General features: G+C 36.9%; 10 protein-coding genes, 6 non-coding genes and 1 pseudogene across 21 annotated transcripts; 12 read left to right on the forward strand and 5 right to left on the reverse strand.

Annotated features, from left to right (window-relative positions):
- Window positions 1-12093: 12093 nt before the first annotated feature.
- LOC121974401 lies at window positions 12094-16526 on the forward strand. The gene is made up of 2 exons (XM_042525441.1): window positions 12094-12677; window positions 15689-16526. Exons 1-2 carry the CDS (start codon window positions 12548-12550, stop codon window positions 16396-16398), a joined length of 840 nt encoding a protein of 279 aa, XP_042381375.1. The 5' UTR covers window positions 12094-12547; the 3' UTR covers window positions 16399-16526.
- Window positions 16527-18976: 2450 nt separating this feature from the next.
- On the reverse strand, window positions 18977-20279 carry LOC121974403 (transcription factor DIVARICATA-like). The gene is made up of 2 exons (XM_042525445.1): window positions 19591-20279; window positions 18977-19393 (listed from the first exon to the last, which is right to left on the reverse strand). The coding sequence occupies exons 1-2, from the start codon at window positions 19971-19973 to the stop codon at window positions 19195-19197; spliced, it is 582 nt and encodes a 193-aa protein (XP_042381379.1). The 5' UTR covers window positions 19974-20279; the 3' UTR covers window positions 18977-19194.
- A 319-nt stretch (window positions 20280-20598) lies between these two features.
- Window positions 20599-26491, forward strand: LOC121974402 (sorting nexin 1-like). 3 transcript variants are annotated; one of them, XM_042525443.1, is made up of 11 exons: window positions 20599-20757; window positions 20866-21003; window positions 21349-21484; window positions 21848-21981; window positions 24285-24356; window positions 24639-24798; window positions 24913-25046; window positions 25156-25224; window positions 25444-25523; window positions 25771-25831; window positions 25923-26491. In XM_042525443.1, the coding sequence occupies exons 1-11, from the start codon at window positions 20746-20748 to the stop codon at window positions 26142-26144; spliced, it is 1218 nt and encodes a 405-aa protein (XP_042381377.1). In that variant the 5' UTR covers window positions 20599-20745; the 3' UTR covers window positions 26145-26491. The 3 variants fall into 3 exon arrangements, with proteins under 3 accessions (XP_042381377.1, XP_042381376.1, XP_042381378.1); XM_042525442.1 differs by having other exon boundaries at window positions 20601-20757; window positions 20863-21003; XM_042525444.1 differs by having other exon boundaries at window positions 20601-20757; window positions 20863-21003; window positions 24648-24798.
- Window positions 26492-27379: 888 nt separating this feature from the next.
- Window positions 27380-32422, forward strand: LOC121974406 (ubiquitin-60S ribosomal protein L40). Its single transcript, XM_042525449.1, has 5 exons — window positions 27380-27539; window positions 27636-27722; window positions 27812-27914; window positions 31965-32031; window positions 32145-32422. Exons 1-5 carry the CDS (start codon window positions 27437-27439, stop codon window positions 32169-32171), a joined length of 387 nt encoding a protein of 128 aa, XP_042381383.1. The 5' UTR covers window positions 27380-27436; the 3' UTR covers window positions 32172-32422.
- Window positions 29475-29569, forward strand: LOC121978983. The gene has a single exon (XR_006111287.1). It is a non-coding gene; the product is annotated as a small nucleolar RNA Z266 (small nucleolar RNA).
- Window positions 29729-29823, forward strand: LOC121978985. The gene has a single exon (XR_006111289.1). It is a non-coding gene; the product is annotated as a small nucleolar RNA Z266 (small nucleolar RNA).
- Window positions 29983-30077, forward strand: LOC121978984. Its single transcript, XR_006111288.1, has one exon. It is a non-coding gene; the product is annotated as a small nucleolar RNA Z266 (small nucleolar RNA).
- Window positions 30237-30331, forward strand: LOC121978987. Its single transcript, XR_006111290.1, has one exon. It is a non-coding gene; the product is annotated as a small nucleolar RNA Z266 (small nucleolar RNA).
- On the forward strand, window positions 30489-30583 carry LOC121978981. The gene has a single exon (XR_006111286.1). It is a non-coding gene; the product is annotated as a small nucleolar RNA Z266 (small nucleolar RNA).
- On the forward strand, window positions 31356-31439 carry LOC121978988 (annotated as a pseudogene).
- Window positions 32423-35881: 3459 nt separating the features above from the next.
- Window positions 35882-40350, forward strand: LOC121974404 (zinc finger MYM-type protein 1-like). Its single transcript, XM_042525446.1, has 2 exons — window positions 35882-36091; window positions 37534-40350. Exon 2 carries the CDS (start codon window positions 37845-37847, stop codon window positions 39003-39005), a length of 1161 nt encoding a protein of 386 aa, XP_042381380.1. The 5' UTR covers window positions 35882-36091; window positions 37534-37844; the 3' UTR covers window positions 39006-40350.
- An 889-nt stretch (window positions 40351-41239) lies between these two features.
- LOC121974405 (ferredoxin, root R-B2-like) lies at window positions 41240-44432 on the reverse strand. The gene is made up of 2 exons (XM_042525448.1): window positions 44278-44432; window positions 41240-41976 (listed from the first exon to the last, which is right to left on the reverse strand). Exon 2 carries the CDS (start codon window positions 41966-41968, stop codon window positions 41513-41515), a length of 456 nt encoding a protein of 151 aa, XP_042381382.1. The 5' UTR covers window positions 41969-41976; window positions 44278-44432; the 3' UTR covers window positions 41240-41512.
- A 6135-nt stretch (window positions 44433-50567) lies between these two features.
- LOC121974408 (solute carrier family 35 member F1-like) lies at window positions 50568-52933 on the forward strand. Of its 3 annotated transcripts, XM_042525452.1 has the most exons (12): window positions 50568-50685; window positions 50748-50915; window positions 50995-51089; window positions 51166-51223; window positions 51351-51542; window positions 51618-51694; window positions 51771-51853; window positions 52001-52052; window positions 52130-52198; window positions 52291-52377; window positions 52461-52525; window positions 52619-52933. In XM_042525452.1, exons 2-12 carry the CDS (start codon window positions 50807-50809, stop codon window positions 52740-52742), a joined length of 1011 nt encoding a protein of 336 aa, XP_042381386.1. In that variant the 5' UTR covers window positions 50568-50685; window positions 50748-50806; the 3' UTR covers window positions 52743-52933. The 3 variants fall into 3 exon arrangements, with proteins under 3 accessions (XP_042381386.1, XP_042381385.1, XP_042381387.1); XM_042525451.1 differs by lacking the exon at window positions 50568-50685 and having other exon boundaries at window positions 50694-50915; XM_042525453.1 differs by lacking the exon at window positions 50568-50685 and having other exon boundaries at window positions 50782-50915; window positions 50972-51089.
- Window positions 52934-53185: 252 nt separating this feature from the next.
- Window positions 53186-53259, reverse strand: TRNAV-CAC. Its single transcript has one exon. It is a non-coding gene; the product is annotated as a tRNA-Val (tRNA).
- Window positions 53260-53729: 470 nt separating this feature from the next.
- Window positions 53730-56356, reverse strand: LOC121974407 (probable galacturonosyltransferase 10). Its single transcript, XM_042525450.1, has 2 exons — window positions 55796-56356; window positions 53730-55497 (listed from the first exon to the last, which is right to left on the reverse strand). The coding sequence occupies exons 1-2, from the start codon at window positions 55952-55954 to the stop codon at window positions 54049-54051; spliced, it is 1608 nt and encodes a 535-aa protein (XP_042381384.1). The 5' UTR covers window positions 55955-56356; the 3' UTR covers window positions 53730-54048.
- A 40-nt stretch (window positions 56357-56396) lies between these two features.
- LOC121974409 (universal stress protein PHOS32-like) lies at window positions 56397-59779 on the forward strand. Of its 2 annotated transcripts, none has more exons than XM_042525454.1 (3): window positions 56397-57265; window positions 58673-58709; window positions 59593-59779. In XM_042525454.1, exons 1-2 carry the CDS (start codon window positions 56536-56538, stop codon window positions 58678-58680), a joined length of 738 nt encoding a protein of 245 aa, XP_042381388.1. In that variant the 5' UTR covers window positions 56397-56535; the 3' UTR covers window positions 58681-58709; window positions 59593-59779. The 2 variants fall into 2 exon arrangements, with proteins under 2 accessions (XP_042381388.1, XP_042381389.1); XM_042525455.1 differs by having other exon boundaries at window positions 59600-59779.
- Window positions 59780-59853: 74 nt separating this feature from the next.
- On the reverse strand, window positions 59854-60439 carry LOC121974411 (calcium-binding protein PBP1-like). Its single transcript, XM_042525462.1, has one exon. The coding sequence runs from the start codon at window positions 60247-60249 to the stop codon at window positions 59917-59919; it is 333 nt and encodes a 110-aa protein (XP_042381396.1). The 5' UTR covers window positions 60250-60439; the 3' UTR covers window positions 59854-59916.
- Between the last annotated feature and the right edge of the window lie 8812 nt (window positions 60440-69251).

Raw genomic sequence — 69251 nt, forward strand, 5'->3', positions numbered from 1 at the left:
AGGTAGCCAACTGCTACTTCGCAGTGCTAACGATTTGCCAATAACTCCTGGAGTTGGACGTTTAGCTCGTCCAACTCTTTCGATGTCATACGGTAAGGAGCTTTCGATGTCGGCACGGTCCCCGAAATCAACTCAATAGCAAACTCCACTTGTCTTCTGGAAGGCAAACCTGGTATCTCATCTGGAAATACATCCGGATACTCTTGGACCACTGGAATGTCTAAGAGTTGAGTACTACTACTGTCGTCGGTATTAATTAATGACAAAAGAAATCCTTGACAACCATGCGACAACATCTTTTGAGCCTGAATCGTAGAAATTGTCGATATGTCGTCGTCCCTAATGCCAGTGAAATCCAACGAGAGTTGGTTCGGAGGTCAAAATGTGACCACCCTTGTCTGGCAATCAATCGTGGCATGATATGCTGACAACCAATCCATGCCAAGGATAATGTCGAACTTGACCATTTCCAGTACCAATAAATCTACAAGGAGTATATGGGTGTCGAAGTCCAATGGACATCCTCTGACCTCCTGAGTAATGTCCAATGCATCGTCGGACGGTAGGGCAACGGTCAGTCGCCGTGGTCTAAGGATAAGTAGTCTACCAATCTCCCTCATAAATGCACGAGAAATAAAGGAATACAAACTACCAGTACCAATTAGCATATTAGCGATAAACGCATAAAGTAAAACCGTACCGTGAAAAATTGATCCATCGACCCGCTGCGCATCCTCTCTGGTAACCGCATGTATACGTCCAAACTTTGGCGGGGGTGGAGGTGGTAGCAATGCTAGAGGCTGCTGCGCCTGAGTCTGAGCCTGCCATTGAGGCGGTGCCGGATACTGAGCCAGAGATGGATATGAGGGTTGCGACTGATACTGGACCGACGGCAGGGGCTGCGACTGATACTGGACCGGGGGTTGGGGTTGTGACTGGTACTGAGCCAGTGGCTGAGGCTGCGCCTGATACTGCACTAGGGGCTGAGGCTATGACTAGTTTGAACCAGTGGCTGGGGCTGCAGCTGATACTGCCCCTGTATCAAATACTGAGGTCCCGAGACATGACTCTGTGATACCGTAAAAACACTGAAGTGCTCCTATCCGTGCATGACATATGCAGCTACTGCAGGGGGAGCTGTACGCTGCTAACGATACGAAGATTGGGCAGCACCGAAGGTCTAGTTCTTTTATTAAGTCAGTATAAAAAAAACTTACCTTAAATGATCATACTCAATATACTTAAAGTGTACTAGTGTAATTTATTAGTTAAGATAAACTAATATCTAATTACACTACGACTATTCCAACGGTTTGTTCCTTTTCATCTTAGTCGTGAGCAACTGTTTATAATTTATAAAGAACTGATAACATGATCTTCTGTGTGTGACACCATACTATGTTATCTACAGTATAAATTAATTGAACAACTACACTTAGCATATAAATGTAGATATTTTTGACCAATGTGATTCTTTATTTCAAAATAAATGTTTACAAAAGCTAGACTTTTAGTATACACTCTAACACGGGGGACGGGTATGCAGTACCAGGCACAGGTGGCAGTGGTGCCGGGTATGCAGTAGGCACAGCTGGAGGAGGTGCCGGAAATGCTGCAAGTGGTACCGCTGGTGACACTGTGAATACTGTAGGAGTGAGTACGACGGGTACAGTCGGGGTAGGTACCTCTGAAACCATCGGAGTCTGAGAGCCCGATGCACCCGCGGTACCATGTGGAGTCTGTCCCTGATCGACAGGCTCGACCCCAGTAGACATCTCTAGCTACTTCATCGCCAGGGATTCCAATGTCCTCTTGCGTGGACGTCCTGCACCACGTCTCGACACGGGAATGTGTGTATTACGCTTTATATTTGTTAAATTATTATCCACGTATTAATACAAGTACATAAATTATAAAATTAATCATCATACCTATTTATCATCTGGAAATATTCCGTCGCTGCCTAGTCCCCAATTATGACCTTTTCTTGACGAGGTCAAATAATACCTCAGAATTTTGAAACAAGAAAAATCGACGGAAATCCGTATAAATCCAAAAATATCCATATTAACTCACAAAACCTTGCTCTGATACCAAATAAATTGTCACGCCCTGGGAGAGTCCCTGTTAGAGGAAATTCTGGCAGCATCTTCCCTGTACAAGTGACAATCTGAAACTTATTTACAAAGCCCCTCAATCCATGACCAACACGGCCGGAACATATACAATAAAATATGATAAGCATTCCATGCAATTTATATAATTCAGCCTCCGGCTAACACAACCACGCAGTTATAATGGTAAAAACCTACTCCACTACAACGAGGAAAACATAACACAACGAAAAACCTTCGCAGCAGAAAACATGGGCATCATCCCCGAAGCACGACATAGAATCCATAAGTACAAGAACTACACATCATAAGTATGTAGACATAACAAAACAAGGAAACAACGAAAGTCCGAAACCAGAAAGTCATCTCGACACCTAGTGGGGGACTAGCGACTGGAACCTCCTGACAGCTTGAACCTAAGAAAAAAATAAAGCAACGGGGTGAGTTCAACAACTCAGCGGGTATCGAATTGACATGCATAGTAAGATAATCTAATAGTAATAATCATGAAGTACAGTCTCCTGATCAATAACAAGAAATGCGAAAACTGAACAAGCAAAGAAGAACTGTACTCACCAGGGTCTCCTATCCTGACATAAAGGTCGTCAAACCAGATACCTCATGTCTCCTGTATGCATGTCAATCATATCCAACCCAAACAAATGCAGTATCCAAAATGCAGCAATCACAAGCAATAATGAAATCCATGCATATGATGCAAATGACATGGTCACCCCTGACGCCAGTCAGCCATCTCACACACGATGGAGACACCGAGTGGGTAGACTATGAAAACTGTGCACTCTACCATCACTACTCCTGAGTGACAGAGTGGATAGGATGCTGTCGAAGTACATCTATCCTCTTACCCCAAATCATAAGTGGGGGAGCTCAATGCTCTCATCTCCCTGAGACAATCCAGAGGAGGGATCCCTACCCGCTACCACGCTGCAATCAACACTACCCATGAGCGGACCAACAGAGCCTGACAGAGTAAAATCGCCACACACCTTGTCTGATATACCACTAACTCATGAGTGGTTGTGTGTGCAGATCCATGTAACTGGCGATGTGCTCAACAATAATGGAGTTGACGATCACTCAGCATGTAATCATGCAAGATGGTATATGACACTAAGCATGAAAATCCTAACCATGTCTATATCCATAAAGTATGTGTTGGAGCAATCTAAGTGTCCTAGGTTTTGATATTTAGGCAAATGTTTAAGTTAGGTTTATTGTTGTATTTGATATGCATTGTGAGTGTGCAGGATACAGGTACAATAAGGAAAGTCCAAGTGTGATCTTGGCAAAGGAGGAAAGTCCAAGGATGAGTCTTGGCGGTGTAAGTCCAAGCATGTAGTCTTGCAACGTAAGTACAAGTGTGACTTGACAATAGATGAAGTCCCATAGGTGAGGAGCCTCTTGGCAAAGGAAGACCCGACAATATGGACAAGGCCGAAGGAAGCTCCAGAAGGCAAGACGTGAAGGATGGGGAGACATCCGAGAGACGCGAGGCTAATGGAAGATAATAGAAGGCTAGGTCTAGATTGGTCGGGCGAGGACGAGTGCTGAGTGATTGTAATCAGGGTAAAATCCTATGTGTTTAAGATTTATTGTAGTAGTACTGTAGCGACACTGTAGCAATCGACTGATTACTGTAGCAGTCGACTGGTAGCCGACCGTTGGATAGCGGTCGGCTTCACTTAAAGGACTGGTAGCGGGAAAATAACTTAGTGTTTTCCTTTCGAGCTCTATTTAATATAGCTCAGGGTGCTTGGGCATTGTTGACGAAATAGAGGTGGTTAACCCCTATTAGTAGTCTTCCAAAGCCTCCAAGCTCTTCTTGTGATCTAAGAGTGTTTAGATCAAGGTTGTGGTGATGTTTCTCCACCAATAAGGAGGTTTGAGCTAGTCGAAGGTTTCCGGGGAGCCATCCACCGACGGATTGGGATCGTCCACCTTACAGACAGCCGTATAGTAGGAGCCCTAATCTCTGAACCACGTAAACGCCTTGTGTTACAGTTTGTTTTTGGTTTATTGTCTTTCCTTATTATTTATAGGGTTTAGTTTTTCTTTTTGTTAGTTTGTATTTTATTTTCCGCTGCGTACTAACAAGTATAGGAAGTGACGATTTGGGTGAGACGCTATTCACCTCCCCTCTAGCGGACGTCAAGGTCCCAACAGTATGTACCAAAAAGTAAATGGATCCAATAAAATAATCTAAGTACACCTGACAGGCATGACAAATAACTAATTCTGTACACAATAAGACATGGTATGTCACTACCTCTATGAACATAATACACATGGCAATATTCAAGACGGTATAAGCATGAATGTATAGCAAACAACAAATAAGGCATGTTACAGGTATCAAGTAGTGACATACCAAACAGAAACAAACATAACTATTACTGCAAATTATAACCTACTAAGCATATCATATGATAATATCAAAAGATAAGTCAAGGTACACATCTCAAAAAGAATATCGTGACCAGAAATCCTACGTCGAGACGCCCGTCTCGAATCAAAGTCCTGCATCAAAATATTTTTACTTAGCTAATTCTATAATTAATCTCGATTAACTAAATAAATCGGATAAACCCGAAACTTAGATTAGATACAACATTTAACCGCAATCATTCTGAAGCTACAAGATTAGCTATCCCTAACCATACCAACATCGATCTGGATTAAGCTAGAATAAGAATCCAATTCCCACAACTTACCCTATCCTACCTCAACGACGGAACCACAGTGAATGGCTGTAGGGATTGGCAGAGCAAGACTCTGTGGAAGAAACTCGTTGTGGAGATGGCCGATGTTCCTATTGCGACCACACCATGCGCTGGAGATCGTGAGGCTGAGCCTGTGGCATCCAACCGAAACTAGGGCACAGAGGGGCTGGAGTAACACGGTCTGGTGGTCGAAATGGCGATGTAAAGAGGAGGAAATCATCGTGGATCTGGGTGGAAGAGAGGTAGAGACAGATCTAGGGCACGAGGTGGCGACAAGGACGGCGACGCACAGTGATCAGATCTAGGGCATGGTGGCAAATTAGAAGAGGAAGATGGTCGAGGCTAGCTTACCCTCGGATCCCTAAACGCCCACCCACGCCGACGATCGGGTGTCACTGACCCGATGAAGTGATGACGACGATGAATCGGAAGAGGAAAGATCGAAAGGGGGAATCGGGCAGAGGCGAGAGGAAGGTGACACGGGAAGAAAAGGAGAGGGCTTGAAGCTTTGTGCGCGTGGGAGGAGAAGAGGAAGAGGTCGGCGTCGATTGAGGAAGCGGAAGAGCTCGGCGCCACGCTGAGGAGAAGAGAAGTGTTGGTTGCTACTCGGAAAATATAATGGTTCCACTGTACAAAAATTTTGTACAAAAGTCTGAACCTTTTCCTAGCTACTATGTGTTCTTTTAAATTAAACTTGGATCGACTGCGGAACTTAACACGTTTGATCCTAAGTTTAATTTATTTGTTCTTTTAGGTTTAGACTTGGATCTCCTGTGGAACTTAACACGTTCGATCCAAATCACCTAGGTCACGAAGACAATTAAATATCTATTTCCAAAATCGGCTTCCAGTATTGCATGGCGAGGCACATGACCTTCTTGGATATGGGAGCAACCACCACCGACTAGGCAAAGCCTTTTAAGGAAATTAAATATTTAACCTTCCCATAGTAACCCTAGGTTAACCGCTAAGAACAATCAAATCACAAGGAAAAGAAAAAATAAAATAACACAACTGCGAAAACTAATTCGAAAAACTAGAATCGCATGCCTCTTGTATTTGGTATTTTTACAAAGAAACAAAATTAACATGATGCGGAAAACAATTATTAGTTATACCTTTCTTTGTGAATAATGACCTCTTGATCTTCTACCGTATTCCTCTTCTAATCTCGGACATTGTGTGAGAATGATCTTCCGAGACAAGAACCACCTAGCACCTTCTTCTCCTTCCTTCAAGTTTCGGCCAAGCACAAAACCTTCAAAGGATGAAGAACCTTTTCCACCAACCAAGCTTCAAGGGATGCAAGCTTTCTCTTCTTCTTCTCCAAGCTAAGATCCGGCCACCACTTGATCTCCAAGAGGAAGAGGAGGTTCGGCCACAAAGATGGAGAGAAGAGAAAAGGGAGAGGCCAGCCACACCAAGGAAGAAAAGAGGGAGAAATAGAATAGAGGTCGTTCACCTTGAAGGCACCCAAACCTCCTCTTTTATAATCCTTAACTTTGGAAAATAAGGAAATTTAATTACAATAAAATTTCCTTAACTTTCCTTGACATGAATTAATTAAGAAAAATAAAATTCCTTAATAACCCATGTCATGGCCGGCCACCTCATGGAAGAGCAAATAAGGTAATTTTCAATCAACCAATTAAAATTCTTTATTTGTTTCCGGAAATTTTAAAAAATAAAATTTCTCTTTAAAATCCCTTCATGGTTGATAAAAAGAAATTTCTATAATTTTATTTTTCAATATGTGGATAATTTACAAAGAAGAAAAATAAAATATCCTTTTAATCTACAAATAAGGAAAGAGATTTTAATCTCTTTTCTTAATCTTTTGTAGAAACTTATAAAAGATATATTTTAATTTTTTTAATCTCTCTTTTAAATTATATCTTCCACATAAGAAAAATTTAAAATTACAATTCTTTTCTATTTTAATAGGGTCGGCCACCTAAGCTTGGGTTCAAGCTAGGGCCGGCCACCCATGGGCTAAGGCTTGGCCGACCCTAGCTTGGTCCCCAAGCTAGCTTGGCCGGCCCCTACAACATGGGTATGAAGGTGGGTATAGGTGGGTATAATACTCTATAACTAAGAGGCTACGATAGGGACCGAGAGGAGGAATTAGTTTTGGTCTCCCGATAAAATTAAGCATCCCGTGTTCGCCCCGAACACACAACTCAATTTTATCAATAATAATTCATTCCACTAGAGAACTATTATTGAACTACCGCATCAATCCCAAATTACTTTTTTGGGCTCCTTCTTATTATGAGTGTGTTAGTCTCCCTGTGTTTAAGATGTCGAATGTCCACTAATTAAGTGAGTTACTGACAACTCATTTAATTAATATCTTAGTCCAAGAGTAGTACCACTCAACCTTATCGTCATGTCGAACTAAGTCTATCTGCAGAGTTTAACATGACAATCCTTATGAGCTCCTCTTGAGGACATTATCAACTTAGATCACTAGGACACAGTTTCCTTCTATAATCAACAACACACACTATAAGTGATATCATTTCCCAACTTATCAGGCTTATTGATTTATCGAACTAAATTTCACCCATTGATAAATTAAAGAAATAAATATCAAATATATGTGCTTGTTATTATATTAGGATTAAGAGCACACACTTTCATAATAACTGAGGTCTTTGTTCCTTTATAAAATCAGTATAAAAGAAACGACCTCTTATGGTCCTACTCAATATACTCTAAGTGTACTAGTGTAATTATATAGTTAAGATAAACTAATACCTAATTACACTACGACCTTCCAATGGTTTTTTCCTTTCCATCTTGGTCGTGAGCTACTGTTTATAATTTATAAGGTTCTGATAACATTATCTTCTGTATGTGACACCACATACTATATTATCTACAATATAAATTAATTGAATAACTACAAACAAATGTAGATAATTTGACCAAATGTGATTCTTTATTCAAAATAAATATCTACAAAAACTTAGACTTTCAGTATACACTCTAACACGAAGGAGTCGGGCGGAGTGGGTATGCAGCGGTGAGAGGAGAGAAAAATAAAATATTTTTATAAATATATACTTAGGTTTTGCTTAATCAAACCCTAAGTACATTACTTAATCAACTCCCATCTTTTGGTGTTCCAAACGGACTTTTCTCAAATCTATAAATATATTCCCTCAAAATATGTCATACAATTGTTCCAAAAAAAATTTCAGAAAATTTTTAAAAAATTCTAAAAATCCCCTTATCATTATTCATCCTTTTCTGATATTTTACATGCACTCCTTTGACGTGTTTAATCACTTCTTCAGCCATTGCGGCTGCAACACGCATAAATTCTTTGCCCAGCAGCTACACGAACTTCGGCCTGTAAGAGTCAAAGATGAGCAGGAGAAGATTTAAACGAATAGAGGACCAGGTGAGTTAAATCGACTAGTACTATCGATCTGTGTCTTTTTGTTGATTTGCCACAATGTATAGAGAATGAAAATTGCATATTATCACTCAACTCTGAGCAAAGTTTTATAAAGTGAGTGTATTAAAAGAACATAAATTATTTAATCCATTTGGCTTTAATAACTCTCATTAATCCCAACTGTCGCAATTACTATTTTTGCATTTATGGGATTTTATGAGATTTCAATCCAAAATACTGTTTACTTTCAATGCATTTATGGGATTTTATGGATCTTTTGGGCAGTTCAGGATCACTGATGTACAGTTCATTATCTTTTCAGCAACAAACTACGAGAGAAGTAAATGCAGATAGAATTCCTGAGAGAAGTTCGGAGAACCTAGCTATTATGGAATGATTGAGCTAACTAGCTAGTTAGGAATGGCAGAGTAGGCATCAGCTCAGTTCCTCCTGTTATTATCGCATTGAAAGTTGATGTGGTGATAAGGAGAGATCCCATCCTGTGGAGGATAGCTGTCACGGTAGAGATAAAAGTCAAGACGGTTAACGTTTAAATATCATCGATCGATTTGATGATCAAACCAACACTCAGATAATATGGATCGGTCGGGCGAACATGCCCCAACTGGGAGGAGAAGATTCTGATCTGACCCTGCCTTTGACACAGAGAGATGACAAATGACCGAAGTTCAAAAGAGTTAGACACTAGAGGAAAATATATACAGAAATCGAGCAGACGTTGGCACAGTGGAGCTCCGGTCGATCGGATGCGATGCAGGCATAGGGATGTTCCGTCCAAACGGACGTAACACAAGCATAGTGGAATTCCGACTGAGCGGTCGGTACACAAGAATAGCGAATTCTCGGCTGAGCGGTTAGCCGCTCGACCTAGTAATATACTCTGTTATCATGATATCCTTTTGGGAGTTAGTGTCGCCGACACCGGGCATGGACAACCATAAGATCGTATGGCGAAGGCTTCCGCTATCACTTCAGAGATATACTCGGCCTATTAAGGTACTGTGTCAGGAACACTTTATTGTTAAATTCTTTTAGGAAAAACTTTAGGAAGCGTGCTCGTCTTGGAAAGTGTGTATGCACACTACAAGAACTCTATATAAAGAAGGATCCAAACATCGACAGAGATCGGAGCAGAATCTATAGACGATCAACGGGAACGTCACATCCCTAATTTTCATTTTATTAATTTTCGGACAAGATCAGAAGTCAACCAAAAATGAGCTTTGGCAGTTCGGGCATTTGGATTCCATCTCCTACATCATCACGTACATGAGGCACTGAGGGCACCCGGCGAGCACCATCGATGTCGCCACCGGACTGCTAGACTTCTGTTCCTCCTCCGATGACACACGAGCTCGGTGGTGAAATTGACGGCGGCGACGACGAGGAGGAATCCTCATCCTCCACCACCATCCTCGTCGTTGAATTGGTTACATTCCTTGGGTGGTCAATGTTTGGTTCGTGTAATTGAATTAGATAAGACTCCGGTTCGATCAGAGAATCTTGATGGCATGCTGTTTCTTTTTAAATTATTCCATATATTGATTCGAGTGATGTAACTCGATCGACGGTGAGGTGTGTGAGACTGCAATAAACAACGGCGCGTAGCGAGTAGTGATGCTAGTAAATGGGCACTGTTTATCTGAATAAATGGGTCTTCAAGGAATCCTACTTTGGAATAAATAGCCTTTATTTTCAATAAATGAATGTCACGGCCAGTCTGCTCTGAACATTTTTTTTTTTTGAGTAATGGGAAGGTTTTCACTGTATTATAATTCTTTCTGTTTTCTTAGTTTTCGTACGATAAGAAAAAACATGCATTATACTTTCGTATTTATTAAAAATACTCATTTCTTTTAAAAACAAATATGTGCTTCTCTAATCCACTCAATCATTCAAATACATTTAAAATATCGGAAAATAAATTAATTTTACAAGATTTTAAAAGCGCTATTTCTTTTTGAAATATATATATATATATTATTCTTTTTAAATCTCACAATAAATTAAATATAAGATGGAATCAATATTAAAAAGATATGGCTTCGGATAATATTGGAATGGTTAAGCTCTATAATAAATAATGAATTGAATCACAGCTCACCGTTCGTGTGACTGAATCAGTTATTGTAGAGGTAATTGATTTAAAGAGTTGAATATCCGTGTCAACTAAATAAAATTAAAAATTAAAAAGATATTATTACATTAGGTGAGGTTAAAGAATATGATTACATTTTTTGGGGAAAGTACCAACACCAAATGATTAATTGTCGGAACGATGAGCTCGGTCTTTAAAAAAATAGGTAATGTTAAATGGTCAGATTAACCAATTAGAATTTATGTATGTATGGGTATACAAAAATATTTTAATAATATCATATATATATATATATATATATATATATATATATATATATATATATATATTAATTATATGCATGTACATGCATGTATTATGATTGTAAGATAAAAAATTCTAACGACCAGATTCTGACCAATAAGATTTACTCTAAAAAAATTAGATGATACTGAATTAGTAAGATTGTCGGTTTGAAAGACGATATATATATATATATATCCGCAGAAAGATAATAAATTACAAATAAAGAATATAAAAAATATAATGATCATTTTTTTATCATATTAAGAAAATAATATAATAAATTTAATTTGGATGATATCTTAAGTTTAAGATTATCAGTGTCTAGTGAGATTAGTAAATCCCAAAATTTTCACATATTTATAATTTAATTTTATTCTGAGATTAATTTGATTATTTATTTATCTCTATTTAATTAGATGGTCAAATAACATGAAAATTTCACATTTACTGTCCATTTCATTAAGAGAGAAAAAAAAAATGAAAAACCTAATTAGTATCATTGATTAGTCTTAGGGTGATTAGTTCGGTCCTATGAAAATTTTTTATCGATTATCAGAATAAATTGAAAAATGCGCACGGTGGGTAATACAGAAGTTTAGCATCCTTTGATTGCACACCTCATTTTAAAAAAAATATTTATAAATATATTATATCTAAAAATTAAATTATAAATATTTATATGACAACCTAAATATCCTATTACTATACCATAGTGCAAGACTACCCTCGATTTCATTAAGATGCTGGTAGACGTGGCTGATGAACCAGCTGGATGCTGATAATGTGTAATTAACTCGAATCCAAATGCAAGTGAAGGGCTTCAGTTCTAGTCAGGGAAGAATATAAAAAAAGAAAATTAAGAAGACATTAATTGGTTGATTGAAAGCTGGAAATTTTAGAGACCTTGAGCCTATCCGGATAAGAGAAGTTGGAATGTCAGGGATTGGATGATTACTGATAGGATGAAGTTTTCAATTTTTTTTATATCTATCATTTATCTGTCTTTAGGTAATGATATTAATTGTTTGAGGAATATTTTTTTTGTCTTAATTTTCGTATATTAATAATAGATGAAGTGTTTTTTTTTTACATGACTTTTATATATTTAATGTTAGACGGAGTTTTCTTTTTTGTTATCTCGTCTTCTCTTGTGTAATGTCATTCATTACGCTGGGCGGTTCAAGCAGCTTGTTTTTCTGTTGACTGAAATAATTGATTACGGATTTGTCCATTCGTCTGACCGGTCCATAATGTTCATTCGTCTGAACGGTCAGATGATCCACTCGATCACTCCTTTGTCAATTGGAATAATCAGATAACCACATTTGATCGAGACTCTTTTCATTTTGACTTTGATAGACACAATGTCAACTGTAACAGATAAGCTCTTTCTTATTGCCGCATCAGAAGAAATTTAGTAAGATTATTATTTTAGGATATAGTGAATAAATTAGAAGTCGGAGGTAATTTTGAAGATTTCATTGATCTCCGCTGCTCAGAAATCAGAATTGAAGCTGCAAAAAAAAAGAAGAGACAATTCAATGTTTCTGGAATCGGACAGGAGGAGGATGCCTCGGCCCAATTCAATGTTTCTGAATGCGACTTGGCGGTGGAGGAGACGGATTGTGAAGAGGAGAGGGAAGGCCATCGACGCCATGGCGCGGAGGAGAGTTTGACCGCACTGGATGTGAAAACGGCGTGGCCGTGCTGTCGCGGAGAAATGGGTTGACGATGAGCCGGGGAAGGCAGCCTTCGTGCATCGCGTTGACCAGATTAATGGGAAATAGGAAGATATTTTAATAACATTAAAATTCTGGGTTGTTTTGGTAAAGTAGATAAATTTTGGTTCGTGTTGATTGTCGGGAGGAGAGGCCGAGAGATGGAGAGCGCAAGGGAGTCTCGCCGGCGAAGGATCTTAGAACGCGGATCTGATCGCCTCGCCTTCATCTCCGGCCAAGCTAGATCGGTTCCCGGTTCCACCTCCGCTTCTGGAGATCCACACACCTCTGGTATGCTCCTCGCTTCTCCTGCCGCCCTCTTATTCCGCTCCTTATTTGCTCTCTTTAGGTTGATTTCTTACTTGATCAATGCGGGAAAGATTCTGGCGTGTTTCATAGCTTTCATGTGGATCGTTCTTAGGGTTCGATTAATAGGTTTCATGCGGGTTATTGAGTTGCAATTCTAGGGTTACCTTTAAATTTTCTATTCTTCAAGAAATTAAAAAAAAAAAAATTCTTCTCTTAATGGGTCATTCTAGTCCTAAATTGGAAATTGGGATGGTTTCTGTATGTGATGATCCATTTTCAGCATCGGTCTTAGCAGAAACACCATTTCCCTATTTTTGGTCGAGATTTTGAAGAGGCTTTGTATTCGAACAAGCCTCCCTATTTAATCACACATAGCAGCACTAAAGGAAATGGTGGTAGCTATAACTAAGGATTAGCCTGTCATATGTTATGAGTGCCATTCACTCAATTGTATCTGAATATCAAGAGATAGAACCATGGAATACAATCGTCCAAGAAACATTTTGACTAATCTCCTGGTTGTCTCTTACTCCTAATGATTATCTCTTATTTGTGTTCTTGATTTCTTTCTCTAAACCATCAATTTTACATTGTATCAATGCTGTAAGCTATGAGAGAGAAGAAGATAATCAATTGTAGCCAATGAACATAAGACCTACTGCAACACCCTATAATCTATATTCATCGTGTATTATGTGTAGCAAATATTGTACCTGAGGAACCCTAATAGTTATACATAAAGATACACTGTAAAAGGTTATAGTGGTCATTCACTGATTTGCATCTGTATACAAAGAGATAGAACCAAAGAATATAAACAGGTTCACTATCAATCATCATCTCTTATTCCTGTTCTTATTTTCTCTCTCTAAAATTTCAATATTAACACTTTCGGAAAGATAATGTATCTGGTTATTGATAACACCTAACTTTTAGAAGATTTTTTTTTTTTTAATTATTGTTTTCTTAACTTTCTTAGGCATTAACCACAGGTAAGATTCATTTATATTACTAATGAAGTTGTGCATATATTTAATCTTTGGGGAGGGAAACCCATTTGGAACAATTTGAATAACCTGGACATTTGGTTTCATCTTCTAGTTTCAACTAGGAAGTAAAAGTGCTATGGCTTAAAAGAACTAGTGTGAAAATATAAAAGACACTGTCCTTTTATATTGGGCAAAAATTAAAAGGGCGCTCCTTATTTTTGGAATCATCAAGATGACGCCCCACTTTGTTTTTTTATCAAAAGGGCGCCCTATCCCCATGTACAATTATCCAACTACCCTCCACTATACCATTCCCATTATTATCTTTCGTCTATATTTCCTTTCTAAATTTTGAACTGAGAGTGCATTGTAGTAGCTACTAGCCCGTAGCTGCTACACAGTTGTAGTAGCTACGGTTTCGTAGTTGCCACACAGTTGTAGCAGTTACGAAATCGTAGCTGCTACAACATGAATGTTAAGTAAGTTTTGAGAGGTCGTAACTTTTGACTCGGTTGAATCATGGGATGCACAATATATTTGTTATTGGGTGTAGCCCATAACGGCCCGATTTTAGGCTTTAAAAATGTCGTTTAAAGTCTTTTTGAAGGCTCTGAAGAATTTTAGTCCTCTTTATTAAGGTTATTTTTCATGTTGTAGTAACTATGAAATCGTAGTTTTTGTTACTATAAGCTTGTAGTTGTAGTAGCTACAAAATCTAGCTAATACAACTACAAGCTACAACTGTTGTAGTTGTAGCAACTACGAAGTCATAGTTGCTACAACATGTGTAGTAGCTACGGTTTCGTAGTGGCCACAACGCGTCCGACCGATTTAAGATTTAGGCGGGAGATATAGGCAGGACAATAATGGGAACAGTATTGAAGGATAGTTGCGTCATTTTATGTGGGGTGGGATGCCCTTTTGATAAAAATCAAAGTGGGGCGCCCCTTTGATGATTTGGAAAAAAAAACGTGCCTTCTTGATTTTTGCCCTTTTACATTTACTAGATAGTAAATTTTATGAACATAATTTATTGGTAGGAGTGGTTTAGAATTGATGATCCATTGGAATACTGCAGTTTTTTTTTTCTTTTTTCATTTTCTCAAGGTTTGAACAAAGCATTGTGAAAGTCCATTATGCTTCTGTAAGAATAAACTTAATAATTCCCACGATTCTATGTTTGGAAAAAATTTATGACATAAGGTGTTTGTCTGTGTTGATCAAGAAATGAATTGAAGTAGAAGGAAAATAGTTCAATGTTTTTCTGTTACTAAAAAACCAGGAACATTATCCGAGAAATCCCATGTTCTCTAAGCGCAGCGCTATTATTTTGCAAATAGTTAAAGAGAATTAGCATGTATCATCAAACCTAGGTCCCCACTTTCCAACTCTAAGGTTACTTTGCTTCATAGCCAAATTTCGTAATTGGAACCAAGACTAACTTTGATCTTGCCTTTATTATGATTAATTTTAGAGTATTGCTGCTTTGGAGAATAAATTGCCTTTAACCTTTATTATAATGTGAAGCAAACAGTATTCAGTTTTTTGGGAAGGGGGAATTGGATCTAACGAAGATTTTGTATATTGTTTGAGGATATCATACTGCTTCATATATTTATCTAAGAAGTTCGATGTAGAACAATAAAAGGGAAGGGAGTTGAATTGAAAAGATTATAATTTATTTAATTTGTGTATATTTACTGCTAATGCAACAACATTTACAAGTCTGTATCCTAGCTGTTAGAGGTCAGATTCTTACTGGTGTATTGTTGAAGTCAAATGTTGTCCATATTAATGTAATACATAGCCATGAAGAAGCATATTCGAATAAATTGCAATTTATTGACCACTGAGATTTTGCTGTGCGAACATTAATAATGCGAGTATGCAATAATATTTGTCTTTCTGATATGTACTATACTTTCAAAGCATTGCTTTTAACAATCTTGCCTCTGGTCATCCATGGAGTTTGATAAGTGAAAATACCTGCAAATATTATTGTAGTTGGTCCACTCACTGAGGTTCATGCTACAAATGATCACTTATCTGGCCAAAATGGAAGCACCAACGACCACAAAAATGCAAGTGGAATGGCTGAATTGGGAGGAAATAGTGTGAGAAGCAATGAACGTCCTAAAGCTTACGAAGTGCTTGCTAGTGATATGACAAAAAATGATGATGGTGCAACTGAACCAGGAAGCAATGATGAAGTTAAGACACTCCAGACAGAGAGGGATACAATGACACCAAACACTTCTGTGTTCGAGAGTTCATCTCAACAAGTTGCATACGCAACTGTTTCCACAATGCAGGTGAAGAAGCAGATGCCCTTCTCATCAAAACAAGTTAGTCGAGGTATCTCAGCTTCTGAAAATAAGCGCTTGCTTTGTGCGGTTATCATTGCTCTTTTAGTTATCATGTCGAATCGAGGTTATACTCTTGGTGGTGGTGTTGCGAATAGTATTTTGATCTTTAGACCACTGTTCCTGGCAATGCTCACTGATATAACCATCATTCTATGGTTGCTAATGACAACACAACACAAAGCTGAGAAAGAGAAAGAAAAAGTTAGAACTGGAAGAGACGAGTCTGGTTCGACGAACACCGTAGGAGATGCAGTGGATGCATTATTGGCGTTTCAGAAAGCAGCAACAGCTATTTTCATGGATTGTAGTATATGCGCTATTATCATTATTTGTGGCCTTTGTTTCTGAAATCATATTGTTTGTTTGAATTTTCTGCCAATAGGCCAACATAAACAAGCTTGTTCAGTCTACTAAAACAGGTAGGTGTTTTGAACTTTCGAGATTATCATCAGCTACAGTCAGTGTATTTTCTTTCACATTCTACTGTTCTATTGTGGTAACAATTCCTATAAGAGATCAAGCTATGAAACCAAATCAATGTCTTGATACTACCATCTTAAGTTTGAACATTGTGATGCTTGTATGGTATTACCATGTCCTTTGAAAAAGTGAATCCACTGGCAGCATACAAAATATCTTCATCTTCCCAATGGCTTATCTTCAGATAGCAAAAAAAAAAATAACGAGTGGATGCAACGTCAGATTGACTAATGGCTAAAAAGCAGAGGAATAACAATTAGCTGGAACTTCGAATTCAAAGTTTGAAGGTGATACAAAGTAGAGATGTAAATGAACTAAACGATTCGTGAGTTATATGGAGTTCAATCCAGTAAAAAGTTTGTTCGAGTTCATTCATTTATCTTCTTATTGAGTCGAGCTCGAGCTTGATTTCGAGCTTGATAGTGAGTTATATGGAGTTCAATCCAGTAAAAAGCTTATTCGAGTTCATTCATTTATCTTCTTATTGAGTCGAGCTCGAGCTTGATTTCGAGCTTGATAGTTTTATTGAGTCGAGCTTGAGCTCAAGGATATTTGACTCATGAGCTCGTGAAAATGTTCATTTATAGGCTCACTAGCTCAAGCTCGAGCTCGGCTCGTTTAAAGGGCTCGAGCTCGGCTCATTTAAAGGGCTCGAGAACATGTTCATTTATAAAGTCGTGAACTTGGGCTCGAGTTGCTCGTTTAAAGGACTCGAGAACATATTTGTTTATAGGCTTAGAAACTCGGGCTCGAGCTCGGCTCAATTAAAAGGCTTGCGAACATGTTCAATGATGCGTTGAGTTCGGAAGTTTAATGTAATAGTTTAGAATGTTCAATGATGTGTTGAGTTTATATTATTTTAGTTGTTAGGTTTGTTGAATATTTTATTCAAATGAGTTTTCAAGTTCGTTTAACAAGATTACAAAACGAGCTCTAAAATGAACCTTAAATGATCTAAAAAATGAGCAGTTAGGCTCGTTAATTATGATAATTGAGCTAATAACGAGTTGACCTCGAACTATTCGTGAGCTTGGTAATTCCGAAACGAGTCGAGCTCGAGTCTTATGATAAAAATTCAATTCAAGCTCGAGCTTAATATTGTTCGGATCAATTCTACTCGTTTACATTCCTACATAGAAGACTCAAGGATTTGTCACCTTTTTTTTTTTTTGACTCCATGTCACTCATTTTGAATTAAAGTAAGAATTTCTTTTAATTAACGGTTGATTTAAGAATGTTAGACTAATGAATTATTTGTTATGAGTGCTTTTTAATTTATTCTAATGACATTGAGAAAGTGAGGTTTCCGATCTTAATCAGTGTAGATTAGGATGCAAATGAGTCAAGTCACTCGTGAGGCGTTCACGAACAACTCGGTCAAAGCTCGACTCGATTTCAGAGTCGGTTCATTTAATATTTTAACTGAACTCGAGCCCATTTAATATTGGCTTAATGGCTGGTCGACCCTTGACTAATTAAATATTTTAATATTTAAAATAATTTTTACTTTAAAATTAAATAATAAATTAAGGATGTATTTATGATTAAAATGTTTCATTAGATAAATAGAGGTTAAAGGTTTGAACCCAACCTATACAGCGTATTTTTTCATTTAAATTTATTGTTTCAGCTCGCAGTTTATTTTTTTATTTAAATTCATTATTTCGAACCGAGGTTGAGCCGAGCCTCTTTAGTTTTCTTTTAACACAACGCATTTGTGTTGAAAATTTTAACACAACGCATTTTGGAATATATAGATATTGTTTCTGAGCCGTAAGCATAGTCTCCATCCATTTTAAAAAAATATATATAATCTCAATTAGTACTATCTCTGGGTAATCGGTTCGATCCATAGAAATTTCTCATTGGTTATCAGGATAAATCGGGAAGCGCACGCGACGGCCAGCCTAGAAACCCAACATCCTTTGATTACGTCCCTCATTTAGAGGAAAAATTCTTACAAATACATCATAACTAGGTTCAGATCATGAATACCTAGGAGATAATCTGAATATCCTATCGCGATATCATAATCCCGGGGACTAGTTTTCATCATTTAAAAAAGGTAGATCCGCTACCTTAGCGGCATCTCTAGTGCCGACCCCACGGATATGGAGGGAGGTTCATGCAGGTACACAAGTCATAGGCGCATGGCGAAGTAAACCTCAGATCGTCAGTTCCTGAGAATCGACCCCTGATCATTACACCAGAAATATCATGCGTCATCGTCTGCATTACACCCCGAGAGCTAGTTTCCATCATTTAAGATGACACAACAAGAGGCTTCATCTCACACGTGCGAGCCACTGAAGTGGATGGTGACTATGCTTGCATGAAAGATACCTGCCTACTTTAATTGTACATGAAGCTGGTAAACGCTTACGCCATCCAATTGTCTGCTAATAATTAAATAGGTCACTCTAATTGAATTGGTTGAACCAAAATATCGATTCTAATACCGTGGGATTCATTAAATTTTATAGATGAAACGCAGAACAGGAAAAAGGAAAGGGCAAATCGTAGGCAAATTAAACTGACGAACTGACGAAGAAGAAGTTCAATTGACGACGACATAGCCATCTAATTTCCACTGGTGTATTTACACTTAATCGGAACACAACTAATTTGGACTGCGTTACACGTTCAATTTTTGAATTCTTGCAGTTACGGATTGGCGATATCATGGATGCTCTTTCTCTTACTACCCTCTCTGTTTTTTCCCCCATTGTTGTTCTGGCTCTGCCGGATGAAGAACTTCTGGGCGTGGCTGGCCACCTGCGTCGGCGTCCTCGTCTTCACCGCACACCGCGAGATGTTCCGCCAGTCTCCCTTTCCGTACTTCGCCAGTCCTTCCAAAAACAGCCTGAGCACATCCACAAGCACACACTGATCAGTACCTTTCTCCTTCTGATAATATTTGTCTTTTCCATTTGTTCATTCTTTTCGGTTGGTAGAAGCGTGGGAGAAACAAAGAGCAAACGCAATTAATCATCACTAACCGACGATCCTGTCTAGATCGCCGCCGCCGGTGAGAATTACTACGAAAATCAGCGCACTCACCGGTGCTCCTCCTCTGTCCACGGAATCCCGCGCTTCCGCTCCTCTCCCCTGCCGCGGCCTGCCTGCAGTACCCGCTGGCGCGCGCTGCCGCTTCCGTCGGATGATTCTTCGCCGTCGTCGCTCCCTTCGGCGTCCCAGCAATCGGGCACCTCAACCAGCCCCCGCTCGATCATGCGGCAGTCCTCCACCAGCGCCTGGTACCGCTCCCACGCCTCCACTGCGCTCCGCCCGGAGAGCTCCGCCGCGATCACCGACCACCGCTCCGGCGTGCCCTCGGGGTAGAGCACCAGCGCTCGCTCGAAAACCTTGTCCTCGCCCCGCGTCCACGGCCGCGGCGCTCCCGGCTGCCGCCGGAACATTGACATCAGCTCCCCTTCTCCCATCGGTTCCTCTGTTTTGCTACCGCTCCCGTGCTCGACGGTGGAGGTAACGTAGCGGAGGGCGTTGCTTCTTATTTACACACGGCCGAAACAGGGGGAGGGCGTGGGGAGGATGCGTCACCGGGCACCACGTTTCACTAGTCGGTTGGAAAGTTCGGGGGCGGATACGCTCACCGGCCGTGCAGCGCACGCGCGAGCCCACGTCGGCCGAGAGAATCTTGAGGCCGAATCCGACGGCTGACGGTGTCGGGAATGTCGGCGCTGGGCGGCGGCGGTGGGGCCCTGCGCAACGCATCTACAGCACTTGCGATTTCATCGACCGAAAGCTTCGCTGGAACTCCATCCTGTCATACGAAACGTGTCCGTCGACCACCCGGCAGCTTCTATTGGCTACACGCTGTCACGCCGGCCCCACCACTCGATACGTGGCGCTCTTATACATCTAAATGACTAAATTTGAGTAATTATTTAATTAAGTAACTGGTTAATTATTGTTAAAGAGACTTTTTAAAGTTCTTATCCATTTACAAACAAAATTTCTGATATTTTTTTCACAAATATATATATTTTTTTATTTGGACGAAATATTTGGTCCGTCGGTTTAGCCACTTTCGTCCCTACCGAACCGGGTTCAGCCAATTGCGGGCCCGGCCCGACCCAACTAAGCGACGAATAGGTCTCTGTGTGAATCCCACAGAAATGCATTCCTTCCTCGTCCGGGATCTCGAGTACTACGTTGAAGCAGCTGGTTTTCGTCTCCGATTACGCCGAAAGCATGATTCCTCCGGTAATTTTTGTTGTTTTCTTTTATTGATCTCGGATCTTGATCTTTGGAGATGTTGATTTGGGATTCGATTTGGGCTTTTTCTAAAGCGTGTGAAGTTTTCTGTAGCAGGAGATCGGTCCACCGAAATCATCTTCGCAGAGCCCTAGATCGCCGTCGGGGGCTCCTTTTCTCTCTATCTCCGTCACCGATCCCGTTAAGTTGGGAAATGGCGTCCAGGCCTATATCTCTTATCGGGTCATTACCAAGGTTAAACCTCTACTTTCACGAGTTCCCCTTCTGAATCGCAGCCCCCTTTGTCTTGGATTGGTTTGCTTGGGTATTGGTCTAGTTATTGAATTCGATCGTCCTTACCATACTTTTTTTTCAGATTTTCAGCACATGTTATGTTCTTATACTCGCAACCGATGCCGTGATTGAAGAAGAGGGAATGCTATATCATTGATTTTTTTTTTATATCTCGCAACAAAAAAAAAAAACCCCTAAAAAGATGCTAATCATCTTTGTCACAGAACGCTGTTTTCGTTTTTTTTAATAAAAAAAAACATATTTTTATTTTTAATCTTTTCACTGTAATATGGCTATGTTTTGCAGACAAACCTACCTGAATTCCAAGGCCCTGAAAAAATTGTGATTCGCCGATACAGTGACTTCGTGTGGTTGCATGATAAACTGGCCGATAAGTATAAAGGCATATTCATCCCACCTCTTCCAGAGAAGAGTGCTGTAGGTAATATAATTGAGTCACTTCTGACATAAATAACTTCTTCATTGTATGGCATGTAGAATTGGCATGTCCATGACACAATTGTATTTTGAATTTTTTATGGAAGTGTATGAGACCTTTTGCATTTAATATGGAAAATTTTGGTTTATAATAAGTTATGTTATCTAAATTGTGAACTGAATGGCAATATTAACTTTACTTCAAATCCCCTTGCATCTACATATTATTTTTTGAGGTTTATATAAAATCTTATCCAGCGAGCAAATTTCCATTTAGGTAAAGCAGTCTTTCTACATTGCAATTAATTAATTATATGATCAGTTGGTTGCTAATATGTTTGTTGTCTGATATCCTGATAAAATCCAGAGAAATTCCGCTTCAGCGCTGAGTTTATTGAGATGAGGCGTCAGGCTTTAGACATTTTTGTGAACCGAATAGCTTCACACCCTGAACTGAAGCAAAGTGAAGACTTGAAAACCTTCCTGGAAGAAGATGAAGAGGTATGGAACTCTGTATTGCTGTATATCTTGATTGTAAATTGGAAGAAGTTTTCAGTCTTGGATATTGTAGAATATGAGGAAAGAAAATATTCTATTGCTTTGTAACCAAAAGGTCACGGGTTCGAATCCTGGAAACAACCTCTTACAAAAAGCAAGATAAGGCTACGTACAATTGATCCTTCCTCGAGACCCTGCATGGCAGGAGTTTCGTGCACTGGGCTGTCTTTTTTTTTATTCATTATGAAATAATCATTACACATATAGAGAGAGACTTATGATAAAATTCTAAAACCTAGAAGTACTAATATGAAACAGAATCCACTATACATCTTTAACACTTCTTAAATTAGAAGATAGATACTATCTAGCTTGTTACATAAACTAAAAAAATTCATGTAAGCAGAATTTAAACGATAAACATTTCATCTGCATGCTTGCTAAACAAAACTTAAGGAGTTACTGAAGCATGCAGCCGATGCTTCCCTTGAACTTAGATTCACACAGCCAACAATGCCTTTGATCATGACACAAAGTTCTCTGTGAAGGATGAAGTGAAGTGAGAATGAATAAAAATCTAATGTAACTAATCGCTTGAGTGGGGTTCTTCGTGAAGTGGTATATACAACATGCGATAGACTGAGGAAAAACAAAAGCACTCATGGCTTAAGGAAAAAGGAGGGATATCAAATTCCAACCCTTTGTTTTATCTAACAAAATGAGAATATAATATTTTATTTGTTCAAATCCTTGTTGGAGATGAATAGCATGACTCAATTCTTTGTTGGACATAGCAAAATAAGTATAGGACATTGGAGAAAGCCATAGGAGAAGATGAGAAGATCTGGTGGGCTAGTGAGAGTCTAAGAAGGAAAAAAGATGAACAAGAACTTTTTACCAGGCTCTTGTGACAAAAGTCAAGAGAAGCTTCACTGTAGGTGAGAGCTTGCTTCCTTGGCAACATTGTCTAGCAATGAGTCAATGCAAGAGGGTGCCATGCTGCTAGATATTATAGAAGATAAGGTAAAAGAACTCTCAATGTGTGAGAGAGAGGAGGATTTGGACTTTAATGGAAGTGAATGACAAAAGATCTAAGTGGTGTCCATGATCTAGGAGGCACCAACTCACAACTGTGAATGGACAACAATGGAGGTGGTGCTCTAACACCCAACATGGTGGTAAGGGACATTGTGTCTTGTCTATGCATGAGTTGCATGCAACAATGCAATTGAGCATATGCAATTGGTGAGATTCAGGAGGTTTCTTTTCTACCACAACCTGCTTCCCAGGAAATTGATTGGGACTGCGAGTGTCAAGGGCTCAAGGCATGACATTTATCTTGCCCTGGTCACATGCCCTATACAGTGGACAACTTTGAAGCACTAGAGAAGGTCAGGATGAAATTTGCTCTTGGAGGAACATACACCAATGACCTCCCTGTGAAGGTAATTTGGAAAAAAAAAATTCTAATCTTAAAAGGGTATCTCTCCTACCATATAAAATTTGAGGAAAGCAAATATTATATTGCATGCACTATAGAGTAAGTGTTGAACGAATATAAACTCATGAAAAAAATTTAAAATTTAGAAGTATTAATGTGGAACTAAATCCACTACACCTAATGAACCCAATACCTCTAACAGTTATAATCCTCTTCTATCCTCCATTACATTTATTAGAAACTTTGACCATTCCTTTATTACCGAATTCACTTATCGTATAAAGCATACATTTATATTTTCCATAAATTTAGACTAGTTTCATATACCTTCAATCCTTGCACCCGTCGTCTTGCTTTTTATTTTTAACCATCTTTTTTTTATTAATGTCCAAGATTATATACATGGTGCACCCCCGTGTTTTCAGTGAATGCCACTATTTTAGAAAAACAAAGTCGCTAATTCCATGCCATTATTGCTTCTTTCACCCTAAACTTTATAATGTTTGGCATGTTGCCATCATGTAGTCCTTCTGATATCTGTAACTATCAGCTGTTGAGAAACCCACCCATCTTTGGTACCAATCAAAAGGTTTTCTTTTTTCAGAAAATGGTTTGCCTTCTATAATTGTTACTTTCTCTGAATTTTGAATTATGCACTATAACCATCTATTCATTTAATACGCACACTTCATGTGTGCGTAATTGTGTTATTTCTCTATTTTGCTTTTATTTCTCTTTTTCTCCTACCAATGGCCAAATATTATCCATATGGGTTACCTCTATTTGCAAATTATCCTCTTGTGTTTTTTTCCAAGTAACATTTGGTTTGGAAAGAAAATGATCAAGTGTGTGGACATGTGTGCAGGCAATGGAGAGAATAAGGTCGTTTGAGACTGGAATTTTCAAGAAGCCTGCTGATTTGTTACAAATGTTCAAGGTATCTTCTTTTATCCAGAAAGACACAAATTTTGAAAGAGAATTTTTCACAATCCTTGGCTTGATGGTATATGCTTTCTTCGAACTTCTATTAATATATTTACACTCATGATTCTCTGTTTGATCAATAATACCTTTGGTTAATTTTTTCTCTTTCCATTATTATTGGTGCTTCACTGTTTTCCCTTGTTTAGTTGTTTGGTAGATTTAGTAAAAAAGAAAATTAGTTGCTGTTTGTCCTACTTTCTGTGTTAGTTAATTATCTAAAAGTTCCTAATTATAGGATGTACAGACAAAGGTAACTGATGTTGTCCTCGGGAAGGAAAAACCTGTTGAAGAGACTGATCCTGAGTATGAGAAGCTAAAGCACTACATCTTTGGCCTTGAAGACCATCTAACAGAGACACAAAAACAGGCCGTTCGTCTTGTAAAGCGGCACAGAGGTGATGTCTTTGAGCATTTATATTACAGTAATCTGTCAAGTGCTACTTCTTTATTCTGTTTGAATGCCTTTAGCTGGATGTAATTGTATGCGTTGGCTAATTCTTTGATCATAGAATTGGGTCAATCATTGTCCGAGTTTGGGAAGGCGATTAAGCTCTTAGGCGCTTGTGAAGGAGATTCTCTTGGGAAGGTGTTTGCAGAGCTTGGTTCAAAATCAGAATTATTGTCAATAAAGTTACAGAAGGAGGTGCATTGTTGAGATCACTTCAAATATTTTTTATCAGTTTTTCATCCAAACAATATGCATGCTGTTTCTGCTCAGCTGTTATGTTATGATACACTTTATCTTCTTCCAGGCACACAACCTTTTAATGAATTTTGAAGAACCATTAAAAGATTACGTGAGATGTGTACAGTCTATTAAGGTTAGTCTTTCGAGATAATCAAATGATACTTCATGTTGGACATTTGGAATCTAATCCCATACTTGTTTTTGTTGCAAAGGCCTTTATGTGAAATAGTCTCAGAAAAGATGTACTTTACCTTCGTTTTTCAATTGAAACCATGAAAATATTTAAACTGTAATGATGGCTTGTGTACTATTCTTAATGGGAATGATTGTAATCCTTTTTCTTTTAAAGCAGGATTCTTTTTCTCATAGGGCCAATGCTTTCAGGTTGCATTGTGAACTGACTGAAACAACCAAGCTAAAGGAGATCAACTTGTATGTTTACTGAACAATGCTTCGTCTATGACCAAATTTTTTTCAAGTGGAATGTGAACTTTTGCCCTCTAAATCGCTCTACTCCTTAGTTGCCAGTTCACTATTTTTTAACTGAATTAAATACTAAGCAATTCTGGCTTAAGAATCCCCATCTAGGTTCTATGAAATGCAACACTTGGTCAAAGTAATTTTCCCCCCTTGTTTTGTTTATATGGTGAATAGTGATGCCTGATTTGATTTTATGCAGAGAAAAATTGAACCTTATGCGCTCTGACAAAACTAGGGAGGCAGAGATCGAGTACAGAGAGGTAAAACCTATACCCTGTGCGCCTACTGAGGCAACAAGCCTCTCATACATGGAACTTTAAATGGTGACCTTTCATTTGACTATTCTTGTAGCTGAAAGCAGAGAGCGAAGAAGCAACAAGAAGGTTTGAGACTATCATTAAGCGGATGAACGAAGAAATAGTCCGGTTTCAAGAACAGAAGACTGCAGAAATGGGACTGGCCTTCCATCTATTTGCTAAGGGACAAGCAAAGCTAGCTAACGATATAGCAGATGCATGGCGCAGCGTCCTAACTAAGATTGAAGCTTATTCTCTTTCGTCAGGACACGACTAGTTCTAATTCTGGCTCCTTGCTCATCACGACACCGGGTTGTTTCTTAGTCAGTGGCTTGCATGAGAGACTGAGAAGAGAGTACTGGAACATTGGACTGAAGAATTCTGGAGCGCTCCGGGAGCCCTGTGGGTCTACTTCCTTGTCAATACTTGTGGACAACTGTAACAGAGTTAGTTTGCTTAATGGATAGATAATCTTCAATATCGTTTCCTTTGTCTCCTCTTTGAAAGTGTTTATCTTAATCAGGACATTGTTTCTATGTGCTTCAGTGGATGTTTAAGAATGATAAATTGCATAAAGTGGCATGAATAATTACTGTATTATATATATAGAATAGTTATCCTAAATTCATGAGTGATTTTTTCTGCTTACTCTATAAATATTTATTTTGTTATTTTATTTTCGAACACATTTGATTAGCCCAACTGAATGTATTGGTTTGGCTAATTTGGATCGTGCGGGTTGATTCAGCTAGTCAGGCTAAGTGAACTAAATGAGTTGATTGGGTTTGGCAATGCAGGGCAATTGGGTCGGTTGAACTTAGTAGGTTGGATAGATCGATTGAGGCAATTTGATTGTATGGATCAGATAAGGCGTTTAGGTTGGATAGATTGACTAAGATGGCTAAGCTTGGTCATGGATTAGGTTGGATAATCAATTGGCTAGTCAAATTGATTAAGGCGTCGATCAAGTCAAATAAGTTAGATGAGGAGGAAGATTCGATTGAGCCAATTGGGATGTTTGATCTGAATGTACCAATTGAGTTAATAGATCCAGATGAGTGGAAGAGACTAATTTAATTGATCAAGGTAGCCAAATTAGTTGCCTCGATGAACTAGTTAGAAAGTCAAGGCTAATTGAGGCAATTAGGTTGGTTTGATTAGGCGAACCAATCAAACATGATAAGAGAATTTTATAATTAAATTAAAAATACTTATTCTTCACGTATTCTATTTCTAAAATTATTATTATTTATTTATTATCTATTTCATTTTATTTTTTAAAAAGAAGAGCTCGTGAGCCACTCATTGATTAGACTGCGGGTCCAGGTCTGTACATTGAACCGAACTTGGATGCCTATCGAGTTCAGTAGTTCAGTTGGTTAAATCGAATCTGTTCCCTGTCTCGAACCAGCCAAACGGATTCGGATGATGTGGTTCGTAATATGATTGGAATTCAGGGGTGCTTTAGTCAGTTCCAATAACTCTCGCCGCCTGAAACCCTAGAAACCCGACCAAGAAGTGCTATAAAATGCTGTAGGACGGAGGCGCAGGCTGAAGCGAGTGTGCGCGATGCAGATCTTTGTGAAGACCCTCACGGGGAAGACGATAACCCTAGAAGTCGAGAGCAGCGACACTATCGACAATGTTAAGGCGAAGATTCAAGACAAGGAAGGTGCTCATCTTTCGGCCCTTCTCCTTTTACTTTATGAATACAACTGAATTCGTTTCTTAAAATTCCATTTCTGTATTCGCTGTTCTTTGATTCTAGGCATTCCGCCTGACCAGCAGAGGCTGATCTTTGCCGGTAAGCAGCTCGAGGATGGACGAACCCTCGCGGACTACAACATCCAAAAAGGTGCTATTTTATGATTTCCGTTATAAACTACGCTTGCTGTTGTGTATTTTACCATAGTTGTAATAGTTGTTTTTTATAAATTACTTTAGAGTCTACTCTGCATCTGGTGCTGAGGCTGAGGGGTGGAATCATCGAGCCCTCTCTTATGGCTCTTGCTAGGAAATACAACCAAGAGAAGATGATCTGCAGAAAGTAAGCTTACATTTGTGGTTTTTATTCCAGTGATTCAGTTTGTGATTGAATTTTTCTATGCTTATGTTCATCCACTGTCTTTTCAATGAAATATGAGATTCTATATTGTTTCTGAGAGTGAATTCTATGTTGCTGGATGATGGTTTTTAGCAGCAATATGGGATTTATTTGCAATTGATTTCTCAGGTCAAACACTTTCTGGATTTGAATTTGATATCTTGTTATTTTTTCCCCGCGTATGATGCTTTATTCTAGCAGTAAACGTGTCCTAGTTGTGTTAATATGGGTTCTTTAAAATTTAATGATTTTGTACAAGATTGCTGAGAGGATGTTTTGATCTATCTACATGTAAACCAATATAGAGGGTAATGAAGTGAACTATAGTAGAACCCTTTTCTCTTGGAGAATGACATGGCGATGAGCGTTTTTACTGTTACAGTGATGGACAGGACAAACTTTCTCTTTCTTTTTAATATTAACGGCTTAAGAAAGGGAAAAGGAGTTGTTTTGGTTGATGGAAAGGTGCGTGCAACAAGGGAAGATGTAAAACTAGTGGTACTTAATGAAAAGATGGGGGTTTGCTGATAAGAATATAAAATGCCTTCAATTGGGAGGAAGATGAACAAGAGGTACTTATAATTAAGGAGAATTTCTATATATTTTTCCATCCCTCATAGGTCCTTGGGTGGTTGATCATTATTTTTTCAGTGCTTCCTTCTAGGTTGGATCTTTAGCAAATTCTTCCACCAATTGCCTGAAAATTTCCAATCCTATTTCTGTAGACTTTCACCTATAGTTGGCTGTGATTAATTATTTTGATCCCTACGAATAGTGAACTGAGTGAGGCAGTAAGGAAAGAATGATAGATATAAGAAGAATTATAAATTACAGAGAGATTGATAGAGATAGAGAATAATGAGTCATAGATAGAAAGAGAGATGTAAACATTACGTGCATATTTATTACATGTCATGGACTTAGTATAATGCTAGTCTCCAATACATAATTACTCATTTAAGCATCTAAATTAACCAAACATGTTCTAATGACTAAGGGGCTAATCTCTATTATAAATTGATTTCAAATTAATAAAATGTAAAATATATGAAGTCTATAATTTTTGTTGATGTGGATGTGGGGCAGATGAGCATATATTACATCTGCAGACTGTGGAAACTGACTACAAGCTTAGTCTAACTCTTATTTTGGAGATTTTATAGAAATAACTAATTATAAATTAATTTATTTCTATTAACTTGTTTTATGGTTGTCTGACTCACCATTAAAACTAATTATAATGATGTCTAAAAGATATTTATTTCGAAAATAACTATTTGCTGATATAAATATCCATTGATCTGGAAAATTAGCATTTTTCTCTTGATGCCTATTTTCTGATGCATTTTAGAACTGTGCTCCAAGTGAGGTTTAAAGTTTTAACCTTTGAATTTCTAACTGAAACAAGTTTTAAAGTTTTGTTAATTGTTTTCAGAGTTATATGGCTTAAATAAAAATTTCTATTTGTCCTTCTGTTGTTAAGTATTAGAAAACAATGCTAAGTCTTGGCAGGCATGATGAATCAATTAGATGTGCTAAGTATTTCGGTTCTAATGAGCTAAAATTTTGAGGCATAATAAGACTCTGACCTGCCAATTGGCTATAATTATAGTTGCAAGTGAGATTTAAAGTTTTAATCTTTGGATTTCAAACTGAAACAAGATATAAAGCCTTGTTAATTGTTTTCAGAGTGATATGGCTTAAATAAAAATTTATATTTGTCCTTTTGTTGTTAATTATTAGAAAACAATGCCAAGTCTTGGCAGGCATGATGAATCAATTAGATGTGCTAAGTATTTCGGTTCTAATGAGCTAAAGTTTTGAGGCATAATAAGATTCTGACCGGCCGATTGTCTATAATTATAGGTGCAAGTGAGGTTTAAAGTTTTCACCTTTGGATTTCAAACTGAAACATGATCTAAAGCCTTGTTAATTGTTTACAGAGTGATATGGCTTAAATAAAAATTTCTATTTGTCCTCCTGTTGTTAATTACTAGAAAACAATGCTAAGTCTTGGCAGGCATGATGAATCAATTAGATGTGCTAAGTATTTCTGTTCTAATGAGCTAAAGTTTTGAGGCATAATACGATTCTGACCTGTCAATTGGCTATAATTATAGTTGCAAGTGAGGTTTAAAGTTTTAACCTTTGGATTTCAAACTGAAACAAGATTTAAAGCCTTGTTAATTGTTTTCAGAGTGATATGGCGTAAATAAAAATTTATATTTGTCCTTCTGTTGTTAAATATTAGAAAACAATGCCAAGTCTTGGCACGCACGATGAATCAATTAGATGTGCTAAGTGTTTCGGTTCTAATGAGCTAAACTTTTGAGGCATAATAAGCTTCTGACCTGCCAATTGTCTATAATTATAGTTGCAAGTGAGGTTTAAAGTTTTAACCTTTGGATTTCAAACTGAAATAAGATCTAAAGCCTTGTTAATTGTTTACAGAGTGATATGGTTTAAATAAAAATTTCTATTTGTGTCTGTTGTTAATTATTAGAAAACAACGGCAAGTCTTGGCAGGCATGATGAATCAATTAGATGTGCTAAGTATTTCGGTTCTAATGAGCTAAAATTTTGAGGCATAATAAGATTCTGACCTGCCAATTGGCTATAATTATAGACAGTGATCAATTTGGAGATGGCATAACAACTGTATTCATGGGTATGGAATCACTTTCTTTAGTACATTCGTCTAAATATTATGTGAATTACTTTGAAGTCTATAAAGTTTATGCTAGTTTCTGAATTAGATATGTAAGAACCTCATCTTTGTGTACTTGACCTTTTTCTTGATCTTCTGAATGTCAATGAGCTAGTCTTTTTTGTTTTGTTCATATTTTGAAATTATATGTTTTCCATGGTTTCATTTCATTTTATTTGATGTCTGTTCTGCAATTGCAATGATCTCTTAGAAGATTGGTTGATAAGTTGTTTTTGTTATCTACTTGTAAACCTATATTAGTGAATCATCATCACCATCTTCCTGTTTTAACTTCTTGTGATTGGCTGTTCATAAGTTTGGACAAATTTTTATGATACTCATCCAGGCTTTACACAACCTTCAATCTTTTCATCTGTGCCTGGGACTGACATTGGCAGTTTAGATCCATATCAGCCAAAAGGATCCTAGTGATTAATGATGCATAACACTTTTTGTGTGTGTAAATGTCCAGCGTTCCTGGTCTAATCCTATTTTTTGTGAATCTTTCAGAAGTGCTTTGAATTCTAAATCTTAGACGAATCTAGCCAACCTGAAAAATTGTGGATTTAAATCTAAGGCAAGGCTTAAACCTTGTTTTTTATTCACTTTATTTTTAAGTTTTAACTGAAAAAAAAAATCAACGTTCTCAATTGGTAAATATTAGAAAACACTGAGCTGCCTGGCAAGAGTGATGAATCAATTAGATGTGCTAAGGAACTAGCTTAACTTTTCAGACATAATAGGATTCTGACCTGCTAATTGGCTATAATTTTATTGATACAGATTACCTGAATTTATAGGTGAGTGGTATTATTTTCTTTGGCCTCCTTCTCATCCAATCATCGTGTGTATTACTTTTCAAGTCTATCAACTTCTTTTCAAAGCATACTTTTGTCATTATTTTCATGGGTCATTCATTTTCCTCCCTCATAACTTACTACACAAGGACCTCAAACGTAAGTTTAGCTTGACCTTTTGCATGTTGAATCCATGGCTTCTTCTTGTTCTCAAATGTGTTGTTATTTTGGTGCTTTACCTTGATTGTCGTATGAGTAAATGCCCCATGTACCTTTGTTGCAAGTGCTACAATATTGAATTGCTTCTTCAGGATGTGCTGGTTTATCATTAATTTCTTAGTTTACTAATCACAAATTAGGTACGAGACTCAATGTAGATGCCTTTTTGGCTGTTGACATGTTTAGCAATTGGATGATTTGCTTCCATCATAGATATAGTGATGATTATCTTCGCCGTATTGTTCATAACCATGCATTTATCTTTTATAGGTGCTATGCACGTTTGCATCCGAGGGCTGTAAACTGCCGGAAGAAAAAATGTGGCCACAGCAATCAGGTATATATTTGCCTCCCAAATGATCACAATTATCGTCTTTTACAGCTTTCTATGTCGATGCATTGTCTTCTGGTGTAAGCCAATATCTAAATTTCATTCGTTGATCTCTGCAGCTGAGGCCTAAGAAGAAGATCAAGTAAATTATGCGATTCAAATTTCTTTTCCCAAGCTGAATTGCCGTATCAAAAAATTCTACACCTTCGCGTTGATTAAACTTACTGCGCTTCTGCTGTTGTAACCTTGTCAAACGGTTAACTAAGTTGGTGCTCGTTTGGATGACTATTTGTTGGCATTATGTTTTGAAACAAATTTGACTAAGTTAAAATGGTGGACTAGGAGTTTTATTTTGGAGGATTAATGAGACAATCTAGCATTTTTAGATTCACATAAATATTACCCACAGCATATATTTCGTGTTTTCAACAAAGGAAAGGTGGAAATAAGAAAATGATTGCTTTGGTTTTAAATTTCTAAATAACTCTTAAGGTTTCCATGCAACCAATTAAAACAAGTCATTTTACTGATTAAGATTAAATGCAAACCTCCAATTAACCCATCTGCGCCAATAATAGCCACTGAATTGTAATGAGCATTATTTTCCTCTTCAAAGAAGCTCACAGGTATTACAACAGCCAACTCTTTAGCAAGTTGTTGCATCCTGCAAAATTTGAATGCATAAACATGATATATGATAATTATTGAAGTTTCTTCGTATAAATCAGTCGATGTTATACTTGCAGATATCGCTCCCTTCACCTTAATATTGTAGGATGCCCTTTATAAGACTTCGCTCGTTGGAAGTAATCTGCTCGTTGGGCTTGACAGAAATAATAACCCTCAAAAAGTTCCTAAGCGTGCAAATAATACAGGAGGTCAAGCAACAAATAAAAAAGAAGAATTTTAGAACAACAAAACAGTAGTAAACTACTAATAGCCTCTGAACCCATAAGACTTGATAATGTTAATGTTATGATGGATTTTTTCTTTTATTTTTTGTTTGATAGATCCAAATAAAATTTGTTAAAGTGACACTTAAAAATGAAACAAAATCCTTCTCCATCATTAAGTTAGAAGGGTAATACTGAATTAGAATTACAATATCATTAATATGAAAAAAGATTTCATTTGAAAACAGCTGGCAGTAAGCAGTGACAAATACTTTGCTACAAGTATGAACGATTTTGTTCGGATACCTGCATAAGTATGATGTTTGCCCCCTTCTTATTAGCAGCTCTAACCAACCTACAGAAAATATGATAAAAAAATTAATGTGATAACACTAAAAACTAGTGGTTTATTGTGAAATTATATAAATAATTACATATGACAAAAAAATATTATTAACCTATTTCTTTTCTTCACTCTCTTTCTTACTTATTAAAATGAATATATACATATGTATTTATAGATACACAATCATATTGAAACTCCTCATAAATTTACATAACTTAGGAGTTTAAAAGATGGTAGGTTATGTAGATGAGGGAATTTATGAAATTATTAGGCGTATGGGTATCCACATACTTTATTTTACAACACTCCCCCTTGGATGCCCATAATTAAGGAATCCGCCTCATTAAAACCTTACTAGGAAAAATCCAATGGGAAAAAACCTAGTAAGGAAAAAGAGTACGTTATTCCGCAACTGTATCACGATAAATTTATCGGACAACATAATATGGTATAGTGAAAATTTACTCCCCTATTTGAAATATCATTTGAGATCTCTATATCGCCGCATTTCAATAGCATGCACTAATTTCTTAAATGTTATTCTAAATAATGTTTTAGTAAATAAATCTGTCAAATTATTGCTAGAGTGAATCTGTTGAACTTTAATATCATCATTCTTTTGTAGATCATAAATGAAGAAGAACTTTGGTGAAATATATTTAATTCTATCCCCTTTGATGTACCCTTCCTTTAATTGAGCTATACATGCCGCATTGTCTTCATATAATATTGTTGGAATTTTCTTATTAGTAGTTAAACCACATTTTTCCTTGATATGTTGAATCATTAATCTCAACCAAACACATTCCCGACTTGCTTCGTGTATTGCAAGTATTTCAGAATGATTCGATGATGTAGCGACTATGGTTTGTTTGATAGATCTCAAAGATATGGCTGTTCCACCATATGTAAATAAATAACCAGCTGAGATCGACCTGTATGTGGATCATATTAATATGCTGCATCTGCATAACCAATTAACTCTGAAGTAGACATATTAGAATAAAATAAGCCTAAATTGATGGTACCTTGAAGATACCTAAATATATGGTTAATTCCATTCCAATGTCTACGTGTTGGAGAAGAGCTATATTTTGCTAATAAATTTATAGCAAATGCTATATCTGGTCTTTTATTATTAGCAAGATACATTAATGCACCAATTGCACTTAAATATGGTACTTCAAGACCAAGCAGTTCTTCATCATTTTCACTAGGTCGAAAAGGATCTCTGTTCACATCAAGCGATTGAACAACCATCGGGGAACTTAATGGATGAGCTTTATCCATATAAAATCGTTTTAGAACCTTTAGTGTATAAGCTGATTGATGGATAAAAATTTCATTTGCAAAATGTTCAATTTGTAATCCAATACAAAACTTCATTTTTCTTAGATCTTTCATCTCGAATTCTCTTTTCAAGATATCAACTGTATGTATAACTTCTTCAGGACTTCCAATGATATTTCAATCATCAACATATACAGAAATAATGATAAATTTTAGTCCATCCTTTTTTATAAAAACACATGGACATATTGGATCGTTTTGATATTTATGTTGCACCAAATAATCACTTAGACGTTTATACCACATACGTCCAGATTGCTTCAATCCATACAATGATCTTTGTAATTTAATTGAATAAATATTTTTAAAATTTGAACTTGATGCTTCTGGCATTGTGAGCCCTTCAGAGATTTTCATATAAATATCATTATCAAGTTTTTCATACAAATAAGTTACTACTACATCCATCAAAAGCATTTCAAGCTTTTCTTGTGCTGTCATATAATGAAGATATCGAAATGTGATTGCATCCACTACAGGGGAATATGTTTCTTCATAATCAATACTAGGTTTTTGAGAAAAACCTTGTGCCACTAAACGAGCTTTATATCTTATGATTTCATTTTTCTTATTTCACTTTCGTGCAAAAACCCATTTGTACCCTACAGGGGTTACACCTTTTGGTGTTTGGACTACAGGTCCCAAAATCTCACATTTTGCAAGTGAGTGTAATTCCTCTTGAGTTGCATTTTTCCATTTTGACCAATCATGTATACTACGACATTGTTCAATAGATTTAGGTTCTTGATCATCATTTTCATAAATAATTTCAAGCGCTACATTGTATGCAAATTTATTGTCGATAACTATTCTTGATCGATTCAATTTCTTCCATGTCCTGACATAATTTATTGAGATTTCTTCATTATTTTCAAGTATCTGGATCTCTTCTGGAGTTTTATCAAAAGTTATGTCAGTTGTCTCTATAGGAGACCTAGGCGCTTCAAAATGAATATCTTGATTAGTTGCTCCTTTTTTTCCGAGGATTTTAATCTTTAGAACCGATTGGTCTACCACGCTTCAGGTGAGTTGTAACCTCATTAATTGATTGTTCAATTGGTACATCCAGAGCCGGCCCTGGGCCAGGGCTACCAGGGCCCTTGCCCAGGGCCCACAAATACTAAGGGCCCAAAAAATATATATAAACATATATATATATATATATATATATATATATATATATATATATATATATATATATATATATATATATATATATATATATATATATATATATATATTAATACAATTTTAATTCTTCACCCTAGCGTTTCTGGTTTCTCGCCCGTTGTCGAAGCGGAGAAGCCATCTCCGAAGTCTAAAGCGAATCCCTAGCTCTCTCGACTCTCACCTTCACGACGATTCTCTCGGCTCCCATCCTCACCGACCCTGCCGTCTCCAGTGCCTTTAACCTCACCATCGAGAGGATATCGTCAGCGTCGTCAGTAACCTCAACGGCTGCTCCTCCAGTCCTCCGGTTAGTAATCGTTTTTATCGATTAGGCAACCGCGGTCCGCGACTAGATCTCGATTCTTCGCCTAGTTAATTAGGGTTTTGTTGTTTGATTAGACAATCAATTAAGGTTTGTATACCTAGATTTTACCACAATTTCAACTTTTGCTTTTCAATTTGCATCGAAATTGTTCTTATTATGCAGATGATTTCTACTCCTTCTTCTTCTTCTCTGGTACTTATATTTTCCCAATTTTTTACTGTTTTCAAGTTAGAATAGGCTTGGTTTACCAATTACCATATATCAGATCTTCCTCTAAGCCGGGGTAGGAGATATTGTAAATATGTTTTTAGAGAAGTGGAGTAGGCTGACAAGGGTTATGGATTGATTGGGTTCCTCCAGTTCTTATGATTTTTGGTGTTTTGTATTCGAGCCTATTGGATTTTATCAATTGCTGGTTTATAGTTTTTCTCTTTATGCTCTATGGTATCTTATATGGTGTACTAGTTTTTGGAGTGGAAGACAGAACCTGGCACGCTGTGCTTTCTGAGGTTTTAGATTAGGAAGTTGTAAATGGTGCTGGCTGGAAAAGTGGGCAGTTGCTGTGGAGTTCGAGGTTTATTGTACAAAAGCAAGTTGTTATCCTTTTTGTGTTTGAGGTGCTGGGACTGTGCCAGATCCTTTGAGCAGAATTTGTATGCTTGTGCCAAGTTGGTAAATCTGTGGGCAGTTTCACATGGTTTCATGGAGGTATCTGGAGTTGTTGTTAAAAGTAAAAGGGTGATGATTTCTTAGAGAAATTTGATTTGTTGGCTGGAATTCATAGTCTTTGTATAGTGCTGATGGACTGAAAATATGCTGTTAGTTTTCCGATACTATGCTGGAAAGCAGATTTGCAAGGAAAAGAGGAATTGGAGGGACTTGGTTTGTTTGGTGGCTTGGGGCTTTTTCTATTAGTGGAAGAACAAGGATGGGTTTACGATCTTTCAAAACTGAAGAGTGTGAATATGGGATAAAGCTCCGTTTCTGTGGTTTGAGGCAGGACATTGGTTTTTTCCAAGAAATTTGCAAAGATAGATGCACGTAGTTGTGATTTTCTTTTGGATAGGTGTGAACGTGTAAATTGATCCTTTTTATTTTGAGAGCTTGGAAGATGTAAATTTGGAGAGGTGAGGTTTTATTTTGTTATGCATGTATATCCCTGGCCCCTCACATTATAGTTCTCTTTTCATATATGGAATTTAGTTTTGATTAAAAAAACTTTATTATTGGTTTACTCTAAAAAACCTTGGCTTCTAGTTGTTTATTCTCTTCAAATGGATTCTTTTAGCTAGTAAATGATAAGTAGATTAATTAAGTTTTCATGTCATTTAGCTAATTAGATTAATGTGTTTGTGTCTTTAATTGCATGAATAAGGTCCAAACTTCTAAACAATTAAATTGTTGTGTTTTTTATAAACTTGCAGGATATCCGTGTTAGGTCTTATATAAGTGGATTTCGAATCAAAGAAAAATTCTCCATATCAGGTTTTATTGTTCTTTGTTTATTGCTTATTGTTCATAATTATCTATCATCATGAAACAACTCTCTGATATCAAAAAAGACAAAAAAAGAAAAAAGAGGAGGAGATAGCCCAAAGCTAGAGGTTCATTGAATAAATATTTTAGTAAAGAATCACATAACACAACAGAAAGCTTAGTTCAAATTTTAAGTAATGAATCAAATTTGTCAAATGAAGATTTTGTTGAAAATAATAGTAATGAATATGAAAAATTTATGAGAAATGAAAGTGATGAGAATGAGAAATATGTAGAAAATGAGAACGAAGAGAATACATATCTTAATGATTTGAATGAAACTGAAATTGACAAAACTAAAGATATTGATAATTGTTGTGATGATGAGCGTACAAATGAATATCAATGTTCGACACCTAGATATGATATAAACATATTTGATCCAAGAGTTTGGGATAACCTTGATACAAAAATGAGAGATTTACTTGTGGAAAGAGGCCCTAAAAGAGAAGATATTATTAAGTTTCCTTTAGATAAAGAATCTCGACACTTTTCTCATACTTACTATGTTCAAATGTTACCAAATGGTGAGACTCGTGATCGAAAATGGTTAGTATATTCGAAGGAGTTGGACAAAGTATTTTGTATTTGTTGTGAGTTGTTTAAAGTAATACACACCAAAAGTAATTTAGCAAAAGAAGGAGTTAATGACTGGAAACATTTATGTGACAAACTTAAACAACATGAAAATAGTGTTGAACACTTCACTAATCTGAGAGCCTTTGTTGAACTACAAATGAGATTAAAGAAAACATTGACAATTGATAAGGAAATACAAGAACAAATTAAAAAGGACACAAAACATTGGAAACATGTTATGCTAAGAATAGTTGATGTTGTCAAATGTCTTGCTACACATAATTTGGCATTTCGTGGTACACATGACAAAATTTATGAAGATGGTAATGGTAATTTTTTGGGTCTACTTGAAATGATTGCAGATTTTGATCCAATAATGCAAGAGCATTTTCGACTCATTAAAGATAAAAAGATTCATTATCATTATCTTAGTCATAAAATTCAAAATGAGCTAATATCTCTTCTAGCTTCTAAAGTCAAGAATGCAATAATTAAAAAAATAAAAGAGGCAAAATATTTTTCAGTAATTCTTGATTGTACACCGGATGCAAGTCACAAAGAACAAATGACTCTCATATTAAGATGTGTAGATGTTTCAGAGACTCCAATTAAAATAGAAGAGTACTTTTTAGAATTTATAAATGTAGAAGATACAACTGGTTTAGGTCTTTTCAATGAATTGCAAGTTGTTTTACAATCTTTTCAATTAGAAACAACTAAAAGATTAGTAAAAGAAAACATAATAGCAAATGAACTAATTTATTTTAAAATATTTGATTAATTTAGACATTTCCATAAATATCTTCATTTCCAATCAAATTGTCTATCCCTCCATCAGGATCTGCAAAAAAATCAGAAACATCCAAATGTGTTATCATAGAAGGACTAACAATTGTGTTATTGTCTTGAAAGACAACATTTATCTCTATATCTTTTGCATTGCCCTTTAAAGAGACTTGGTAGAAATCAATAAAGTATTTTGGCGTACGACAAGTATGTGACCGATGTCCTTTCATGTCACATCTATAACATGAATTTTCTAATTTTTTCATCATTATCTTGTCCAGTTTGAACCCTTTTATCATTGCCATTTATCCACTTTTGGTGAACATTATTGTTAACCCACTTTTGGTGAGTTGTTGTGTTTCTTTTATTATAACCATCATGATTTTCTTGAGATCGATCATTTCCGTATCTATGACCACGACCAGGCGCCACGACCACGACCATGATGAAATTTTTGTCTATGCTGTCGTTTATCATTTTTACCAGTTATCTCATTACTTCAGGGATTGTACTAGCACCAGTTGGAAGGATCTCATGATTTTTCATCAAAAACTCATTATTTTGCTCAGCCACCAGAAGACATGTAATCAACTCAGAATATTTCTTAAAACCTTTCTCTCTATATTGTTGTTGCAGGAGCATGTTAGATGCATGAAAGGTAGAATGTTTTTTCCAACATATCATCATCAGTAAATTTTACATCACATAATTTTAATTTTGAGCTAATTCTAAACATTGCTGAGTTATATTCACTTACAGATTTAAAATCTTGTAAACGTAAATGAATCCATTCATAACGAGCATTTGGAAGAATCACGGTTTTATAATGGCTATACATTTCCTTCAAATTATTCCATAGCTCAAGTGGATATTTAATCGTCAAATATTCAATTTTCAATGCTTCATGAAGATGGTGACAAATGAATATCATTGCTTTTGCACGATTTTGTAAAGATTTCTTATTTCCATCTTTTATGGCGTCTCCAAGACCTTTAGCATCCAAATGAATCTCCGCATCCAAAATCCACGATAGATAATTTTTTCCCGAAATGTCAAGAGCCACAAACTCTAACTTTGAAAGATTGGATATAGTGAAAATCTATTTCAAAGAAAACTAAATTATTAATAATAATTATCATGCATCATATATATTTATTAATAAATGATAAAATATGATATAATTAAAAGATGATTTGGTAATACGTAACTGTAAAATATTGTAAAATTTTTGAAACGTTACAAGTCATATAAATAAATAACTAACTAATAGTTAATCAGATAATAGCTAACAAATGATTAAGGAACTATAAATTTAACTTTTTGGCATGTGAATAATTTTGATTGAGAGGAAAAAAATATGTATATATAAATATATCTATACATTTTTTTTGATATTATCTATAACTTATTAAAAAAAATAGTGCTCTTCGTGTTATCTGATAACGTATTGTGAAATTATATAAACAATTGTATGTGAAAAAAAAATATTATTAACCTATTTCTTTTCTCCACTCTCTTTCTTACTCATTGAAATGAATATATACATATGTATTTATAGGTATATAATCATATTGAAACTCCTTGTGGATTTACATAACTTAGGAGTTTAAAAGATGATAGATTATGTAGATGAGGGAATTTATAAAATTATTGGGGGTTATGAACATCCATATACTTTATTTTACAACATGGTTGAATTAAATGATATACTTTTTCATTGAAAGATAACATGGTTGAATTAAATGGTATACTTTTTCATTGAAAGATAAATGTAAATATAACCTTCCAAGAGAAACACTCTACCTACCAATTTCTAGAGTTGAACTACTAGAAAAAGTTGGAGAAATCCTACACTTTCAGTTGATAGACGAGAAATTTTATCCGTGTAGGCTACCACTGATCTCAAATGAAGTGCTTTTGACGAAAGATTCCCATAAGTTGGCACTCGTATGAATAAACATGTTTATGCAAACGCATAAACCATTTGTCAAGAGATTATTGAAATATGAAGTTCAAATATAAGTCCTCATGGGGAATTTCCACGATCACCGAAAAGAAAGGAATTTTACACAAGAAGGCCACTTCAATCAGAGAACGAAAACACAATCTAGGTATGTTGTCTGCTACGCTTCTCTCTAATGATAAAACAATTCTCAAACTTTCATAATACGAATTGAAAAAAAAAAAGTATCAGCGAGAGGAATAATTTTTTATATAATAATAATAATCTATGGCAATCTATAATTTATGAGACTACAATTAAAATATCATAAACAAACCTGAATTCAACATAATTATTTTTTTTTTAAAAAAAAAAACATTGGGCTTGCTACCACGAATTGCATTGAAATTTTAGACTTTTAAAGCCTGAACAGTATAATATAAGCAACAACACAAACAATGAAGTTCGCAAATCTAACTTAGCAAATGAACCCTAATTGACTCCGTGTCTTATTCATTTCAGGCACGCTAAAGAAAGAATGACGGACTGAATGCACCCGATCAATAGAGTTCGCCTTCCTTGTGAGTGTGGATAACAACATCGGATTTCGGATAAGAGACACAAGTCAGGAGATAACCCTTTCCCATTTGTGTTTCATCAAGGAAGGAGCCATCTGACTGATCGACTTCGCCGGACACCATTTGACCAGCGCATGTAGAACATGCCCCGGCTCGGCAGGAGTATGGCAGCTCCACTCCGGCAGCCTCAGCTGCATCGAGAATGTAGGTATCGTCTGAAGCTTCAAATTCGTATTCAACCCCTTCTGGGTCGATCAGTTTCACCTTGTACACTGCCATGGCTGACGCCCTAAAGTTGTTGGATACCTTGAGGGCCGATGCCTTTGAGATGCACTTCAAGGAGCTCAGTGATGACGGGGTCTTAATCAGCTGAGAGGACGGCTGGAGCATGACATGGCTCCTCAGTGAGCAGGCAGATGAGAGGGAAACAGTCGACATTGTGCTAGCTGAAAAGGTGGGCAAAGGAACAGGTTATATCAAAGTTCAAGAAACAAAATCCAGGTATAGAAGAGATGATCTGCTGATGCGAGACTTGTACAAAGAATATGATAATACAGAAGAACAATCATACAGAGACTATCTCTAGATATGGATAAACATCAAATGGTGACATGGGTAAGGACTAAAAATATGCCAATTGGCCTATAGAAATTTCAACAAAAGCTCTAAGGAAATATAACATTTTTTCCTTTTGACAAATTTAGCTCCATTACTCTTGTCAATATCAAAAGGCATGTGACGACTACAATAAATAAGCCTACAAAATTCATAAGTGCAAGAACTATCACCACTGCAAACAATGACAGAATTGGACAATAGGTAATCTAGAATCATCAGCATGATCACCTAGTCCATTTAAAACCTTTAATTAAACCCACGACTTCAGAAGTTTGGGACAGAATTGGTGTCACAACCATGCATACTTATTCTTTGTCAAGATCTAATGTGTATATCTTAGCCTAGAATTAACATTAGTCAAGACAACAATAGAGACTCCATCAGATGCAACCATTTTTAGTTAGTCACTTCACCAAGCCTAAGAAAAGGCTCTGATGGGGTCACGTTCACCATGTGAGAGAGTTGATTAGCACAAAACTTCCAGTGCAGGATTAAAGGGGGTGCTGTAAGTAAATTGCAGCATCCTCCATTTTTTAGCAGTGCACAAATCCCAAATCTCACCGCGGAAAACTAAAAACCAAGTCAATTTTTACCATTAGATAGTAGGTGAAGATTATATAGGGCGAATTTCCATAAAAAGCATATCCCAAGTTAGGAATTTCCCAATGGACACATTCAAGTTTCATTTTTTTTTCACCTTCTTTTAGATACCTAAAACATCCTTAATATTGTGAAAGTTATTTTTTTTTTAATTTATAGAATTTTTTGAGAGCCTAAACATTATCATGTTAGACAGAAATAAGTGTGCCATTATATCTGCAAAAGCAAGGTCTATTTGGATTATATAGGTTTAAATGAGTTACTTTAGGCCATCAAGTGGTTTATTCAAATTAATTTGATGGGCTTCTTGTGCATAAAATACAGATTTAAGGACATATATGTATTCAAATCACCATCATCTTGCTTGCATTTTAACATGTCTCGGTCCATTTTGAATCAAATCACCTAGATGGTCTTCCATTGCATAAAATACAAAAGAAAAAGCATAGACATTTTTCAAGCATGACCTTGATAACAAAAATATTGTTACTTTTACATTTTAGCATATTTAAATTCATCAAGATGGTGATAGCTCTTGTGCACGAGGATAGGGTTGACAATTCATATCTTATCGTGTGTGTTAATCATGTCATATTTCAGGTCGTGTCTAATTTTGTCAGCACCACATGAGAAGACAATTGGACCTAGAGGTAATTTGGAGATTTCATAGGAGAAAATGAACCATTTAAAGAATTTTTAAAACAAGCATATTCATTGTGAAATTTCTTTAGGTATGCCGTTTTAGATATTTGCTTAGTTTTTTTTTTGTCCTTTTGTTAAAGGAGGATTAGATACATACTGGTTGTTATTTTAGATCAGAGTCATGATGCTATGAAAGATAGGGACCTTTCCAAATAATTTAGGCTAGATAATAGAATCTTAACACAAACCTTTGATACCCTTAATTCCCAGTCCCAAAACAATAAACTAGGAACTACGAGTTAAAGAAGTGAGATATATGAGGACTTTGAGAACCAAATATAAACACGAGATAGTAGTAGGTATGCTACGTATTAATAAAGTGTGAGAAGGAAAAAAAAACTCACACGAAAGAATAATTTAAACAGCACAAGGTTTTCCATGATAGCTGAAAATCACGGTTTCTTTTGATTATTCTTCATATCGTTGCAAGATTTTCCAAATAATTATTTCCCATAAACCCCTCTAGAACACTAAGTAAACTTGCCAGTCGAAATCATATCCCTATCAAGGATTGCTCAGCAGAGAATTAGAAAAACGCAAAAGCCAAAAGTTTCACAAGAGACAAGGTTTCTAGTATGCATCTTGTTGTCCATTATTTTCTGAGGGGGAAAAAAAAATCCAAAAATCCAGTAGAGATGAGGAAAAAAAAGAGGATACGAAAGGGATTAACCAAGCAAACCGAAAGCGATCTAAGCTGTAAGGAAGAAAACCTAGAGAAACACTACAAAACTACCCCCAAACATCAAATCGTAGGAAAGAAACCATCCGCTGTAGTCAATCTCATAACAAGCGCCAAAGAACAAGATCTGCGTATAAAATAGACTTACCTTACGAAACGAACAGAAACGACCGGGAAGCCCGATAGATCGGTAGATCACCGGAGCGGAGACCGACGAAGAACACGCAGTGCCTGCCCTCGAAAGAGGCGAGGGCTCGTTTTAATGCCTCCGATCTTCTCTGCTCCACTGTTCCGCGAGTGGGGAAGAACCGTGCAAAGGATCCTTGACGACAAGCCGGGTCGTCGAATAGCATTACCAGCCGCCGATCCTACCGATCCAAATTGGGCTCTCCACCATCTAACGGACAGGATATGAAATTGCACGAAAGAAGTGGAAATCCGATTGGATCGAATACCTGCCTGATGCCGGGTCGCCGAAGGTGGAAACAACGGGTCTAAACCGGAATCATAAACTAGGGGTCGACGGTGACGTGTCAGTCAACAATCGTCGACTTTTCATTAGTCGATTCCATGGGCCCCGAAACAGTCTAACCAATTACAGACTTAGAAGGTATGGTATATAATATTTGCCAACGACCGTCCATTTAGCATGGCCAATTAAGTGGACGACCTTTGAACGGTTCATAAAGCCGTCGGCTCCATTAAATTACTAAATTTATTTTCATTGTGAAAAAATTATTAAAAATTCAGTATACCATATATATAATTATGAAAAAAACGTTTTTGTTTGTACTTTTATTTTTTTAATACTTCAAAAATGTCTTTTTTTTTTTAATAGGAAGAAGACGGCGTATTTCTTTAAATAGAATATTTAACTTCACACGTACTGCATGAATCACGTCAGAAAAATAAATACATTTTTGACTTAAATAAGAAAATAAATAAATAAAATGAAATATCCGAATTAAGTTTCCATTCGCGCTCAAGAAATATAGGTCATTAAATGTTTATTTTATAATTTTTTATATTAATTATATTATTATTTTTAAAAAAGTTCATTTTAATTTTAAAAATTATCTTTAAAATATTCATTTTTAATTTTAAATTATTTTAAATATCATTCATTAAAGTTTAATTGTATATTTTATTTTTGAAAATCTAATTGATTCTTTGATCCCTCAAAAACTTACGTCCTTATGGTCGTTATGATCTTGTGCCGTTTTCTTTTTTTTTGTCGGTATTTTCATATCATTTTTCTTGCCCACGTAGTGAATGTGCCCTTCCTCTCCCTCCTCGCTCTTTTGTCCTCTTAACAAAAATAGAAAGTAGGATTCCTCATTCATGGATGCAAAGTAATATATTAATCTTTTTAACCAAATTGATTTTTTTTATTATATAAACTAAAAAAATCTCGGTTAATAGTATTAGTAAATTTTTACAATATAAATATATTAAAATTATTATTGCAGTTTTAATTATTATAGAGTGTTGGCCCCCCGTGAGTGTTTTAATATGGTCAACTAAGTTAGATTAGGTTCTGCTAGTTATCTCATCCATATGTCTAAGTATGCAGGAACTTAGAAGAGCAGGAAGTTGAGCTGAAGACACAGCTAGCGAGAAGGACGGCACGGGAAGGGAGCCGACGGGCTCAGTGCGTCCGAAGGACGAGAGAACTGCGGAAGAGTACACGGGTGGAGGAGAAGATTGTGCGCCGCGTTCGAGGGACGAGAAGTCACGACGGAAGTCTACTCGAGGAAAAGATCGAGAATTGGATTCGGATGAGCCCTATTCCGGTTGATCGCAATCACCCAAATTATCGGAGCATTGGAAGCTAAAAGAAAGTCAAAAGGAGCTGGAAAGCTAGCTGAAGACGCCTTCATGAAGTGTTGAAGGTGCCTCTGGGCTCAGACAGCTTGGACACGCCTCAGATTAGTCCGAGGCGCCTCCAAGGCTGTTTGAGGCGCCTCAGACTCAACCAAAATTATCGTTTGGATTTGCATAAAGTTTTATCTGATCAAACTATTGGAGGCGCCTTGGACCCTCGAGATAGGCTTTCCAGGAGCTATATAAAGGCCCCTGGAACTAGGAAATGAATATCAATCAAGCAATCAACTCTGTATTCATTTCTAGCAATAGTTCTGAGCTTCTAGTGTGTAAAAGGCTTCTCCGCCTTCAGAGAATGAGATCTTTTTGAGCTTTTTCTACTGTCTTGGATTAACAATCTTCTTGGTTGTAACTAAGTAAATTGCTGAGTTTTTTTTTTTATTTCTGTTAGTTTACTTTATTACTATTGCACTGTTTGAGTTGAAAGAATCGAGAAGGGTATACTTTTATTTTGTAGGCAATTCACCTCCCTCTTATCGACCTTGCTGCACCAACATAGAGAAAAGGTATTTGATTTCTATAAAAGAAATTGAAATGAAATAAATATGAAATCAACATTTCATTAAAAAATATATAATTAAAAGAAACAAATAATTTAATGAAATGACCTAATAAAGTAAAATTTTCACTTAAGATTTTCTTTTAAAATTAATTATTTAAATTATATTATTGATGATATCATTTTTTTCACAGGTTTGAATAGTTTGAGATATAGAAGATAATTTTTTCTATGACATCTAAAATGTTAAAATTGTTTGGTGATTACTTTTTAAAACAAAAAATATTTGAATTTGATTTTTTATTAAAACATTGCATGTTATATAATATTGATAGATTTATTATAGATTTAGGCAATACTATTTAGCTTATAGATTCAAATAGATTTTTTCTTCCATACACAAAGGGTTGTTAGAGTAAAATATCTCTTGTAATTTGCTTTTTTATTTTACTATAAGATTGATGATACTGAGTCACGAGTGAAGTTAACTTTTACATTTAATAATATTTTAAGAATGATTAGATAATTTAATAAATTTATGAATAAAAAATATTTATTATCTAAGTTGAAATATAAAATTTTAATTAGTAATTTTAAAAAACTAAATTTATATAAAAACTTATTTTATATAATTATATTAATTTTTTTAAAAAAAATTGCAGGACCTCCTTACTGACGAGCGCAGATAAACGAATAAATGATAAATATTATTGCCTTCCCTTTATATTTTAATTAAACAAGCTCAACATTGAAAGGATTTGCTTTTATATCTCATTCTCACGTGAAGTATGCTGATCCAAATTAACTCTCCACGGGATGTGACACGAATAAACTATAAAGATCCCGTCGATATTAACTATTAACTTTGACAATTATTTCTGCACAATCAAGAACAAAGTTCGATTGAAAGAACGCGAGAATTACTATGAACAACTAACAGAGTCAAATTAAAGAGTACAAAATATTTACTAGAGAGATTACTATGATTGCCAAAAAAGAAGAAGAATACAGTATCGCCGGAGAATTCGAAGATGGAGACGCAGAGTGAGGGAAACGAAAAACGCAGAGTGAGGAAGACGACGACACATGCAAAATTTATAAACCTCTTAACCGATCGACCTCAGTCGTCCGATCCAAAGCTACGGAAACCTAGAAATAGATCCCATCGTTGATTTTGAAAAGACGCATACCTCGTTACAAGAGAATATCCGCCTGTCACGTCGAGCGTACAGTGGCAGTGAGGGCACGTGTCCTTCGATCACTGGGTAGTATTTAATGAGCTTAATTAAAAAAGGTATGGTCTCGTGCTCGGCTATAATTATCAAAGATTTGCACGATCTTCAAAAAATTTGGATGATATCAGTCACGATCGAACTCGCTCGAGGATGCGTAGAGAAAAAGAAAAACACGTGCTAAGTGTTGCTGCGTATCATCCCGATTGGCGCAAAGAACGGGTCACAAAGCTGAACCTGACAACAGCAAAATGAAGCTAAAGTGGCATGGGCTTGTTAGCAATTAAAGACCAAGCACAGGCCGATCGGCATATGGGCCGAATTGACCTTGAAATCACCGAAGACACATCTTTTTGTCCAGTCAGTTGGACTTGTAGCCTCCTTCGACTAAACTTGAAGGGGAGACTTGTGATGCGGCGATAATGAGGAGCCTACCTTCCACGAGTTAATTGGGTGTAGGTCAAAAGTCAAGGCGGTCAACACCAGAGCTTAAGTAGGGCTCGACCGTAGCCGAGCGGAAAGAGGTTCATCGGACGATCGGAGGGATCATCATCTGGTCGACCACCTGAGTAAATCAGTGTCTGGCCAACCCGGTCGACAGGAGAGCATGTTGAGCGGGCCAGGACCTCGAGTTGAACGGGTCACCCGTCCGGCTCCAGGTATGACGTTGGCATTGTACATATAATGAACTGATAAAATAATAAAAGAGAAAAAGACAGATAATTAATAAGGAAAAGAGAAAACAAAGGAGAATACTTCATCTATCATTAAATGAGGGCAAGCTGAATATCTGTCCCCAGTACTTTCACTTTCTCTTCTTCTTCTATTCCTAACTTAAGCGTCGGAGGGTCAACGCCAGGGACCCCTTCCCTGATTTTGATTTTGTTTTACAGAAAAGAGTGAGGTCTTCATCCAGTCAGCGAAACTGCTATTTCCCCAGCTTTCCAGCTTCATACATTCAGACAAGATCAATATTTTTTTTAATTTTAAATTATTTAAAATATTATTTATTAAAGTTTAATTGTATATTTTATTTTTGAAATCTATTTGATTCTTTGATCCCACAAAAACTTACGTCCTTATGGCCGTTATGATCTTGTGCCCTCTTAACCATTAAATTGATTTTTTTTAATTATATAAACTAAAAAATCAACACCTTCGTTTGATTCTATTAGTAATTTTTTACAATATAAATATATTAAAATTATTATTGCAGTTTTAGTAATCTTACTTCTTACTATTTTATTAAAAATCTTCTCCTTTACTAACTAACTTTGATGAAGCCTAAAATGAATTTACGTTAATATCCTTTTTTCTATTCACACTAAAAATAATTCCAAGATTTATTAGTAATTCCACAAGTGAAACAATCAGTGATCTAGATTTCGAGACTTAGCTGCGGCATATTATTATGAATTTTTCTCATCATTAATTTTCTCGGGTTGTTTTATATAAAAAAATATAGTTCTCTTTAGTCCCACATCTTAGAATTGACAACACTATGATCAAAGAAGCTTTTATAAATATTTTAGACCGACAATATTAAAAAAAATATATTTTTCTTAATTTTTTTTACTAAGATAAGTATAATATTAAATTAAATTAATTTTTTTTCATAGGAAAGCCGTAAGAATGACACTCGAAAATCCAAACAATTCGGATTTTCAAAGACCCAAATAATTCAGATTTTCAAAAGTCAGTTATTTTACCCTAATAACTCTACTTTAGTATTTTAATACTAAAATATTTTAATTAATATAAAAGGTCAATGTAATTTTAATATATTATATTACACACGTAGTACGATTTCTATCGAATAAATTGAAATGAAAGAAATATTCAATCAAAATTTCATTAAAAAATATATAATTGAAAGAAACAAATAATTTAATGAAAATGACCTAATAAAGTAAAATTTTTCACTTAAGATTTTATTTTAAAATTAATTATTTAAATTATATTATTGATGATATCTTTTTTTCACAGGTTTGAATAGTTTAAGATATAGAAGATAATTTTATTTTATTTTTATGAAAAAGTTAAAATTGTTTGGTGATTACTTTTGTCAAAAATGCATTTGAATTTTATTTTTTATTAAAAATTACATGTGATATGATATTAATGATTTAGATTTATTTATAGATTTAGTCAATACTATTTACCCTATAGATTCAATAGATTTTTTCTTCCATATACAACAGGTTGTTAGAGTAAAATATTCTCCGTAATTTATTTGTTTGTAATTTAATAATTTTATGAATAAAAAAGATTTATTATCTAAGTTGAAATATAAAATTTTAATTAGTAATTTTAAAAAACTAAATTTTTATAAAAACTTATTTTAATAATTATATTAATTTAGAAAACAAAAATCCAGGACCTCTTTACCGACGACCGCATATAAACAAATAAATGATAAATATTATTGCCACTCTCCACTTTATATTTTAATTAAACAAGCTCAATATTGAAAGGATCTGCTTTTATATCTCACGTGAAGTACGCTGATCCAAATTAACTCTCCACGGGACTGGTCACCGTTGCCAGCACATCCTCTTTCGATTTATGAATAAACTATAAAGATCCCGTCGATATTAACTTTTAACTTTCACAATTACTTCTGCACAATCAAGAACAAAGTGACAAAATAGCTCACGCAGCCAGCCTTTATTGCATTCATTTTAAAATGATCTCTAATCTTATTCATATTTATTAAAGCTGGGATAACAAAATTTAAATTTTAATGAATTAACGGATAATTTTTTTTAATAAAAATTAATAAAAAGCGTTTCAAATCCACCATTCTCCATGTTGTTTCGCTTTGACTATTTGGCAGGGAGACACCACGAGCCTGCGTGAACACCAACCTGTTTGTTTCCTCTACAATTCACTTGCTGATCACGACCTACTGAGCTCACCACTTCTTTAATACAGAGCAATGGTAGCGTGCATGTTTTTAATTCTCAGTGGAGATTTCTTTTTATTATGTTATTTCTCTTCCAGCATCAGAAATCAGGAATTTCAAACCAATCTGAAGCTTCAACCCTGTGATCAGCTCGAGCATGGAGAGGAAGGAGGCATGGAGACTGGCCCTCGTCCTATTCCTCGGGCAGCTCGTCTCATTCTTCATTGCGATAGCTAGCTTCACTTCTTCTCTGATAGCAGAGCTCGGTAAATCTGTCAGTTACTCCATTTCCTTATAGATCTGCCTCTCTCATGCCGCACAGTCTCTGTGTTTTTGCATTTGAAGGGACTGATACACCATTAACGCAGTCGTGGTTCACTTACCTTTCTCTGTCTCTCGTGTATGGAGCTGTTTTCTTGTTCAGGGGTCAGAGACTTATGGTGGGACTTAATCTGAGCAATAATTTAACTGTGTGAATTCTCATGAAATCGATTGATATGCTAAGATCTGTTGCAGGTTCCTTGGTATTGGTACCTTGCCTTAGCCATTGTCGATGTTCAAGGCAACTACTTGAGTAATCTTTTTTCTTCACTTCCTAATTGATGTTTCAGCTACTGGCTGTAGAATGCAATTCAACTCTAGTTTCTTAGACTATTTTTCTTTTCATACAACTCAGATGATCTATTAATAATCTGCTGCAGTAGTTAAAGCCTATCAGTACACTTCAATTACAAGCGTAACATTGCTGGATTGCTGGACTATTCCATGGGTGATAATCCTCACTTGGATAGCCCTAGGGACAAGGTATTCTCCATGGCAATTTGTGGGTGCTGCAGTGTGTGTGTTAGGCCTTGGCTTGGTGCTTCTTTCCGATGTTGGCGTATCCGGTGGAGGTAATTAATCTTAGATCATAATCTTGTTTGTTTCGATGACTTGATAGCAGCTTTGGTGGATGATTTGTGTTTCAGGTGGAAGCAAACCGATTATTGGTGATACACTAGTGATTGCAGGGACAGTTTGTTATGCATTCAGCAATGTCGGCGAGGTTAGCCAATCTGCAGTGATAACTTAATATATAGTTAAATGATTCTGTACCAATTTGTGTTTCCAAAACAATGTAGGAATTTTGTGTCAAGAGGAAAGACCGAGTCGAGTTATTGGCAATGCTAGGGATATTTGGGGTGCTAGTTGGTACCTGTGAGATGTATCCTTTCGACACACAAAAACAGCATAGAAGACTTAAACCATTCTGCTTGCTCTCTTCTTAATGATGTTGTTTTTTGGATGCTATTGTTAGTCAAGCTACAAATTATGTTTGTTTTGCGATTACCGGATTCCCTAACATGCTTAGTGCTGTTTTAGAGAGGAAAGATCTTGAATCAGTCAAGTGGTCTGCCACAATGGTCTGTTTCTGAACTTTTCTTTCTGATACATACTATGGAAACTAGATTTTCCCCTTTTTTTTGTGTGCGCTTTACAGATATGTTTATTCGGTGGCTTTGCGGCCGCAACATTTTTGTTCTACACCGTCGTTCCTTTTGTCATGAAGGTATTTTCAAATTTTAACATAGTCTTAAAAGCACAATGATGTTAAGACAATGATGATTTTGCATTGAGGATGGTTTAAAAATCTTTTTGCAGATGAGTGGAGCAACCTTGTTCAATCTGTCTCTTCTCACATCCGATATGTGGGCCGTCGCTATTCGCGTCTTCTTTTATCATGATCAAGTAGGATCTCCATTTCTTCCCGGATCATGTCTAAATGTATGTGTTTTCCTTCATTAACTACAGTGTGGTAATACAAATTTCAGGTGGATTGGTTGTATTATCTTGCATTTGGTTTGGTGGCTATTGGCTTGATCATTTACTCAGTGAAGTAAGTTACATTTCAGAAACAATAAAAATGAATTTATATACTCTGTTATTAAACTTTCATCTAATCTACAAATTTCACTTTCAAATCTTTTAGAGAAAACAACACTGCAAATGGAGGAGACCCTGAAGCTTTACAGTATGAGAGAATCCCACAAGAAAGTTCAGCAGTGAATGGGCAACATGAGACTTGTTCAGATACAAATACAGAGAGAGCTTGAACAAGATGCAGATGAAGTTCTAAGAATCGATTAATGTGGTTGATGACAGAATCAAATGCCAGAGATGCGAATTCTGAAGGCAAAATGGAAAGGAAAAAAAAAACAATCTTGATTGGGAATATTTTTTTTTTCAAGAATTATTTGAAAAATAAATTAGTATTTCTAAGAATAAATTGGTGTGGTTGATGACAGAATCGAATGCCAGAGATGCGAATTCTGAAGGTAAAATGGAAAGGAAAAAAAAACAATCTTGATTGGGAATATATTTTTTTTCAAGAATTATTTAAAAAATAAATTAGTATTTCTAAGAATAAATTGGTGTGGTTGATGACAGAATCAAATGCCAGAGATGCAAATTCTGAAGGCAAAATGGAAAAAAAAAAAAACAATCTTGCATCGGAATATTTTTTTTTCAAGAATTAAAAAACATAATAGTTTGTCTGTGTCTGAGCCCGGGTTCGAACCGGGGACCACTAGTGTGTGAGACTAGCGTGATAACCAACTACACCACCCAGACTATGAAGGTAACCTCAATCAATTTCTTATATCACTGTTATTTTCATCTTCTTTGTCTCCTCTCTTGTCCTATTACGAAACCACACGCCAATTAAATCACATGACAGAGGAGTTTTATAGTGTTTTCAATGAACACACGCCTTTTGAATTAGAGTAAATTTGAAAACAAGACCTTAATTTTGATTGTTGATTAATCAATGATTAAGATTAATTCTGCCTAGAGTCAATGATTGTTATGTTCTTGCTAAAATCCTCCAATTTGTGATCAAAAGGAATTGTAATCCAGTGTTCATCAGAAACCTTAGACATTGTTTTCGTAATACAATCCTCATTCTTGTGCATACAGATTTTATATAGCTGCTAGACTAAAACACTCCTTTGAGACTTAGTTTCTGCACGAGTTGAACCAAACAATGAAGAAAGCTATACATATGAAACGATGAAGAAATAAATTTCATATGCATCAACATCTTACAACTGAATAAACTATGGATTATTATGTGGTTTTGACAAAAAAAAAAATAAGAAAGCACAATAATGTATCTGCTACAGCTACCTGCTCTTAACAAGTCCTTCAAAAACTGGGTCAGATGACCTAACGATGAGATTCAGATTCATAAAAACAAAGAACTAATACTAGCTGCAAATTACATTGAGGAAATTTTGTCAGAAGAAACAATTTATATCTCGTCTACAATTTCTAGAGACTATTACTGCCAATGTGGCCGGTGTAGGCTTTCCACTGGTCTCATAGATAGCATGAATGACACTTGCATTCACCACAAAATGTCTAACCATGAATAAAGCATTGCTGCAAGAAGGGATGTGAGAAATCCACATACTTTTCCCAGAAACCCTTGTACTTCTCCTTTCCAATCTTCAACCAGGGTTTCATGTTCCCATTATAGTGCAATACTGCACCATTTTTTATCAGCAAAGGATCAACATTAGTGTATCCCAACCCTAGCACATGCCATTCGGGGTCCAACTTCTCGACCAACCCATAGAAAGCCAGTAAGCCAGGTGGCAAGGTACCGAGCTTCCATAAGGAATGGTCAGCATTCTTCTCCTGCCAATAGTGATAGATTCCTGTTACATTCTTCTTCCGCCACTCCCTTAGATCAAGGACATTCATTCCGAATGCCCAGCCACATGCGTTGGGATCAAAATGTGCTTGTATTAGAGGGTGGGAATAGTTCAGGTATTTATGGAACCGGTGGAATGTCTCCATGCAAGTCTCTACAGCACCCATCACGTTTCCATTTAGGTTGATTGAGAATAATTCTGAGAGATCCTTCTGAACAACAATGTCGTCGTCAAGAAACACCACTTTTTGTAAAGCTGGATAGACCTCTGGAATATAGAACCTTAGGTGGTTTAACATTGATAAGTACTTTGGGTTCCTGAACTTGATTGGCGTTCGATTATTGCCACTACCAGAAAAATAGTAGTTCTGTGTTTCAGAGTTTTGAAGTTGCTTTAAAACTGGTACATATGAGGCATTAAGCCAGCTAAAATCCTCCACCTTCTGGACCTCAATGGCTGCACCCCGGAAATTGTTCATGGAGAACCAGGCCCTCATTGGAGCATAATTCACCTCGTCTGTAACCAGGTGGAATACAACCATTTCAGGATGCTTCGAGTTCATGGACGTAGAGTTGACCACAGCTGATGCAGCAAGGATATTATCAGAGAAAATACAAAAATGGTAAAGGCTATTGTCCTTAAGCTTTCTGAGACTGTGCCTTCTTTCTAAAAGTTTTCTTTGAAGACTTGAGTTCATGAACCATTCCATAGTAAGCCTGATACCAAAACAATAGAGGCCTTTTGGCAGTTCTTCAGCAGCTATTTGTCCATATTTGGTGCTCTTTTCAGTTTCAGATTTCATCTTCTCATCAAGAGACAATAATTGACCTTTCATCTTCACAATCATGGTAGCACTGTCATAATGGAGTTGTTGCGCTTGGTAGAGCAGGAGACCCATATCACGAATTGCTTCCTCCAATTCCTTCATCACCAATGAAGTTTCCATCATTGCTGCAGTTGACAGAAGAGCTTGACATTTTCGAATTTGGGAACTAAGCTCCGCTGCGAACTGGAGGTTATTGTTATCTTTAGATACCACAACCAAAGTCTTTGCAAGAGATATTTGGTCTATAATTTGCCTCGTAAAGGAGTATGGACTGAGCATCTCAACAGTAATGTTTAGATCTTCAATTAGGCTAGAGCGGAAGAGTTTCTGCAACACAAGATGAAGGTTTCAAGGGAAGAATGGGTGTAGATGTAATAGCTAGAAATATTATAGAAAATTAAAAGAATGAAGAGCAATAACGGGAATGGCATGTTCATGTTGCATTCAGAGGAAGATTGAACCGAGAATCTAGGGATCTCTTTGTGTAAACACTGAAAGAAGTCTAGGGCACGGGAGATACAATTCTCAGAGTTTTTTTTTTTTTTTTAGGAAAACCAGGATCCAGAAAATCACAAAGAAAACATTTTTATTCATGCAAAGTAAAGATCGCGAGGTAAGATCCCACCTGACGGGCCAACGGCGGCGTGGATCTCGGCAGTTTCTCCCAACTTAGCACCACAAGGAGCAGCAGCATCCCAAGGCCGCCGGCTACAAGCCACACCCAGGAACCGGAGAACCATCGCCTCCGAGCCGGTCTCCTGAGATCAAACGTCCGCCGACTCATTTCGCACCCTCCTCAGCAGCCGCGACGACAACCGAACCGATCAAGGGCGGCGCCGACGCGCATCTTCGGATATCCGGAGGAAGAGTGCCCAGTTCCAGATCACGAATCAATCTTATGGTTCCGTCCGGGGCCTGCCGGTTCTAAATCGTTCTCTCCCCGAACTGCTGCTACTCCGGCGGCTCCGAACGCAGGGGACTGCAGACTGCTAATCTCCTCCGGATCGTCTGTTTTCGGTTAAGCCTCGGCTAATGCCTGATTATTATAGTGATTCGATACAAATGTGGCGCACGAAGGTTTGACCCGATCAATCTATAAACGGCTCAGATCACTAGTATTATATCTGCGGCTAATCGGCCAATCTACACTTGAAGAACTTGGATTTGGGCTGATATCTATTTCGGCCCAAATCGGTCCTAATCAATTCACGTTCAGTTAGGTCGACCTGTGATTGGACCCGATCGCGAACTCAACGCACGGCAGCTGTTTCTATCGTTATCCAGCTCCTTCTCCGTGGCCGCCTCCTCGCTCACGCTGACCGTTTCTATCTCAATCTAGATCGAGGAAACCAGGCCCTCGTCGCCATGGACTCCCCTAAGACTCCTCCCAGGGCCCGGCCGCCCGCCATCGATCCCTCCTCCCCCCGCATCTTTCTCTCGGCCGCCGCCGCCGCCAGCCCCGGGTCACACCGCCGGATCGCCATCGCCGTCGACCTGAGCGATGAGAGTGCTTACGCCGTCAAATGGGCCGTCCAGAACTACCTCCGCCCGGGCGACGCCGTCATCCTCCTCCACGTCCGCTCTACCAGCGTCCTCTACGGCGCTGACTGGGGTGCCATCGACCTCTCGGTCGAGTCCGAAGATGCTGCTTCGGAGGTGTCGCCCCAGAAGCTGGAAGAGGAATTCGACGCCTTCACGGCGACCAAGGTGCAGGACCTGGCTCAGCCGCTCGTCGAGGCGCAGATCCCCTTCAAGATCCACATCGTCAAGGACCACGACATGAAGGAGCGACTCTGCCTCGAGGTCGAAAGGCTTGGGCTGAGCGCGGTCATAATGGGAAGCCGAGGCTTCGGGGCATCCAGGAGGAATAGTAAGTCTCGGCTTGGCAGCGTCAGCGACTATTGTGTGCATCACTGTGTTTGTCCTGTTGTGGTGGTTCGCTACCCCGACGATGCTACTGGTCTCGGATCCGGAGCCGTGGGATCGTCTTCCCCTCTTGCCAATGGCTCCAAAGTACCTGTGGGGAAGGATACCGAGCTCCATACTTTGCCTGAAGAGGAGCAAGAGTATCACGATGCTGATGACGGGCATAAAGGTGTGATCTTCCGTAAATTCATTAGAATTTAACTTTGGCGAAATACTTAGGACAATCATTTAGTTAAATTGTGCCTGCTTGTTTGTTAAGGTATTCAAATATGTGCCTGCTTGTTTTGATGAAGAAACACGGGTCTAAATCATTTAGTTAAATTGTTAGCAAAGTCTAGCAGGTAGTACATATTGAAGCGAAGTTGGTATGGTAATTCAATCTTGGTATTCTGATGTTTAGCTTGCCCTATAAGAAGTGAATTACTTCTGCTACTGTTATATAATTGCCTAATTGTTATATATATTAAGAGTCATTTGTATCAGTAGAAACTGATGTGTCCTGAGTTAATCTTTAAAGATTTAGTAGGGTTACAGTGACATCTGCACTTGTCAAGTGCTCTAATCAGTTAAAAACTCTACTTTTACATTCCTCCACTTACAGAAAAGTGACTTTGTGGAGAAAACAACCAAGTTTGCATTAATCACCATTGGAATTTTAGTAGTTTCTTTTTATGTATTTTAGATTGCTTTTGCAAAGCAACATCCATCTCTTTCTAAATTTCTCCTTGATTTCACTTGGATAATTTTATAGTCATTGGCTCCATTTTATATCTAATTCGCTTTGTTACTTGTTCTATTGAATATGCTCATCAATGATTGGATAATTAGTTCACATGATTTAAGGATTTTTCTAGTCTTTGTTACACCCTAAGTCTCAACCACTAGGTTCTCTAATCATTTAATGTTGTTAACAACAAGTCACAGATGGAATGTGAGTTTTTGGGGGGTTAAATTTAGGGATGCATATTTAAGGACTTAATGGCCTTAATGAAGTTTGGATTTTAATTATGAAGCTCCATTATGAACTCTAGGCCAAGTGAAGTAGTTTCCATATGCCGTGGGAGGCAATAATTTGTTTGCCATTGTTAAATCCAAGTTACATTCAAGAAGACATTTGATATTTCTAGTATGATGTTGACTTTAAAACTGTCTGTGATGCTATTTATTTTAGTTTAAACATAATACATGCTGATGATGTACTGTGGTTTGGTCTTTAAAGGTTTAATCTGCAAGGTTGACTTCAAATTTTATGTTTGTAATCACAGTTTATTTTTCCTCTATAACTGCTGTTTTATTTTAATAGTTTTTTGTGCTAACTCATCCGGATTTGGAAACTGAACATTGAAAGAAACTGCATTATTTGCAGAGGCCAGAAGCAAACAATTTTATTATGATTTCAATTTGTGATTTTAGCAAGTTTGTTCAAGTACTAATTTTTTGTGATTGCTTGATTAGCGTATCTTTCTTGCAGTATCCTTGTAGTACATTATTCAGCAAAATAAATCTTCATTCTAATTATCGGTTGTAATCCTTTTCTTCTGATGTGTCCAATATATGCTTTTCTATTGTGGTGCAGATGCATGATAAGCATGGTGTAGGCATCTTTTTTTATGGTAAGAAATTGTTGATCATAACCATGAGCTATTTTTATGCTATAGATGCTCTACATCACTGCTGCGAATTTTGCTAATTAAGAGATTACACATTTATTTGTTTTTGATTTCTAGTGCAGATTCATTTAGGTTCTTTTAATTTTTCTTTTTTTGCTGAACTGTGTTCCTTGTATGTCTCCTCTCTTCTTTCTGTTGACGTTGAATACATTAATTACTTTAGGGAACTACTTGTGGCTAGTTGAGCTTTCAGTGGCTAAGACCATTGATTCATCATCCAATGTTTTGAGTGCACACTGGAGCTTAGATATAATGTTAAAATTATATACCAAATAGACAAGCACTTGGATTCTGTAAGTTGTCTTTGGAAAAAAAAAATTATATCGTGTTTGAAAATAAGTAACTTCAAATGGCATGTAATCAGAAATCCACCAAGGTAGCCCAGATCCAGGAATTGTTAGGGTAATTACTAATTAGGATTGCACCATCAAAAGTTATCTCTTAGCTTCCTTCCACTGCTTCAAGTACTTTAATTCGACATTCAGAACCTATAAAAAAATTCCACATGTGTGTATAATCAAAACTGATTTTGATGTAGAATGCCCTTCAGATAAAACCTGTATTTGCTAGGCTTTCTTTCTCTTTTGCAGATAATAATGACTTCCATTACCTTAAGATTATTCTCAGTTATCTATTAAGATCAACTTTGACAAACTTGATTCAATTGTTGTCAAATATTAGTTTGTTTGACTATGTTAGGCGGGCCACAAGCTTTATTTGGTATACGTCATTAGAGATCATTCATCCTTTCATGTAAAACTTCAATAAATATAGATAATTTTTCTTTTCGAATTACTATAATTTGTTCTCTTTTTTCTTTTGCCAGACAACAGTTGACATGAACAAAGGTGGTGGTAATCTTAGTACGGGCAGTGAAACTCTTGTGTAAAGTCTAAAGTTAGTTGTTCACGCTAAAACTCTAAAAGATGGGCAACTCATGAGTGCGCATCTTTTATATGTAGCAGGCACTTGAAACCTGGAATACCATCTAAGTTCCTCCTGCTTTTTTGTTTTGTTTTGTTTTGTTTTTTGTTTTTGTGTGTAAATAATCATGGTCATTTAGTCATGATCATATCTGTGCACGATATTAATAGATTTGAATGCTCTAATTTATTTTTCTTAGAGAAAATAAGCAGCAGTTACAAGAAACTTAAGACCATCTCTCATGCATATCCATGAGCTCAGGGCTCAACCTGAGCATGAGCACACAGAACTCCATCTGGTCCAACACACCATCCCGGTCGAGGTCACCCTCCCTCACCATACTCGCCGCCTCCTCCTCGGTGATGCAGCCGCCGAGTCCAAGTGCAGTGGCAGAGCTTCGCCTGAGGCTTTCCGCAGTGATGACACCCTTCGCCGGATCCATGAGCAGTCGGAACCCCTTGCACAGCTCTTCCATCAGCCCCTCCGTGCCTAGCCGCGCCACCATCACAGGCAACAAGTCCTCGAACTCGATCGACGATTCAGGTTTCTCCTCTTCCATGACGATATCTTAGTTTGTAAGTTGGTTGAAGCCATTGCGCGTATATATAGAAATCCAAGGTCGAGGTTTAAGAGGACGGTGAGAAGGAAGTTAAGCTTCTGTGCATTACGTTGCGTGCATGTGAATGTGGTGTCGTGAGGAAGCTTTTTGGAGGCGGTCGCTGCGATTATTTGTGGGAGGTTCACGAGGAAACGACGGAGGTGAATTAATTAAAGGTGTCCGAGTTAAGTAATGTGGGCATTCCTGTTGCCTTCCTGGAACCTACCTAGGGCTTTCACGCGTTCCGTTTTTAAGCATGGTGCTAAAATTGATATATATGTGAACAAATTCTTTGGAAAATTGATAAACAATCTTGTTGATTATTGTTTGTAGCCACTGAGCTTTCATATGAATTATTGTATCAAAATTTAGCCAGCAATAATTGAATCAACTTTCTTTCTGCTTTGCCCAGGTTGACCAACTTTCTTTCTGTTTTGCAGATAATTATGAAGTTCCCCAGAAATCACTAGGGATCGATCTCATAGTTAGCCACTGCAAATTTAGTGCTTGAGATTGGAACGACGCAGAGCCCTTTGCTTTTAAGATCATCCTCTGATTCATTCATCCTCTACACAAATAATAATCAATAACACTAATTAGCTCTTCCCAATTTTGATACTAATTAATGTTGGATATAAATAATGTGAATGGAGAAGAGGTGGAAGAGAAAAGAGGTTCCATTGTGAATGAGAGTTTAGTCCCACATTGAGAATTTCATGACATGTTGGTTGGTTTATATTGATTCATATGTATTGAGAATGTGAACAAATGTATGGGGAGAAACTCTCTCTCACACGTGAGTGTGCAGAGGGAGGTGAAAATTTAGGGCCCGAATTTCCATTGAATCATGTTGACTCATGTGAGATGACCATTGAACCGATAAATCATCATTTGCTGAGTTGTGTGCTGAACATGGGATCAGACACGAAACAACAGCTCCTTATACTCAGCAAAATGGAGTTGCTAAGCGAAAGGATCAAACACTAAAGGAGATGATAAATGCTCTTCTATTAAGCTTTGGATTGCTAGAGTCCATGTGGGGGGAAGCTGTGTTAACAACTAATTTACCTTTTAAATAAGGTGCCCCAGAAGAAAATAGATAAGAGCCCTTATGAGTTGCGAAATAGAAGACGATCGTCCTATATATATTTATGAATGTGGGGGTGTCTTGCCAAAGTGTTGGTGCCTCATCCGAAAAGGATTAAGATAGGACTAAAGACTGTTGATTGCATATTTATTGGATATACACAGAACAGCAGTGCTTATCGATTTATTGTGTATGAATCACAAATACTGGAGATATACAAGAACTCGATAATAGAATCGAGAAATGTCTCGTTTTTCGAGCATGTGTTTCCGTATAAGACCCAAGAGAATGCTAGCTCCTTAAAGCGGACATATGAAACACAAGGCGAAGAAAATGATGATGAACTAGTCGAGGCTGAGCTTAGACGGAGCAAAAGAGCTCGGGTAGAAAAATTTTACGGATAAGATTTTATCACTTTTATGTTGAAAAGTGAGCCCCGAAGTTACTCAAAAGCAGTAAGCTCATCTGATGGACCTCACTAGAGAGATGCAATTGTATCTGAGATAGAGTCTATCTTGCAAAATCACACTTGGAAACTTGTTGATCTTCCTTCGGGAAGTAAACCACTAGGTTGTAAGTGGATCTTCAAGAAGAAAATGAAATCAGATGATACAATTGATAAGTATAAGGCCAGATTGGTAATCAAAGGATACCGACAACAAGAAGACCTTGATTACTTTGATACGTATTTTTTGGTATCGAGAATAACTTTCATTAGAGTATTGTTGGCTATTATCGCTCTATCAGATCTCGAAATATATCAAATTGATATAAAGACTGTCTTTCTAAACGGAGATTTAGAAGAGTAAATCTATATGGAGCAACCTGAGGGATTTTCTGTGTCATGACAGAAAAACAAGGTATGTAGATTGATGAAGTCATTTTATGGCTTGAAACAAGCACCAAAGCAGTGACATAAAAAATTTGATAATGCCATGAAGGAATGTGAATTCAAGATCAATGAATGTGATAAATGTGTCTACATGAAAGCTACAGAAAGTGACTATGTCATCTTGTGCCTCTATGTAGACGACATACTTATCATTGGAAGTAATGATAAGATAATAAAATCCACAAAAGGTATGTTGAGCTCAAGATTTGATATGAAAGACATGAGTCTAGTTGATGTGATTTTAAGAATCAAAATTTAGAACAACAGAAGGACTTGTTCTTAGTCAGTTCTATTAAGTGGACAAAATTCTTGAGAAATTCACCAAAGGTGATACTACGTTGGCACAAACACCGATAGATATGAGTCAACATCTATCAAAAAATCGAGGTGAAAGTATCTCTCAGTCAGAGTACTCTTGAGTGATTGGAAGTCTGATGTACCTGATGAGTTATACACGACCAGACCAAACCTACGCAGTAAGTAAACTAAGTAGATAGATGAGTAATCCTAGTATTGAGCACTAGAATGAGATAACAAGAGTACTAAGGTACTTAAGATATACTCGTGAATATGGTCTGCATTATACGAGATATCCTGTTGTGATCGAAGGATACAACGATGCAAGTTGGATATCTGACATAAAAGACTCTAAGTCTACGAGTGGATATGTATTCACTCTGTGAGGTGCAACCATTTCATGGAAATCTTCTAAGCAAACCGTAATAACTAGATCCACGATGGAATCTGAGTTTGTAGCTCTTGACAAATGTGGTGAAGAAGTTGGATGGTTACGATAATTCTTAGAAGATATTCCACGATGTCCAAAACCTGTGCCGGCAATTTGCATACATTGTGACAGTTAATCAGCGATTGGTCGGGCACAGAGTCATCTGTATAATGGTAAATCTAGACATATATGTCATAGACATAATACCATTAGACAATTACTCTCAACGGGAGTTATCACTGTTGACTATGTGAGGTCAAAGGATAACCTAGCGAATCCGCTAACTAAAGGGTTAAATCGAGAGTTAATTGCAAGCTCATCACGAGAAATGGGTTTGATGTCGTTGTCAACGATCAGTGCAGAGGACATCCAACCTATGCTGACTGGAGATCCTAAGAACTAGGTTCAAAGGGACAACTAATCTGTACTGACTAGACATACTGTGGGGGATAGCCCAATGAAATAGTGACTAGACCAGGATAAGCCAATGGACTTTTAATGATCAAGAAGAGAATATGACAACTCTTGAGAGATTACCTATGTGAGAAAGAAGTGGGGCCGCTTCGAAAAGAATTAGAGGCATAGTTCTTAGAGCTTCTCATAGAACCAAGTATGTTCATGGCCAAGAAAGAACACACTCATGAGAACTGAGATGTATCAGGGAGAGTCTTGGGATGAGATTTGTCACTACTTACACAGACGACAATATAGTTCAAGGACATCGTGTCTACTATCATCCAGTAAGCAACCAAATCTTCACAAGGGAAGGTTCAAAGGGTAAAACATACTTATTACATACTTGACTCAACTGCTGAATGCTATGACATATCCTATCTCCATTCATGTAGGGGATTGTTGGATATAAGTCATGTGAATGGAGAAGAGGTGGAAGAGGAAAGGTGCTTTATTGTGAATGAGACTTTAGTCCAACATTGGGAGTTTCATTGCATGTTGGTTGGTTTATATTGATTCACATGCATTGAGGATGTGAACAAATGCATGGGAAGATGCTCTCTCTCACGCGTGGGTGCGCAGGGGGTGTAAATCCAGGGCCCGGATTTGCACTAAACCATGTTGACTTGTGTGCGGGCACAACCTGCACGCGCCGAATGCCGGACCGGTTGGGACAAAATTTACCCAAGTGGAACAACCAACCTTTTGCTGCTATGTAACGGATGCATTAAATTTGAGATTAATGCAGAATCAAAACGGTCGAGTGAAACGGTAGGCGTTTCACTGCTCGACGAGTAATAATCATTAATGTCAGCATGCTAAATAAATAAACAAACAAGTTTTTATTATCAAGCTGACTAACTAACCAAATATTCTTAAAATATAAAAGTTTCAATAATCAAACAAACTTAAATTAAGAGTTTGATAACATCTACACGAACCAAGTTCAAGCCAAGCTTGAACCTAACTCAAGCTTGTAAAAAAGAAACCGAGTCAAGCTTGAACAATCATATCAATGACTTGATTCATTTCAAACTTGGCTTGGCTTGATTACCTTATAAAACAAGCTTGAACATCCTAAATCTTGACTCGACTTCGTTCGTTTACACGCCTAACTATCAGAACACCATTACTTACTTTCATCACTCCACTTACAAATTTATAATTACAACCATTACAATCTAAAGTGCCCAATGAAGTTAGATTTTTTTTTTCTCAGATCTGGTACATATCTAACATCACATAACGTTCTAACCATAGAAAAAAATATTTTAATTATAATACTTCCTATTCTAACAACTTTGTAGGATGCATTGTTACCTATCAAAACAAAATCAGACTTTACTAACTTGTAGGTATCGAACCAATTTTTGTTTGGTGTCATGCGATAGGAACATACTGAATTCAAAATCTAAGAATCTATCAACTATTCTAAACCAGATAAGACAGAAAAATATCACTATCGCCGCTATTTAAAAAAAATCTACTATATTTGTAGATTTTAATAAATCATCTTTATTCGCAGTGTTCATTTTCTTTTTCTCTGATAATCCCATTTGATATGACCCTTTATTTTGCACATGTAACTCGTGATCTCCTTTCTCCTTTTCTATTTTGATCAAATTTTGTTTTTATCCAACCTATATTGAGACTTGCTTTTTCCACGTTCTTGGTTACCTCTCACCATGAATCATTCACCTTGAGAAATTTCATCACTAGCTTTCTTTCACAGATGAAAACCCAACATGACACTTGTGACTTCTACTAACCTAAGAGTTTCTTTGCCCTACATCTGAGTTGTAACTAAATTTTCATACGTAGGAGTCCTAGGACCCCGCATTAGCAGGAGCTTCGTGCACCTGTCCTTTTTCTAGAAGATGTTGGTAGATAACTTTCATGCATAAGATTTTTCTTCTAGTTCGATATTTATATCAATATATTTCAACCCACTTATGATCTGATTAAAAATGTTGATATGTTGACTCAGATCTGTATCTTCTGACTGTTGAATATGTGTGAATGGAGAAGAGATGGAAGAGGATAGAAACTCCATTGTGAATGAGCTTTAGTCCTATATTGGAAGTTTGAAGGTATGTTAGTTAATTTATATTGATTCACATGCATTGAGGATGTGAACAAATATATGGGGAGAGGCTTTCTCTCACGAATGGGTGCGCAGGGGGAGTACAAATCTAGGCCCCGGATTGCACTGAACCATGATGACTCGTGTGTGGGCACGACCTGCGCGCGCCGAATGCCGGACTGGTAGGGGCAAAATTTGCCTAAGTGAAACACCCACCGTTTCACTCATTATCACTCGACCGTTTTGATTCTGCATTAATCTTGAATTTAATGCATCCATTACACAACAGGCAGAGGACACACACATCAACACGAGTAGAAGCTCTCCACCTTCATTCCCCTCCTCCTCAATCGTGCAACTCCTGCTCGGCAGGGTGCTTGTGATAACAATCGGGTGTCACTCAGTTCCCAGTACCACCAGTGCTTGATGGGAATCATGGTTAGCCGTTGTATCCTGGGAAACAGACGCCCCTAGTAAGCCTTGAAGTACAGGCGGAGGTAGGGCGAATCTGTTTCAAGGAAACTACATCAATTGCAGACCTCGGTTCGCAACTCAAAACCCGACTGACCACTTGGCAGACCTGTCACTCTGCAACACAGATCCGCCCACTCTACAACACAAATATGCCCGCTCTGTCGCTCTACAACACAGATCTGTCGCTCTGCAACACAGATCTGTCGCTCTGCAACACAGATCTGTCGCTCTATAATAGAGATATGTCGCTCTGCAACACAGATATGCCTGTTTTGTCGCTCTGCAACACAGATTTGTCGCTTTGCAGCACAGATCTGCTCGCTCTGTCGTTCTGCAACGTAGACCTGCCACTCTGCAACACAGACTTGCAACTCTGTTGCTCTGCAACGCAGACCTATCGCTCTACAATGCAGACCTGCCGCTCTGCAACACAGACTTGTAGCTCAGCCGATCAGCCCGCTCGGCAACTAAGTCCGCTATTCGACACGTATCAGAAACCATCCCCTGCTGGTAACCTGAGATTATCCGTTCAAGTCATTTCAACTGTAAGTTGAATGTAATTCGAATATTTAAATTCAGCTAAGTCCCCAAAAATCTCTGGTAACAGATTGTTTGTGTCCAACATTGACATCTTGAGGCCAAATAACTTCTGCTTAAAATAAAGCTTGTTTCTAAAAGATTTGAACATATATTGACTATTCAATTTCTGTCAAATTGTTACCGGTAATTCCTCATCTATAACATAATACATCACATCATCAGTTAGACAAAGCTTAATCGTTACTACAACCTTTGCTTGTAGTTCCTCTCAATCTTATCTTCTCCCTCCATTCTAGTTTCTTTTTGCCTACACCTTCACCACACATTATTGCACTAACATATCTTTGACCCTCCTCTACCATAATTCGAAATTACTAGTTCCAACTAACTTTACCATATCAAATTTTACAAATGAAATCCCAGGTATGATAACATGTGCTTTGATACTAATTGTTGACCTCACACAACAATTACAAGAAATCGAAAACAAGAGAAAATATAATAACAAAGAACTTATGTAGTTCGACGATGCGCCTACTTCACGAAAGCAACGACAAGAATTTTCTCCACTAGAATTAATCAAGGGCAAAAGTCAAAAAAACATGAATCATCAAAGGAACATCCTATATTGATTTTTTTTTTTTTTTTTTTATCAAAAGAGCATCTCACCCCTTTAAAATGACACAACTATTTTTAGTATTGTTCTCATTTTTATCTTGTCTCCGGCCTAAATCAAGCTATTGTAACATCTATGAAATCGTAGTTGCTTCACAATTATAACAGCTAAGACTTTGTAGTTACTACAACTGAGCTGCCACACGATTTTAGTAGCTACATAGCTAATACAACATAGAAAAAAAAGACAAACTATGAAACAATGGTACTAGTTACAATTTTATATATATTATAACGTGAATATTAAATCCTAAAATTTTAAAAATCATAATTAACTAGGCAGAACTCATAACGGCCCGATTTTCAATTAAAAAATATCATTTAAAGTTTGTTTGAAGGCTCCAGACAATTTTAATCTTAAAAAATTATGTTTTAAGTTGTGACAATTGTAATTTCATAATTACTGCAACTATATAGTAGTTATTATTTCGTAATTACTATAATGCATGATTTAAATGAGAAATAAATAAGATAATAATGAAAATAGTATTGAAAAACAATAAATATCAATCATCCCTATGTAGATAAAAAAACGAACGTGCTTTAAGTTTTGCACAATTATCAATTAGGATTACATATTATGTATTTATACGATCCTATTCATACAAAGATATTAAAACACAGATACCCATATATAATTCACATCTCCAACTCAGATTCTCTGATCAAAACATAGCTTAGCCGTGTCATAAGGCACAATTGTATTTTGGGGGAACACGGAGTTTCTAAAAGCCAACACACCTAGCTGTGCTTCCCATCACAGATCCCACCACTATCGTGTCTGTTGGTCTGGCGATCAAAGATGAGTCATCCTCCAACAATGCATTCAGGCTGGCTTCTTAAAACTACCCCACGGATATAGTTGAGATGGTAAGTAGATAATTGATTATCATATGAGATCTTGAAGTCGAATCTAAAAACTAGCAGGACATAAATCCTTATAACCTGTATAACTCACCCCCACCCCCCACTTGCCTCGTTAGATTTACCTTCTCTGTATCGATCATGAAACAAGCTGACAGAAGAGCTAAGAACAAGCGTTTCACCTTCCGTTTTTAATGTATGCTTTGAAATAGTAAAAGAAGGCTACGAAAGATTAACGATTCCATGAAAATTCACATTATAATTGAAGTTTTCTTCTTTTTTGTTTTTTCATCTATCTAAACGCTCCCATAAAGTTGGGAGTTCCCCAGCAATCACTAGGGATCTCAATAGTTAGCCACTGCAAATTTAGTGCACGAGATTGGAACAACGCAGAGCCCTTTGCTTCCAAGATCATGATCTTCTCCTTCACAATCCTCTGATTCAATAATAGCATTAATTAGCTTCCAATTTTGATAATAATTAAAACAGATTGAAAGAGAAAAACCTTGCTACATTTTGTGTGCATTCTTCAGATATGGCTGAGAGATCTATACATGATACGGGCAGCCAACGAGACTAATGGCTGCGGATAAATAAGTTAATTGCCCAGATCTCTCAGCCAGAGATACTCGCTCAGTTCAAAACCAGCAAATTAAAAAATATGATCTTCCCAACCGTCAATCATAAGCATGTGTAATAACAGGTTTATCTATTTATCTTTCAGCTGGGAAGGTTCCATGCAATTCATAAATAACAAAATTTGTAGTATTACATTATGTTCCATTGCGGGAGTAAGAACCATGGCAATACTCTTCCATCCATCCATCTGTATGTAATCAGGTCTCTGGAAATGAGCAAGATCCGGATGAGTCCGACCCGAGGTCAATGTGGTTGTCTGAATCAAGTAACAATAACTGATAGTCGAATACTCGTGATAAAAGAGCTCACCGGGAATACAATGAGTAATTACACCTGGCCAGAGTCACTATATTTACTTCAGGATAAAGGCACTGAAACAACACTACCGAGCTTACTTCGATCTAGTATGCTTTTCATAAACACTACTTTAGACAGTTCCCCTTTGGGGGAGTATACTTTCGTTGAAAGCATAATCCAAACTGCAACCAAGTGGTAAGAGCTTACATAGTGTTCAAAGAAGACAATGCAC

Source organism: Zingiber officinale, chromosome 4B (genome assembly GCF_018446385.1).
Source record: "Zingiber officinale cultivar Zhangliang chromosome 4B, Zo_v1.1, whole genome shotgun sequence".
Classification (NCBI taxonomy): domain Eukaryota; kingdom Viridiplantae; phylum Streptophyta; class Magnoliopsida; order Zingiberales; family Zingiberaceae; genus Zingiber; species Zingiber officinale.

Coding starts and splice junctions, on each gene's coding strand:
- LOC121974403 (XM_042525445.1), bottom strand. CDS start 19,973: ATGGGAGAAGGGGAGCTGATGTCAATGTTCCGGCGGCAGCCGGGAGCG. Junction 19,394..19,590: donor TGGACAGAGGAGGAGCACCG/GTGAGTGCGCTG, acceptor GGATGTGCTCAG/GCTGTTTTTGGAAGGACTGG.
- LOC121974408 (XM_042525452.1), top strand. CDS start 50,807: ATGGAGAGGAAGGAGGCATGGAGACTGGCCCTCGTCCTATTCCTCGGG. Junction 52,053..52,129: donor TCAAGTGGTCTGCCACAATG/GTCTGTTTCTGA, acceptor TGCGCTTTACAG/ATATGTTTATTCGGTGGCTT. Junction 52,378..52,460: donor TCTTCTTTTATCATGATCAA/GTAGGATCTCCA, acceptor TACAAATTTCAG/GTGGATTGGTTGTATTATCT.
- LOC121974401 (XM_042525441.1), top strand. CDS start 12,548: ATGGAGAGCGCAAGGGAGTCTCGCCGGCGAAGGATCTTAGAACGCGGA. Junction 12,678..15,688: donor TGGAGATCCACACACCTCTG/GTATGCTCCTCG, acceptor ATATTATTGTAG/TTGGTCCACTCACTGAGGTT.
- LOC121974409 (XM_042525454.1), top strand. CDS start 56,536: ATGGACTCCCCTAAGACTCCTCCCAGGGCCCGGCCGCCCGCCATCGAT.
- LOC121974402 (XM_042525442.1), top strand. Junction 21,982..24,284: donor TCCTGGAAGAAGATGAAGAG/GTATGGAACTCT, acceptor ACATGTGTGCAG/GCAATGGAGAGAATAAGGTC. Junction 25,524..25,770: donor AAGCTAAAGGAGATCAACTT/GTATGTTTACTG, acceptor GATTTTATGCAG/AGAAAAATTGAACCTTATGC.
- LOC121974404 (XM_042525446.1), top strand. CDS start 37,845: ATGAGAAATGAAAGTGATGAGAATGAGAAATATGTAGAAAATGAGAAC.
- LOC121974405 (XM_042525448.1), bottom strand. CDS start 41,968: ATGTCGACTGTTTCCCTCTCATCTGCCTGCTCACTGAGGAGCCATGTC.
- LOC121974411 (XM_042525462.1), bottom strand. CDS start 60,249: ATGGAAGAGGAGAAACCTGAATCGTCGATCGAGTTCGAGGACTTGTTG.
- LOC121974407 (XM_042525450.1), bottom strand. CDS start 55,954: ATGAGTCGGCGGACGTTTGATCTCAGGAGACCGGCTCGGAGGCGATGG. Junction 55,498..55,795: donor CGCCGCCGTTGGCCCGTCAG/GTGGGATCTTAC, acceptor CTTGTGTTGCAG/AAACTCTTCCGCTCTAGCCT.
- LOC121974406 (XM_042525449.1), top strand. CDS start 27,437: ATGCAGATCTTTGTGAAGACCCTCACGGGGAAGACGATAACCCTAGAA. Junction 27,540..27,635: donor GAAGATTCAAGACAAGGAAG/GTGCTCATCTTT, acceptor CTTTGATTCTAG/GCATTCCGCCTGACCAGCAG. Junction 27,915..31,964: donor GAGAAGATGATCTGCAGAAA/GTAAGCTTACAT, acceptor TATCTTTTATAG/GTGCTATGCACGTTTGCATC.